Here is a 72,089-nt window from a genome sequence, read left to right on the forward strand (position 1 = left end):
TAATTGCAACCATCCAAATCAAGAGCCAGGAACTACATTATTTTTTCCTCATTCTTATGAATATCACTCTAAGTTAATGGTTTTAACCACACAGGTAGACTTCTCTCCTTATTGACTTAGGAAAAAGGGAATGGGGAGGAATCAGTAGTGATGACCCTGCTGGAATTGTGCATAAATATCCTTGAAAAAGTCCAGGTGATGGTGAAATTTCTCATAGATGTGTGCAATTTGCACAAGATTGATATAGTCATATGCATATATAAGCCATGAACCCATGAAGACATAACACCGGACTCTGTATAATCAGTAAATCAAAATTTCAGTCAGTTTCTGTGGCTATCAAAGTTTTTCAGTCATCATGCTCTATGTAGTATGACTGTACATTATACTATCTATACAAATATATATGTGTATATATTTTAATTTTTCCATAGGGATGCATTCCATGGGGTATATAATTGCTGGCATTAGTGGGGGAATCTCTCTCACTGTACACTGAGCTATTTAAGGCATGTGTATGTAGACTATATTTAAATACACATACATGCCCTTGTAACAATGCCACATTCTATTTGTTTTGTCCTTTGCAGTTATGAGGCACCTCCCCACCCCATTATCTCACTTGATTAATGATTACACACTAGCTTCCCTTTGTAGATGAACAGTTTACCACCCACCCTCTGGGGAAGGTGAGTCCTGAAATTTATCAGTATTGCTAATATAAAAACAAATGCACCCCAAGCCACTGCTGTCACCGTCTGTCCTTGTGCACACAGATTCTCTCCAAAATGTCTGGGTACAGATAACTCCAGATCTGCAGACAAACCTCTGCAGCATGGCTTATCTCCCTAATAATTAGGCTTGTGTTTCTGCTTTATTAACTCGGATACAACAGTGCCCTGCCCTCTGTCACCAAGGGGACAAATAGATGATAGTCACTCTGATTTGGAAACCGTACAAATTAAATGACTGAAGTGAGAGGAAGTGAAGTTAAGGCAAATTGTGTCAAGATAAGGCAGTCAGTCATTTGCATACTAGTTTTCCAAATGTTAAGCAGGGAGCTTTTGGGTTTTATAACAGCAGATACAAAGCTGCTAAAATAAATAAGCCCTTCTTTCTCTTGGGATTTGTGAAGCCTCTATGATATGGGAATTCTTAGATAATGTTAGGAATCATTGCTTTTGCCTAACAAAAATCAGGGGAACTTTTTCTTCTCTAGAAGTCCCACATTTCATGACTTTGGCTAAGAAGGATTTTTTTTTTTTTTTTAATTAAAAGTGGGTGTGAGTCTTTGTATGTATATGTTCCCAGGGGTATTTCAACAGGTCTCTATGATCAACACCCATAGGGTACATTTGCTTTTACATTTGTTAAACTCAGGTCCTACCTTTCAAGGCAAATCAATCCCTTACCTGCTGTAAGATTACAATTACTCAAGGAAATAAAATAAAATGATGGAAAAGGGGTGGGGGGAGGCCACCAATCCAGCCAAGCTGATTTCCATCAGTCAGCTGCGGGAGCTGTAACAATTTGTTTAGCAATATGATTTAACAAGAAGCATTAGCTCTGGGTACGTAGCTGCGGGGTTTTTGAGAAGGCTGATGAGATGTGATTATCTCCATGCAGAAATATCAGGGTGGTTAAAAGATAATTTGAAATGAGGTTAAAAATGAAGCGACACTAAGCTTCTCTCACTAGTGTCAAAACAATCACATCTTTTCTTTTTTCCTTTCACTTTGATGACATTTGCTCATATTGGAGGTGGAGACATTTCTCATTGCAAACTGTAATCCTTAGCTAATTTTAAATTTAACGTGGCTCTGTTTGAAAGACAGCTCTAAATTTTGATCCAGAAATCAGCTTCTGGATATTAACAGATAGAATTTGCAATGTTTGTGATATTTATTAAGTCTCAAGCATTGCTATTATTTTCAGAGCCAAAGTTCCTCTCACTATGTTAACAACATTCACCTATAAATAGCACACAGGGACACAATATATGACATTTGTTTAGAAAAATGTCTTTGAACTTTAGCTTAAAAATGAAAACAGGTGAAAAAAAAAAACCCCAGCATCTAAAGTTAAAAACCATATGTTAGTAAATGAATATACCCCATCATATATTTAATCACCTTAAATATACGTTACTGTTTCAAATAATTAAGTTCCAAAACCTGAGAACATTTCTTTGAAAAGATGTGTTTCAATACTGGATTTATGTATTCATTGTCTAACAAAAATAAATCCACCTAGCTGGAGTTCTTGATTTACAAAATCAAACAGGAGAGAAAAGATTAAGAAAGTTAAATATGATCTCTCTGTCTACAAAAGAGACACAAGAATTGGGTCACTCGCTGAAAACTTTTTTAAAAGTCTGAAACAAGATTTCAAATCTTGTTCTTTTGTGTACAAGACAAGCTTGGGTCATTCTGCCAGTTTCAAAACTTTAACCAACATGTAAGAAAAGGCACTCAGCGTTACCCTGAGCACGACACAACACAGCTCTGTACTCACCCTGCAGGACAGTGACACCCAGATCAATTTAAGCAATACAATGCCTGGAAATTCTACAAAGCTACCACCTCCTCTATGCCTAAGGAAACCCTCCACTCCCACCTCGGCTAGATCAATCGGTTATGAATCAATTCCGCAGTGACTAATCGCCCCCTAAAGCCCCTTGTGCCACCATCTCGTCCTAGTTGCAGGGCTAGAGATGTTTACGTGGGGATAGGAGGGCATGACAATTAGTCATATTTATTCGTGCCGGGTCCATTTAATCCCCACTGTTTTTACTCATGTCAAATCCATTATCCCCAAACAAAGCTACATACATCTGGTCCCAGACGCCCCCAGACTCAGGTGCCTTGTCTACTTTGGGAGGACAAATTTTATGGTAACATTAAATCCATACTGAACCCTACCTAATGGAGCCACTTGGCATGGGAAAACAATTGCACGGGCAGATTCCTATCGCCCTGAATTCATCCTTCTCTGACTCAGTTCTGAAAGCCCGTGGCCTTCGGCCGGTGTCCCCAAGACGGATTGCCAGGAAGGTCCCACGTGTTCCCCGAATCTTCTCCACGATCATAAGGTTATGAGCCTGGCCCCTCCGTGTTTCCAGCAATCACGTATTGCAGCCCCCATCCCCCCAGCCGCCAGCGACACTTTTCACCCAATACCTGGAGTTTCTTCCTGCCCAATTTCAGTCTCTCTCTTTTTTTTTTTTTTTGAGCCTGGTGAAAGGAACCCCTCCCCCTTCTGTTTATTTAGAAAGAAAAAAAAAAAATCTTCGGTGCTCTGTTTACTTACATGTCTCAGCATTTCTTTGTCTTCCAACCCATTTTAGCTCATAATATGGAAGTTTTACGAGTTTTTTTTTTTTTTATCAGAAAATGCAGACCTTTGCTAGTTGACATAAACAGGGCAATGTGCTTGGAAACTCCTGATTTCACCAGGAAAAAAAAAAAAAGAAAGAAAGAAAAGCACTATGTGGCATATGTTAACATCTAGGGCCTTGAAAACACAGCCAGTAAGAGTGGCGCAGACTAAAGGAAATCACTACTTAATTCCACAAACATTTGTTTCAGTCCAGAAATGGCACTAGAAACTTCAGCCGTCCCGCTTCCCAGCGGCCGCCCGGCACCCGCGGAGCCATAACGTGCGGCACAGCGCCATCTGCTGGCAGCCCGAACCCTCCTCCGCAGCCTGGGGATGGCTCTGAAATCCACACGTGTGGGTTTCTCCACCTTCCTCCCCTAGGGCTTGCCGCTGCTGGGGAGTTCTGACTGTACTCAGAAAGAGAGATGGAGATTGTGCCGGAGAGGAAAAACAGTGCTGGGGAAATCGTTTCCAAAGACGTACTTAACATGTAAACGGAGGAAGATAAATACCTCTGGAACAGTCCCTAGACATCTTGCCAAGGGCACAGGTTTTTTAGCATGAAAGGTGAAGTTGAGTTTATTTGCATCTAAAGCCAGGAGTTGTTTGTCCTCTTTTCTTTGCATCTGTAAAACATGCTTTCCGCCTGATATTGTCTCCACACTCCCATTCTGCCCCAATCTTTACAGAGGTAAGGCCCCTTAATGGAAGCTTGTCTGGATGTCCAGCCTAATTCATTTCCTGGCGGCATGGTAGGGTAGTGGTGCTGGTGGTGGGAGGAGGACCCAGAAGTGCTTTTAGAGACACTGGGGCTCTGTTTGCCCATCCATTCCAGGAATCGGCAGAGGGAGAGCCCCTCTCAAGGGCAGAATCTGAGGACTGTGGAATTGCAATCAACACACTTAAGCGGACTTCCACACTGCCTTGGGGTCCCAGACTCCAGGGAACTCATCTCTGATAAATTGCAAAAGACCTAAACTAAATGGACCGAACAGGCAGTCATTATTCTTAAGGGAGGGACCTCACTGTAACACAGCAGAAAGCCTTATCTGCAATTACTTTTGAAGGATGTATTGGAAATCTTAATATTTTCATCCCACTTCCAGCTACTGGTAGCCCTGACTTCCAGAGTCTCCCTTTTCTCTCCCTGTCTTGCTCTATCCCCAGCCTCACCTCTGCCCCTGCACATGCAGCTTGGGTGGGGATCTATCTCCACTTCATTCAGGAGGAAAAAGAAGCCTAAGTTCATTGCTGGATTCCACTTAAGGATAGTCTGTACAGGTCCCTGTCCTGAGAAATTCTCTGGTCTTCAACACACCATGGCACAGAGCTGGGAGTAATTGTAATTGCCTACGTGTAAGGAAGGGGCTAGAGATGATCTTCTGCCACCAGGCTTTCTCTAGGGCACCCAGTGCAATGCTATCTGCCACTGAGAAAGATTGAGGGAAAGAGTTTCCCAGATCCACTGAGAGGTCTGCAGCTCAGGACAGCCCTAGGGGGTGTCTGTATCCTCAGAAAAGGGCACTGTTTTCTCAGGAGCTCCCTCTTAACCGCTGAGGAGTTTCCTTTAATTCTAGTAGCTGTCCTTTAGCAGTCTGTAAATCTGCTGGTGAGTATCTTTAGGTGATATTCCCTCTCTCACTCTCTTTTCTGTGTATGTGTTTAGAAACAAATGCAACTCATAGATATTCTTTATGTAATTTGAATTTTTAATGGATTAAAGAACTTTAGGGATGAGGTAACCCTCATCCCTAAACAAAACCTAGGCTACCCAGGTAAATTTGAATTTCAGATGAAGAACAAATAGGTCTGTTTTAGCATAAGTATGTCCCTCCCTCTTTCCCTCCCTCCCTTCCTTTCTTCTTTCATCTCTCTCTCTCTCTCTCTCTCTCTCTCTCTCTCTCTCTCTCTCTCTCTTCAATCTGACTCTGTATTAGAAACCATCTAGTACAAGTCTTTAGACAGGAAAATCAAATTGACAGAGACAAAGTAATTTGCCCTGTTACACAGCTGGTTGGAAGCAGAACCAGGGCCAGAAATAAGGTCTAGAAATTTGGTTTGGGCTCATCTGATCAACCCTATTACCTTTTCCTCCCCAAGGATAGCCAACTGGGGCAGAGATACCAAGCAATAAAACCAGTTCCTTATACTGTCGTTTCAGAGGGACCATGCGTGCTTCCAAGAACCATAAAGCAAAATGCCACTCGCTTGGAAATGCCACTCGCTTGTAAATTTGTGAGCTTTCCTGCCAAAGTGAATTTTTACCTGGCAGCCCTTTTCAGGCCCAAGAGTCCAGCGCTTTCTTTTTTCTGTGGCCACTGTTTCTGATTGTTTTAGGGACTTTATCTTACCAAGTGGTATCAAACTCTAAAGCAAATACTATGCTAATTATCCCCCTTTCCCCATGAGCAAAATTTCACTGGTGATTTTTTGTAGATAGAGTATTATGAATCTGGATTTTAGACAAGATCTTAAAATATTCTAACATGTATCATTTCACAGACCTACTTTAGGGGCAAGATTGGTGGCAAAACTGTATCCTGGCAAACCCCAGGCTGCTTTATATTCTGTTTGTGCTGTGCACCTATGACCTTGATCATACCCCTTACTACATTTGAGCCTCAGTTTCCTTATTTTTAAACTGAGGGATTAATTCTTAAATTTCCTGAGATCCTTGGATCTAAAATGCTAGCTTTGTAAAAATAAGATGTTTACTCTGCTGACATCATTTTTTTTTAAGTTCTGATTGGAATGTAGAAGCAAGAATTGCATCCAAGTTTTTTTGTGAGTCCCCCCACTGTGCCTAATATAGTGCTGGTGCCCCCAAAGCAATGGGACTACCAACTCCAAATTATAAAAGCACACAGGGAGGAAGGAAAGAAAAAGGTGTTAATGAAACTAATTGTAACCAAAGAAAGGTCAGTTTCAGATGCTAGCCCAGAAATGAAACAATGTAATTGCAAGAGGTAAAAGGTCCCCAGCTGGGGCAGGGATTCTGTCTGTGTTCCTTCTCCCAGCAGGTCCCCTAGTCCCTGAGCTGAGAAACTCACTCCTCCTGGCAGGAATCATGTACTCCGTAGAAACAAGAAGCCACAGAGTGAAGGATTTGGACCTTCTAGAATGAAATCCAAGTGGCCCTGCCTAACAGAGAGTCCCTGTGAGCATGCCACAGGCTCCTTGAGGAGAGGTGAGGCAGAAGTAAGGGACAGCACAAAGAAATGAACTGGCAGAATCCTGTTCTATCTCAGAACTCTCATTTCACACTTTGATTCCAGAGGGTTCTGAAGAACATGAATAAACTGTAAATGAGACCAGGTAGGGAAAGAAGAGTAAGATTTTTCTTTCCCTCTTTTCTTTCTCTGTCCACCTTTGTTAGCCTTAAAATTGCTCCTGCAGAGAAACCATTTAGCAATTCAGGAAGCTGGAGGGACACAGGCTGCCTTCACTTGGGGTCTTGAGCTAGAAGGGTCTTTTGAGCCTCCTGGGTCTGATGTCCAGAGGAAACCAGACTCCTGCTCACAGTCATGGGAGGCCTTTGACTTGCACAGATGGATGGGTAAATTCTTCTGAAAATATAAAATCCTAAAGTGCTGTGCTTGGTTTTTGAATGGGACTAATTCAAGGACCTTGCTCTTAAATGCTTAGTGGATTATTTCCACTGAAAGGGTTTTCTGTTATTCTGTGTCATCTCTGGAACATCCCAGGGGCTTTACCTCTCCAATGCATGCTACGGTTTTGCAAGCTTCATTGCTAGAATGGGAAATGTACTCTCGGGTCTTTATTAGCCAAGTCTAGACTGAACCAAAAACTCAAGCTTTGCAAATGGGGAAGGGTGTTAACTATTTAATGGCTAAGAAATTAAGTGCTCCCCTTAGAGGAGAACAGGGTGGCTTTAGGACTTGATCAGGCAGACACTTAGGGCTCTGATCCCATTCTTAGAGGTTGGAAATCTCTCACATTTGCTGCTAACAACTGATACTTAGGAGGGCTTACTATGTGCAATGTACTTCATGTTCAATCCTCATCAAAAGGGGATGTTCTTCCTTTTGTATGGAGGGGTAAACTGAGGCTCATAGAGGTTCAGAAACTTGAATAACATTGCTTTGAACCAGTAGAAACAGCACTAAAAAACTATCGCATTGACCTAAGTGTCCACGTTCTTGATGACTTCTGGATAACCTTGCATACCTACTATGTGCCAAGCGATAATTGTATGTGTGCATGTGTGTGTGCGTTTGCTGTGCTGGGGATGGAACCCAGAACCTTGTGCATGCTAGGCAAGCACATTTTATAGACGAGGATTGTGAAGGACAGATTAATTGAAGGGTTGGTGACTTTAGCCACTGCCCAACCCTTCTAACCAAATTCACAGTAAATCCTCATGAAAAATGCAAAAGAGGCAGTGAAATAGGAAAACAATGAGAAACAAAGAACAGAACCCTCCACCCTCAGCTGGACAACTACATGCACCTTCTTTAGCTCCCCCGCCCCAGTTTCCCTTCTTCTCTTCCTCGGAGGATAAAAGTCAGACTTGGGGGCCATGTGCTGTGCCCTTAAGTTACCTGTGTCCCTATTCTTTCCTGTGGCCTCAGATAGTGCAATTTTTTAAAAAACAATTGCACATCCCCCTCCTTTCTCACTTCCTTTCCTTCTCCCTAGGTATGCATGCGCGCATACACACACACACACACACACACACACACACACATCTCTCTCTCTCTCTCTCTCTCTCTCTCTCTCTCTCTCTCTCTCTGCTGTTTGATCTGAGAATTTCCAGCTCCTCATTTAAGCACCAGCATGTCCCTTTAGGGTAGAGACACTCTGAGACCCTCAGCTGCTCTGAGATGGATTCTTAGCTCCAGGCCCCAGGTCTCCACCGACAGGCTGGCCAGCCAAGTTGCAGCAGTTTTATTTCCCTCAGTAAATCTATTCTGATGAATGTAAACACTGTATAATACTCCACCTGTAGGTCCTGCAATTAAGGTGCATCAGAACCACAATCAGCACAGTGACAAGCAGAGAGAAAATTATTGACCTCCCACGGATTTCTTAAGTCAGCACATTTACTACTGAGAAAATCACCAAGTCATTAGCACAGGGTTTAAAAAAAAATTAAATGAAAGAAGCCTGCTCTTATTACAGCTCCTTGTCCTTATGTTTTCTGACTGAAGGTGCAATTTTCCCCCAGCCACCCCATCAGAGCCTACACAGACTGAGGGGCACCAGTCTTGGTAGGAGGTCAAAGTTTCCCATGATAGACATGGAGAGACAAATGGTTTCTCTACAGGAGACTGGTGCCCAGCACAGAGTGGAGAAAGAGGCCACAGAGCATCTTTCACCTGTGTTCACGAAGCCAGGGTGACAGTTAATGTCTTGCTGGGCTCCCACGTTGCAGGAGAGCTCCCATCTTGACTTGAAATTCGTCTCTGTGGACAGCCTCTTGAGAGATTGATAGCTGTAGTCGGTGGGCTTTGCTCACAGTGTCTGGGAGGTTAGGATGTCTGCATTGCAGGCCGCAGAGGTAGACAGGCCCTTCTACTCTTCCCAGTTCCTGCAGCTGAAGTGCTTTCTGGCAATCATTCCTTGTTACCCTCTCCTACCAGTGAACTGGAGGCAGACACTGCTTGGGATGACTTTGAGAAGCAGAGGCCACCCTGCCTTGCACTCCAGTTATTAGCCAAAAATTTCCTGCCACTAAAGGTAAGGGTATCAGTTTCTTCACTTGGCAGAAAGCAGGCAGGGATCTTAGCAAAATGTACAGACTTTGGAATCACACTGCATTCTGCTTCCTGTTCCAGGAATTTCTTTGTGTCCTGGTTTCCTCGTCTATAAAATGGGAATCGCAACACGTGTATTACTCAGGAATGTTGTGAAAATGGAAAGGCATCATCAACAACAGACCTGCTCAGTGTTTAGCACATTGAAAATCAGGGGTCACTGAATTCTTCTAGAGAAAATCCAGACCCAAACTATTTTAGGCTTTGTGGGCCGTAGGATCTTTGTCACAACAATGCAACTCTATGGTTGTAGCCTGGAAGCAGCCATACTCTGTATGTAAATGAATGAATGTGATGGCGTGCCAGTAAATCTCTATTTACAAGAATGAGTAACAGGCAAGATTTGGCTTTTTAGTTTGCTGATCCTTGTTAATATGAAAAGGAATAAACATCAGCTGCTATTATTATATGTAATATGCACATCAGCTATTTGCACAAAGAGTTGTTTATAAATTAAGAAAATATAGTCTCTGCCCTCCTGTATGTCATTTATTTTTTAAAAAAAAAAAAAATTTCCCCTGTAATTTCTTATTGATAGGACAAAATTTAATTGACAGATATTTAAATAAGGTTATTCTCTATGCAACAAAGATATTAAAATTAAAAATTATTCTACAAAACAGAAAGCAATATGTGCCTTTGTAATTATTCATTTTTATTTTGCAAAACCCCACACCCACCCCATGAAAACAAATCAGACATATTTTCTAGTCACCTTAAAGTTATATTACCTTTAGAGATGAAGTGTTTTCTTTTTTTTTTTCAAGAAAAATGATAAAATTAAATGTTCACAGACATTACTACATCAGAGTCTAAAGTTTCTGTGTGTTGCTTTTGATCAAGTCAGCAGAGACTAAAACTGTTGAGGCTTGGTTTAAATTCATAGCCAGTTTGCCCAAGTCAATGCTCAGGTTGTCAAAATAGTCAGCTTGACATTTTTGATTGAACAGGCTCATTAACTTGACCAGGGACCTCAAGGTGGATGAGTTGGAGATCTCAGTCACCTATGTTGTTAGGAGATGATGTTGGAGCAACGTCTTTCTACCTTCAACTGCAAAGATATTGCCAAAAAACATCTTGGGTATGAGAGTTGTGAAAGAACACCTGTAATTTATCTGTCTGTCTATCAATCCCTCTATTCATCCATCTAAGCATGTCTTTAAGGTCAATGAGGTCAATAATACCCAGGTGGATAGTCAGTTGTTTCAGAGAGCTAATCTGAAAGGAACTGAGCCCAGCCTGGTAAGAGGTGAAACTGACAGTTTCTACATCATAGACCATGCACTTTCTCACTCATTCATTCATTTTACAAATGAAAGTAGCCTTATGCATTGTTTGGAGCTGGGAACTAATAAATGCAATCATGAGTTCAGGGAGAAAGGTAAGCTCCCATTACAAAATAACTTCCACTAAGCTTGGTAGAGAGGAAAATATGACTGATGGGGGAGGGGGAGGGGGTATCTAAGAAAGCAGTTGTGCATCAACTTTCACTCTGAAATACTTTGCTCAACATTTGGTTTTTACCGAGGTGAGACTCCTTTTGTAAAACAAATAGCATTTGAATGGCCAGAGAGAGCCTGTGCCACCTCTCTGTGTGCTAATTGGCACTGGCTGAGCTGATGACATGGACTGTCAGGGAGGTCACCGGTTCCTGAATTCTTTTTCTCTCTGACAGGTCACTGCCGGTTTCTCCACCCAATGGCTACACTTCTTTTGCAATAGTCCTTGGAATGGTTGTTACTTTCCTGCCACACCTATCACCTCTAAGAGATTTGCTCTTATTTTGTTCTGCTCCACCTACTTACCTTTAAGTGATTTGCTTTTATTTTATTTTTCTCTAATACCACTATCTTAAAGTGCAGCCATTCCCCAACACCTTTGTCCCCTGACCCCCCATGCCAGCGGTAGCCTGGTTCACAAAGATAATTTACCTTTTTTGCACCCTCAAACCAACCTCCTTCCTCTGCTGATGTTTGTGTCTGCCGCAAACATGAGGATTCCATGGTCAAACAATAAAATTCTACTAATATTCTGGCTTCTGGGATGTGAGGGGTTTGGGGCTCCTGAGTTCTAAGCCCCAGCCCAAAGTTGGCCACAATGCTCATTTTCAAAGGCAACCACAAGATGAATATCAAAGAATTTGCAGAATCCACATCGGGGAAACCTGTCAGAAAATTGTTGGGAAAATAAAGTGAATCAATAGAATGTCAAGAGACTCAAATGAAAAAAATATTGAATATTCATTTTCTCCATTTCACAGGGTAGAGGATTTACTAGAACCAAGGCAGCTAGTGGGATTTTCGGCTTTCCTTGGAATGGTTCAAATAATTTTTGTGCTGTGCATTGGATTAGTATTCAATTAACTCCTTTAAAATTATAATGTGCAACTTCAACCAACTTGTTAACGAGTCTACAGCACAATTAGAGCAGTTAATAGCCACCAGGTACAACAAATGAACGCTGTATTTCTATAAACAGAGAAGTCTGAAAGAAATTCAAGGATTGTACTTCCCATTTGCATACCTATTCCACTTTCAGATCAGTGATTCCTGTAAACACCAGAGAGAAATTATGGAGGGTTCCTTTTCTTCCATATATTTATCAAAAAAAAAAAAAAAACCTGAGGTAGAATTCACGTAGAAATTGTTTCTTTGTAACATGGTCACAAACCAGGAAATCTGATATACTGACACAACCAACTCTTAGTGGGGAAACCTAGCCAGGGTGGTTTTTTGCATGGGTTACAAACACATCTCTGTGGTTGCCCAAAAATGTTTCAAACATAATCCCTCCATAGTGCCTATATAGACCACTGCAAGATTTCAGAAAACAAAAGATGATCCTGTGAACACGCTATCAGACATCATTATTAGACTGAAACTAAATCACTTGATGCTTATGCCCTACCGTTTTGTTTGTGAATATTTTATACACTCAGACATCTACTCTCTCCCAGACAAATAGAATGAGCAGGAGCATCAATAGTAGAGATGGAAATTCTGGGGGAGAACTCAAAGAGCGCCTGTTCTCTTGTCAACAGGCATCAAATAATTTTTCAAGAAGGAAAAGTAAGGCTTTAATTATTAAGATAGAATAGAGACTCGAACCTTAGGTACAATTCTGAGTTTTCTTACACTGGACAAATAAAACACACTTGAAAAACTTGGGTTTAATGCTAAACAAACTTCCTTGACTGAGGAATTTTGCAACTTAATTTGATCTGTTCTAAAATGACTATGAAGAGTGGATTTTAAGGCTGAAAGTTGTGATCTCCATCATTTTCTTCCCCACTCTACACTGTGATTTTTAATAATAGATTTTGATCACGTGCTCTAATGATACCACATGACACAACTTCATCCATACCTTAGAGGACTCCGGGTGCTTTTCCAGTTCAAACCCACCTCACACCCATACACATCCACACATCCACACATGTAAGTATCATGTTACAAGTTGAATAGATTAACCACTTTAGAAGTTCCCAGGGGAAAAAAAAAAACAATAAATATCTTTTCCATGCAACTGTGAAACTTTCTCCCCATTCTTAAGTAAATACACAAATAATAAAATCTAAAGAAAAAAAAAGTACAATTTAATTTGGTACTATTTCTTCTCTAGCCCTTAGAAGATTAGTTTTCAAAGCAATGGTAAAATCATTGATGTATGTCTTTTCAAGTCAAAAGAAAAAAAAAAAAAGACTTCTAAATACCAAACATTTGCTCTTTGGAGCATAGCAAGAAGAAAGAAAGGGAACCAGATGACCACATCCAAATAACAAAGTATTGTACAGGTAGTGGCTAAACTGGGGTCCCTTTCCAGAACTTTCAGGTTTTTTTTTTTTCCTAAGTAAAAATTCATTTTCTCTCACTAATTTTTCTAGTGGGTATCTGATGCTGCTTCCACGAAACTTGCTATACGAAAATTTGTTGAAAAAAAGACGAAAGGGGGAAATCTAAAGCCAGTTCAATTTTATATGCACTGTTTCTCTGACATTGAAGAGTATTCACCAGAAAGATATGTATTGTCTGTATGAAAAGAAAAGTTCAATACAATTTTTTTTTTTTTGGAGAAAAACCACCGCCTTTCTAGACCCATAGAAAGATCATTTAATCGCACTAATAATTATGCCACGTCCAATTTAGACTACAAGTACACCTTGATTTCTCATTTTTCACTTTATAAAAGAATCCCGAAGTTTATGAGAAATAATTGGTGTACAATAGTAATCAAGAATATTGGGAAAGAAAAAAAATATGAGTTTTTTCTACCACTAATTAAAATATTTTATTAAGTTATACTTGGGGCTGGGGATGTGGCTCAAGCCATAGAGTGTTCGCCTGGCATGCATGTGACCCGGGTTCGATCCTCAGCACCACATACAAAAATGTTGTAGTCTGCTGAAAACTAAAAAAAATAAAAATAAAAAAAATTAAAACTCTCTCTCTCTCTTAAAAAAATAGTTATATTTAAAGCAAGATAGTGCTGATAGCATGTTGATGGAATAGAATAAAAATCCTAAAAATAATTCCAAGTAAATATAAGAAGTATGATAAAAATAACATTTAAAATCAGAGGAAGATGTGATTGATATATTATCCAAGGATTCTGATATTGTGAGAACTGGCTATGCGCTTGGAGGAGCAGAGGAAAGGTAATTTCTGAGCCACAAAACAGAAAGAATGGTTTTTAGATATAATATCAATGTAAAAAATGAATCAATATTTTCTAAGAATATGTCAGTGGCTATTTCTATACTATCATATTAGCAAATCCTGATTATTGATTGAAGGCAATAACAATAGGAGAGACTAATACAGCTTATTACATAAATGCTAAAAATGTCAGCATTAAAACATACCAAAAGTTACTAATAAGAAAGTCCAAACTAGGTGATATATTTAAAAAGAAAGAAAAAAAATATATTAAACAAAGGGTTAATTTACTTAATATACAAATAGTTTTAAGAAGTCAATAAGAAAAAGATTAACTTAATTTACAAAAAAAAAAAAAAAAAGCAATGACAAATACTTACCTACTCAGAACACATTTAAAAATTTTTGAAAATCAAGGGCCATAGTGGCACACATGTGTGATCCCAGCAGCTCCAGAGTCTGAGGCAGGAGAATAATGAGTTCAAAGTCAGCCTCAGCAATGGTGAGACCCTAAGCAACTCAGTGAAACCCTGCCTCTAAATAAAATACAAAATAGGAATGGGGATGTGGTTCAGTGGTCAAGTGCCCCTCAGTTCAATCCCCAGTAGCCCTTTCACTCCCCCTCCCAAAAGTCTTAATAATCAGTTACAGTGAGGATGTGGGAAAACTGGGAATTATCATCACTGATTAGAATATAAATGGATACAACTTCTTACAGACAATAGCTTAGATCTGGGTGTACTTGTTAATTCAGCAATGTCACTTTTAGAAGTTTCTGCTAAGGAAATAGTCATGAATATGAACAAAATTTAAGCATAAGTATGTTCATGAGCTGTTGTTTGAAATATTAAAAACCATTAAAAAAAACACTAAAACTAAAACTCCGACAAATATAAGAGTAGAGGATTGAGTAAAAAATGTTCATATAGGATATAACACAATAATAATTATCATGATATTTTGCCAAATGAAAAAATATTTCAAAACTCTACATGGGTATGAAAACCATTTTGTTAAAGAAATGAAATACTAAATTTATGACTTGTTAAGAGTGAAAACAAATAAAAATGGTAATTTTAGATTAATTATATTAATTAATATTATATACCATATAATATAATATATTATATTTTGTTTGCCTATTTACACATTTCATGTTCAATTCCAGCAGAAAAGTGAATCAGATGGAGGGACAGAAAGGACACCAAACTGAATGATTTTTAATTTAATCTTCTTTCTTTTCATCTCCCCAATAGTGTTACAAATAATGGATAGTGTTACAAAAGCCTAGTGGGAGAGAACTTTCGAGTCTAATCTCACAGCCAATGAACCCCAGGTACTGCCCATGGCAGAGTTCAGCAAGACAAAGCCTGGCCTTGTACAAATGTCTCTGACGTCAAGACTGAAGGGCATCCAAATGACGTCACTTTGGCAGTAGAAGCTTCTATATGAAAACACTAATGATCAATATTTGGATCCTTATTATGAATCAAGCATGGTGCTAAGCACATTTTTTTTCTATAATCCCTTGTTTTCTATAATCCCTATAAAAATACCATGCCTAGACACAGTTCTGATCGTTTTATAGTTGGGAAACTCAAGTTTATTGACACTATTGGTCTGACAACCCCATATCTACACAATATCTTTCTTTTAAGACACTGATTATCTCGAGTCCTTGAATGGATTTCAGGAGGTCCTTCAACCTGGTGAACTGGACAACTTCTGCATGACTGTGCACATGTGCATTTTGCAAGGACACAGCTGATTTTCTGAAATTCTCAAGGGAATCTGTGACACCCACCTACCTAGGCTTACTATCCAAGTCGCAAATGCTGACATCAGAAAGACCCAATTAGATAGAGGTGTGTTGATCAGATGTGGGGGAGGCCATGGTCATGGATAAGAATATGTTCCTGGCTTGGGGGCAGAAATGAGAATTATCTACCCAAACAGATGTATGAATATTTCTTCAGGAGGCTGCATTTTGAAGTCTTAGTAGTAAAGAAAATAAGATCTTCCCTCTTGAGTTATAATCTTTCCCCATGCACTTTCTGTGCAACCCCAAACCACCAAACATTTACATCCAGGAAAAGGAAATAACCTGCCAGCTAATTGAAACTGTTCCAATGATGCGTCCATTTTTCTATTTAACACCCTTTCCTCTCACTTTCATTTTTCATTTCTTGCCTGGGTTCACATGGCCCATTCCTCCCCTTTTTAAATAATTGGACAAATTATTGCTATTAGTAATTTGGGGAGGGGGGAGAGAAACATAAGTAAGGGGAATGAGTTTCTATGGCAACCACCATCAGGTGAGATCATTTTGAAAATCCTTTCTATGACTATTTTATTAATACTCTCCTGGGGACCCCAATCGCTATTAACCCATTGATGCACTAAGCGTTCTTTAACACATGTCTCTTGGGTGGCTCACTTACTATTTGGGATGCTAGTTTGTTTTCAGAGTGACCGGAATCAATTGGTACCTGTGTATCTTTCTCCTGCTTAGACTCTATGTCCTGTTTCTCCAGAACTTTTGAGCATTCCATGGGCACATACAATGTCATTTTTTTTAAGGAAGAACTAAATTAATGTTTTAAAAAATAGAGTCCTCATGATGTCCGGTCTAAACCCCATGCCCTTTGGAAGAGGTGAGTGTAGGTGCCACTCTCCATCAGGAGGGAAGCATGTAGTGCTATAGTAACAAGCAGTCCCTGTGGTGGTTCATTTTATGTGTGAGCTGAGATAGGTTTTGTTGCTCAGTTCTTTGGTCAAACATTAGTTTTATAATGTGGGTGGTCTTCATCTAGTCAGATGAAATGGTCTTTTAAGAGAAAAGAACTAGGCCTCCTGAACAGGAATCCTGCATCCCGATTGCCTATGGACTCAAGACTGCACTGAGTTCTGCAATTTTCAGTCAACCAGTCTGTCCTGCAAATTTCAGACTTGCCAGCTCCCATAACTGCATGGGGCAGTTCCTTAAAATAAACCTCTTTCTCTCTCTCTTCTTCCCTCCCAACCCCCCAACTGATGCATATTTCTCCTTCCTGTTGTATGTGCATTAGCCAGGCACTCACATCATATCCATTATCTCAGTCACTCAGGGACACTAGCTAGAGGAGTCTCCACTCAAGATGCACTCCCCGGGTCACAGGAGTGGGGGAGTGGGCGTCTCCATCCTGAATTGATGCCTGTTGATCCTGAATTGATGCCTATTGCTCTCGTTACTCTCACATTTCATTGGCTGGAGCAGATCTCAAGGGCTATCCTAGCTTCAAAGCGGGCAAGAAGATACACTCCTGCCCAGTGCGTGGAAGGAGGAAAGAGATGTATTTGGTGAAAGGCACATATGACCATCACTCATGGGTGGCCATTGCCGAAGCCATGTGTTCCATTGATTAGGAAATGTGAACCAAGTAGTATAAGTGATCTCTTTCATTTTAGAGATCATGTGACTCTTGGAAAGTGACAGCATACCTAGGCCTCAGTTTCCCCAGCTATTTCACAATAGAATTGGGAAGATCACATCCCTTTTCATCTTCTCTCCTGTTGCTACAGAGGAAATGTCCGGGCTTCTCTCCTCAGTGACAACCAATTATGGGCCATATTTCATTCTATTTTCTCCACAAACCAACTTCTGTTTCTTTTAAAATAGTGGTGTTTCCCCTTTAATGCTTACTTCATCGATATTCCCTTCTCTCCCGATCTTCTGCTACCCCTTTATTCCAAACTACCATCTTCTTTACTTGAGCTTCAGCAACAATCCTGAAATGAATGCCCCTTTTTGATGTAGAGTCAGCTCTAATCTATTTCCCCTTAAATCTCTCTGGATAATACTAAAATGAGGGAAGGGCTATAGGTTAGTAGTTAAGAAAGGGATCTAAACACACATTGCCTGGGATGGATTCCTGCTCTGCTTCTTGCTGTGTATATATCCAGTTTGCCTTTGGACTCAAGACTGCATTGGGTTCTGCAATTTTCAGTCTCCCAGTCTGCCCTATAAATTTCAGACTTACCAGCCCCTCCGTAATTGCATGGGGCAACAAAGTTACCTAACATTTTGGTGCCTAGGTTATCTTCAGATCAACATGGGGCACAGTCATAATACTTATGCCATAGGATTGTTATGAGGATTAAGTCCACAGATATATAAATGCTGCCCAGTAAACCAAACATTGCATAGGTTTGCTATTTCTGTTATTAATGGAAGATTTTGTAATATTGTTTTTCTACTTGCCAGAATGTATCTAGTTCCAGACACAAAACCTGGCACATACTAGGTAATTAATAATTATTGGTTGAAAAAATAAACATACCCATGTGATGAAAGAAATGAATTCACGGTCATGGTAAGCAGCTTCTAGTCTAGAGCCCAGGGATCTCTGCCTTCTGGATTTTCTATCCTTGAGTGAAGCTGGATCCAGTAACTTTCTTCTTACAAACAAAATTCATAAAAAAGGATGAGACATCACCCACCCCCATCTCTCTTCCTCTCTTCTCACTCTGATGAAACTGTCATACGTGACCTGTCTCAGAGAGAAGCCCATATGACAAGGAACTGAAGTCAGCCTCCGTCTATCAACTGGCGAGACTCTAAGTCCTGCCCCAAATCCCTGAGTGAGGTTGGTGGTGAATCCTTCCCCAGTCCAGCCTTGAGACAACAGCTGTCCTGGATGAAGCCATGATGGGAGCCTTGTGTGACACCTTGAGCCAGAAGACTCTGCCAACTTGCAGCAAGATTCCCGACCATGCAGACTCCAAGATGGTGAATGTTATTTGACCTACTGAGTTTTGGAGTCCTTTATTGGGTATCAAATGATAACTAATGCACTGATGAAGATGGTGATATATGATTGAATCCTCTGAATATTTAGGAAGAGGGTTTTTGTTTGTTTGTTTGTTTTTAATAGAAGAATTATTTCCCTGGGTTCATGAGAAATTATTAGGAGCTCCGGAATCTTCCTCATCCTTTTGGAGACAATCAATAAATAAATAAATAAATAAATAAATAAATAAATATAAATAAATAAAAATTAAAAACCTGATTCTTGTATTTTATTAACTGTGCAAACATGGCCCAGTTACTCTACTGCTCTAACTCTCCTCATTAATAAAGTGTAGATAAAAGTCTCTCCTTCACGGAATTACTGCAAGAGTTACCGTAGTAAAACCCCATCTAAAGTATACCCTGAGTATCTGGAACACAGCAGATATTCCCTAAGTCCTGTCCCTGATATCTGGGAGTGACTGCATTGCCCCATTTTTAAACTTAATTTATGACTAATATGCTCATCAGAATTCAGTAAAGTACAAGTATCTTCCCTATGAAAATGAGTTCAAATGTCTTTTCTTATCAGCCAGGCAGAGCAAAAATAATTCATCTTTGCTCCCTTGTAGTTTGGCAAATGGTTTGCAGTGTTTAAAGCACATCAAAATCGAATGATCATGAAGAGTCATTTTTATTATTTTTTAAGATCCAGTGTACCTGCGAGTTCATCAGGCAACAGGCTTATTCAGAGGTCTGGAGCATGGCTACCCCGCCCTCCCCAGCTTCAGCCAAGGCAAATGCACACATACTGCAGGCTGTTTTGCGATGTAGGAGAGAAACAATTCTCTGGAGATAAATCTACTGTGTGCATGTGTTGTAGGGGCTGGAGAGAAGCCCGTAGAATAAAACATGGGCCACTGCTCAGAGAAGGTGAGGTTTGCGGACCCGGCAGTTCTGAAACTAGAAGTTAGGTCATTAGGCGAACCAAGGGAAGACGAAAGTTTTCCTTTACAACTTGAAAGCTTGCCTTTGCTAAGACATCAAATACCACAATTAAGAGTTTGTTTCTTAATAAACACAGTCTTGAGTTGGTGAAAGCCAGGGCTTCGTTCACATACCATTTCCTGCCCCACTCAGCTCGTATTAGCAGACTTAGGAAAGCATCAACCACAAACATGTTGCTGATAGAAATTTCCTAATGCAAGCAGTCTTTATAGATTTCTGCTATTTCAGTGTAGGTCTCCGAGGACCATTTGAATCCATATTAATTTCCTTTCTGGCAGTTATGCCGCTGAGTATGAACTGCACTATTTCACTTTTAATCTGTCAGTAATTTAGTAATGTGTAAACTAATTATGCACAGATATTAATGTAATCAGTTTGGGGAGCTATAAAATCAATGTGTTTTTACAGACTGCATTAAAGAGAATTGTGGTATTATAATCACATGTCAGTTACAGATAACATTATGGAATTAAAGAAATGGATGTCATCCCGCACTTTCGGGAGCACCCACCAACTCCATCAAATAATAAGCATTTAGCCTTCATGTTTTCTAGAAGCACGTTAAAAAATATTAATATCACCACCAAGCTGCCTTGCTTTGCTCTGACTCTGATAACATCATGGCCACAACTTTTCCTCCTCTACTTTTTCCCTTTCTCGGTTTCAAATAAAAACTTACCATTCAGAATTTCAAAAAGTTGTGTCTTCTTTTTGATATTTTTATTCAGTCTTTTGGGGATCGTGCCTGTGTTTCATGGTGATGGCCCCTAGGTGAAATCTACACTGACCATTAACCAGATCACTAAGTAGGGGAAAGTAGGTTGGAGTGAGCTCAGTGGTTAAGAGGGTTACCAGAGCTTTTGCAGAATGTTCTTACCAGCCTTGTGGCATTAGTCTAAGACATGATCACGTCTCTCCACAGAGCCAAATGCTCCCACCCTTGACCCATGTGTATGCATGCAGGATTTCCGGGTTAAACAGAAGGAAACACATCACACTATGGTAGACCTCAAAATCCTAAAACAGAATTTGTCCAGCCAGACTTTAGGGTAAGTTTGAGAAATTGACCTTCATGTACTTGCATTGAATGGCCTGTCCTGAGAGTTTGTTACTAATTCCTTTCCTCCCCTCTAAAGACTTGGGAAATTCTCTTTTGTAGTCCTAAACACAAGTGAAGTATTTGACAAAACATGTCACCACTTTGCTTTGACAACACTGAAGAGATCCCAGGCAAACTTGGCACCTTAGGAAGAGATTGCTGTAGAAAGGAAGAGGACTGAGACCGGAGGCTGAGTTTCACCTCTAGAACCTCAACCTTGGACCATACTGAGATAGTGACCATTTCAACATTTGCTTGATGTGTAGTTGTCTTCTTTTGAATCTTCTTTTCCTCACTTGCAAAACAGGATGATAATAAAATTGTGTATATTGCAAAGGATAAAACGAAGATTGCACCGTGCATGAAGCTAGGAGTGATAGGAACCGTCATTTGATTCCCTGGACCTAATTTCTTTCCTTCTATAAAATTAAGAGTCAGCTAGGTCATCTCTATATTCCCTCCCATCTAGTAAATTTCAATTCCCCGATGTGATACAATTAGCTGCACCAACAATCCACTTGTAGTAAAGAGGATTCTCAGGTGGAGGAAGGCTGGTCAGCCCAATTTTCCAGGTTCTCTCCCCAATAAACTCTTCCCACACAACTTCCCCCATTCACAGCCACACCCTTTCCTATTGATCACTGCCCATCACTCAGACTTCATGACTTTGGTTTTTACTTAAATCTATCCTTTCTCTGACCCTCTACTATATCTTGTGTAATCCAAACTCAATTAATGGGCTCATTTATTCACTCCCCAAATATTAATGAATACCAACTATGGCAGAAAAAGATCTGTAGGAAATATTAAATGGATCAAATGTGATTCCAGCTTCCTTAGAGATAATTACCTAATAGCAAATTAAGTTCATGGTAAATACAATTTATTGTCTACAGTTTCAAATCTCTCTTTCCATTGATTGAATGAAGTCTGAAATTTCCTCAGATGATGCCACCTTCTCTAATATCCTCTGCAAAGCAGGCTGTACCTCTGTCCACTAGCCCAAACACTAGGTGGCCCCTGTCACACCACCCTTTGCCATTTACTCCCCATGTTAACTGCACATGTTCTACTTCTTTCCATTCCATGGACTGTGAACCAATCTCCAGGACGCACAGCAAATGTGATATTTTTAAAATCCGATGCAAAGTATTTTCTGCTATCCCAACTCTCTCATCACTCCCCACAATTTCAGCTTCTGTTCAACAGTCTCGAGTATCTCTCCGGCCTCACAAGGTCTTAATGCCAGTGAAGGTCATCGCAAGATCCAAGGATAAACCACTTAAATGAGATAATGTATAAGGACTGCAGAGAACAGTTCCTGACACATAGTGAGCCAAGCGGTACTTGGCTCCACACTCTACTTCCAGCTTTTTGTTATTCAGTCTAATATCTATCATGTCCATCAGGAACTTGTTCAAAGAGGACTTTGGGGGTGTTTTGGGGGACAGCATTTTTATCTTTTGTTCTAGAAGCTGAGGACAGAATTCCAGAAGGATGGTATTGGTTTTCACTGTCCCTATCATTAACATCAGATTATAAAAAGAAAACACCACTCAGAGAGTCAAGAATGCAGGTTGAGTTTTATTATTTATGCATTTATTTTTTTTAAAAAATAAAGGTGAGGCACAGGATAAAAATTCAAAAACAGAAGAAAAAACAGTTAATTATAAACATTGTCGCAATATTATTTTGCACAGGCAATCCTTGTTTCATATAAAATACAAGACACAATATTAATTTTATACACAAATATGCAGGGCAACCAATGCAAAATCATAAAACTGTTTTCTATTACTTATTTTGGAGCTTTGCAAGGGTAATTACATCATGCCCAACTATTTCACTGTCTTTAGAATCTGACCCACCTGAAAGATACTGTCACATCATAATTCCTATTAAGGGGATATTGGTAGAAGCCAAAAAAAAAAGATTCTGTTGCTAGCATTATTCTAAACCTGCCCCCTCTCATTCTCCAAGGATCCCAGTAAATATGGTCTTTAATTGAGGTCACTGCCAGCTACTATATAAGGCCCCATGCATCACCAGAGATGTCACTAAAGACCATTGATTTCTTCTGTCTTTTCCTACACTAGTTTCTTCTGATAGAACTGAGGATCTGTTTGTGCCCACCCACACCTGGCTCCTTCCCAGATCCTCCTTTCCAACCATTCGCCTGGCCAGGTGACTGCTGAGAAGACCTGTCCATCATTTCTCTTCTTTGCAAAAATCACTTGAAGCTGGTGCTGAAGCAATTATTAATAATACGTACATACAGCTAGTGGTCTTCACATCTTGCACTAAAGGAAATTGGAGCAATGACTGTTTCATTCTCTCATCAAGAATATCTCCCAGGATAAATTTTTCTGTGCCAAGATAGAAAGAAATAAGCCCCAGAGAGTTCTGTGTTATGATTTTCAGGACACGGATTGTTGAGAAAGGAATTAGAACCATCAACTCTGGCAGAGGAAACCTGAGAGGCTGAGGGGATTCATGGGCAATGAGGATTTTTTACGGCGAATGATTTGGGTTGTAGCTTCAGTCCTTCTGCTTTGCTTCACTGGTGAAGTTATGAACCTTAGATCTTTATCAAGGGGAACTCATGCACTACTAAAATAATGTACAGATGACCTCCATATATGGAAAAATGCTGGCAATTCAGACATTTGGAGGGCCATGAGTGAGCTTACCTTGGACAAACCCTGGATATTATAGGACCATTGGATTTGGATTCAACAGATGGGGCTTCAAATTTTTCTCCCGCTTTGTAGCTATCCACCTGCGCTGTGCAATACCATAGCCAACAGTCACACAGGACTTTTTTGCATTTAGATTTAAGTTGATTAAAGATAAACACAATTAAAAATCCAGTTCCTCTGTTGCAGTCAACATATTTCACATGCTCAACAGCTCTGCATGGCTGGGTGCTATTACTTGAATAGTATAGCTATAGACTGAAGATAAATAATCTTTCTGAAGTCTAGTTTCCCCTTCTATTCAACAAAGAAAAAAGGTAAAATCTGTCCCAATTATGTCCCAAGTATGGATATAATAAGATGAAAATGCCTAAACATTATTAAACATTTTATACAAAATGATTTACTAATAGTAAAACACTAATTTGGAACCTGAGAACACTGAGAAGAGGAAACCCCCAATTCTTATTTAAATTACTTTGTGGATTTTTTTTATTCATATGTTGATCTAGCTACTTCAACATACTTTAATCAGAATAGTAGGAATGGGTCAAGGTCTGCCTAGATTATCTGCATTCTTGATGCCTTGACATCCAGATGATGAAAGTCCTAGTTTTCAGGAGAATTTTAATTCTAAACAATTCATAATTTCACAAGTTAGACGGGGCTCAGGGGCATCTACTGAGACTGATGGGGAGAAGCACATTAGTGGTGAGTTCCACAGAGCAAGCAAAGGTGGTCTACTTCTCTGGGGATATCCACAAGGAGGTGGCATTTCTTGTCTTCTTCCTAATTACTAAGGGAACAATAGGAACTCAGCTGTATTGGGGGTTTGTGTTTGTTTACCTTCCACATTTCCTCAGAAAATACATGCTTTAGTCCTCTGTCTGAAATTCATTTGAAAATGCCTCTCTGAATTCTGTGGGCAAGAACAGATCTTCAGGTTTTTTTTGTTTTGTTTTGTTTTATTCATGGATATCAATACAGAGAAAAGGGTTATTGACCTAAAAAGTGGGTTTGGGGAGAAATACAGTGTAGGGGAGATTTCTGGAGGAGGGTTTGGGAAATTTGGCTAAGAGCTGAGAGGTACCCCTGAAGAGCACCTGAAAAGTCTCTCATTTTAAGAGGCAGGTATTCTCTAGCCAATGGAAGGCAGGAAGAATGGGTACAATTGCCTTTATTGTGTACAAATGCATCTTCATCTCCTTCTTCTCCACCTCGACCTCCATTGTCATTGTCATTGTCATCATTGTTGTCATCATCATCGTCATCCTTTGCATTAGAGTAGTAGGTTTGAAAGTGCTTTCATGTACCCACATGCATTTGGTCATTGTAATGATCCACATAGGAAGGACCCTGCATCACCATGATTTGGACCTGTCTATCATTTACTCCTCAGTATCATCTGGTAATCACCTTCATTTGCTTTGGAAAACCACGTGTCTCAATTTTGGTCTACACATTTCAAGTGGGGTTGAGTCTACCCTAGATCCAAGGATGAACACACTCCCCAGGCCCTGGTGGGTTAGTGTATTCCATCCCCACCCACAAGGACTGGTCCAGGGGCAAGTATATGATCCAAGTCCATCTAATGAAGCACAATCTTGGGGCTTTAGTTGAGGTCATCAGGAAGGGAAAGCCTGGGAGGGTCACTATGCTTAGAGGATGAAGCTTGGAGCTTCTCAAGCTTGGCTGGTGAGCGATCTCTGAGAGCGACCCTGCTATTGAGGAAAATACAGCTGAAGTCTGGGGGGCAGGCAGGGCTGGGTCCTGAGGACGTGATTTGAACCCTGTGGATTCAGACCAGCATGAGACAGTGGACATTTTCACTGGGGTACCAGTTCAGTTCAGTACCTACTTCATACTAAGTTTTGGCAGAGAGCTGGCTAATGCCCTTAGAAGGGAGAGATGATGACCCATTTTTTTTTTTAACAGATTGAGAACTGAATATCAGTACAAAGTCCACCAAGACCACAATTTGGGCCATTCCATTGTCTCCAAATGTGGATGTTCCAAAGAATTTTTGAAGCCAGTCCGTAAGGAGGACGGGAAGGAAAGGGTGGGCAGCCTGTAGCTGCAAAGAATGTTTAAGGGTCTCATTAAAAGGAAAGTGAAATGAGAAAGAACAGAGCCATGTTTATGGCATTACAGGTCCTTTGGGGGAGTAGAAATTCTGGTTTACCAATGCATGTGAGGCAGCAGATCACTAGAGCTGAGTTTAGTAAAGAAACAGTATTTGAAAATAGAATGGAGTTTAGCAATGGCAGCATACACATTCTCTGGGGGTAAAACACTACACATACTTGTTCTAATTATTTTATAAATAGATATGTATGCTAGAGAAAAATATTCAGAAATATTCCTCAGTATGCAAAAATTGTTTGCTATGTGCATGTGTGTATAAAATCTCCGTGACAGCATCCATGTAGTGACGCTTCTGATGGGGACAGGTCCTGTGTTCAGGTTATGGTTCTCCAAGTGTCATCCCTGGACCTGTAGCATGGGCATCATCTGGGACATTCTTAAGCCCTACCAAACTCTGGGTGGGACTCAGCAGGATGATCTTGGAAACCTAAGAAGAATTCAATGTCATGACTTTGAAGATGGAAGGAGCCATATTAGAAGGCATTTGGGGTAGGCACAATGTAGTGCACACCTGTAATCCCAGCTGCTCAGGAGGCTAAGTCAGGAGAATCACAAGTTCAAGGCCAGCCTCAGCAACTTAGCTAGGCCCTAAGCATTTATCAAGACCCTATTTAAAAATTAAAAATAAAAAGGACTGGGATGTAGCTCATTGTTTAAGTGCCCTTGGGCAGCTCTTAGAAGCTGATCAAAAATCGGCTCTTCCAGTGATTCTGACACTTTCAAAGAAAACATGAGAATCATTCCAGTAAGGGTTCCTTGAATATGTCTATGCAAGTGTGTGTATATGTGTGACATTTATAAAAAAAACTTATCAACTTCGTATTCTGGAAGCCTTGATAGAGAAGTAGACTATGGCTTGCCTCAATCTTGCCCAGAGAGAAGGAACTACAGACTTGAATCATTTTCTATTGTGAAGAGTCCTCTGTAGTCACGGAGACAAAGGTACTCCCAGTGACTTGGAACTAACTAATCTGATTTCATCTTCTCTCTTAGTTATAATTTGCATGATAGGCAGAATTCTAAAGCTACTCTCCCCACCAAGATCCCCAATTCCTGGTAATCTAATCACACACCAGCCTAGGCACTGCTCTAAAGGGATTTTGCCAAAGTCATCAAAGCTCCGAATCAGCTAAATTTAGGGTGGGCCCTGTAAGAGCAGAGAATTTTCTCCAGTTGGAGGCAAAAAGACAAATTAGAGATATCTGGATCCAAAGGACTCAGCAGCAGGTCATTGCTGACTTCGAAGATGGAGGAAACCATATAAGAAAGAATGTGGAAGTTCTTAGAAGCTGACAGCACACCAGGGCTAATAGCAGGTAGGTCAACTAGATCCTCAGTCCTGTCGCTGCAGAAGTCTTGTAACAACCTGAGTGCATTTGGAACTGGATTTCCTTCTAGAGTCTGTAGGTGAGGACTTTGCAACCGATACCTTAATTTTAGCATCGCTATATTCTGAGCAGAGATTTCTGACCCACAGAACTGTGAACGAATAAATGGGTATGTTTTTCAGCTTCTCAATTTATGGTAACTTAAGTGTAATGATACAACTTGCAAGAGAACATGATGGCTGCAATATGGGACTCGAGCACTGGGAGTTACATGGGCTCCAATCACTTAGAATTGTATGAATGAAGGAGATAGTTAAAGTGAGAGGGAGTGGAGAGACCTCTGGGGCAGGGGGAGTGGGGTATGAGGCTTAGAGAAAAGAAAAAGCGAATTAGAAGGAGAGGGACATCTGATAATTTATGACTGGGTTAGACCAGTGAAGACAAGGGAAACCAAAGTGAAGAAGTTGGACATGATGCTGGTGCCTGGAATCCCAGCAACTGGGAACAGAGAGGCAGGGGCATACAGAGGCAGCAAGTTTGAGGCCAACCTGGGCCATTTAGTGAGACTCTGTCTCAAAATAAAGTTTAAAAATTAGGGGGCTGGGGATGAAGCTCAGTGATAGAGTGCCCCTGGGTTCAATCCGCAGTATAGAAAAGAAGGAGGAGGAGAAGGAAAAGAAATAATGAAAGGAAGGAAAGAGGGAAGGAAGGGGAAAAAGTAAAACAAAATGAAGATGACAGATGTCAATTCCGGAAGGGCGGTGGGGAGTGACTGAAGAGACCCATGGTACTGAGGGCAGAGTATTGCATGGCAAGATGATCACTCAAGAGCACGTTTTTACACAATCTCATAATTTAAAGAAATTGCAGAAGGCAGGTCAATTAACTCTTCATTTCTGTAGGATAAAACATTTAGAGTCCAAGGAAGGTCCCAGGACCCAGGCTGCAGTGCTAACTCATTTTTTGAGTCAGGACCAAAACTCACATCTCCTGATTCTGTTGAGCTCTTGCAGCTCTGGTGCCGGCTCCTCCCTGGGGAAGAGGAGCCATGTGTCTAATCGCTGAGCAGAGAGCCTGACTGTGGGTACCTCAGCCTTGCAGGATTAATCCAAGCCCAAATGTGATGGCTTTGCTCTCTATCCATCCAGAGTGTTTGTCCACAAAAGCAAATGTAATTAGTGCATAAGGCACGCTCTTCCAGGGAGCCTGAAACCTGATTAACAGGTTAGGAAACAGAGCTTGCGTAATAAGATAGATGATATTGGGAGCTTATGCCTGGCAACAAAGGGGCTAAAGAGTAGCCAGATGTGGAGGGGTAGAGAAGTCCATGAGGTGCATAAACAGAACCGTGTGCCCTTTTCTGCACATCAGTGCACGCGCGTGCACATGCACGCACACACACACACACACACAGGGTCCTTCTAAGTTTCTCCTCCTCTATGTGGTTTTGTTTATTAAATAAATGAAGGTTTATGAACTTCATAGCCACCCCCCTTCCCCAAATGAAACAGAATATTCTTCTGTGCAAAAGATCCTTTTGCTCAGATTGGGAGAGAAGTTACCCGTGGGCTAGTATCTGTTTCTGTGGAAACCAAAAATAAATATTGATACTGCGTTAATGGTCTGTGTCTCACTTAAGCTCCATTAAACTTCGAGCACTTGCAAGAAAACAGCCCATTGATGGCTCAGCTGAGGGAGAAGGAAGAGGCTTTATAAAAAGCGACAGAGTGGAAGGCACAGGGGGTGCAAACAGGACCTCAGAGCGCTTCTCAACCAGGAAGCTCTTTCTGGAAGGCTTCCAACCGAGGAGACCCACTTCTATGCACATGAAGTTGCTGGCTGACATGCTAGTCGCTGGCTGAATGGATTTTTGTGAACCTGTCCTTTTTATAAAGAATAGTTGTGTGTTTTGGAAAGCTTATCAGTAGACAACAGCATTTTCCAGGAAACTACATGCCCAAAGCCCAGTGAACAAATGAATTGAATATCCAAATTAGAATATTTCTTTCTCTCCCACTTTCTGCTTTTCCCAAAGCAATTCAAGTGCAGACACTGAGGTCAGTATTGTTGCCTTTTATATTTATAATCCTGCTTTTAGGAGCAAAGTATTTGATTTATTGCATGAAAGTATTTTACAGCTTTAAGTACTGCTACTCCTTGGGATAAGGAACATCACAGCCTGCTTAATTTACACAAGGGATGTTAGGACTATTTAATGGCATGTAAACATTTTATAAGGCAAGTTCAAATTGCAGGCGATATTTAATATATGTTAGCAAAATGGACCACAAATGGATCCTAGTTCTTATTTATTGGCCCAATCTTTCTTACGGCATCAAAAGTGAATCGAGTTTTAAAAGGTGTTAAGAGTTTTCAGTACAGTTCGTGACACTGGGCACAATAGGTAAGTCTACATTATAAAGCAGCAAGTGAATTAATTCCAGAACCAGAAGAACGAGGAGCCTCCAAATCAGGCTTCCTCGTAAGGCTTCTGGGACTCAAGTCAGTAGAAGTTCCTGCGTTCTCAGCCCTCCAAGTCCAAAGAGCTTCCCGGATAAATATAGGGAAAGAATATAGTTCAGAGAAGGACTGATTTTTTCTTGTCATGGAAAACCAATGGGGAAAGCCCTCATGATCAAAAATGGAGATGTAGGGAGTATTCTTCTGTTGGATCTGAGGGTTCTTGCTTTTCATGAGCATCAAAATAATAGGTGTTGTGAATGTTCAAAGTCTCTGCAGGATGCACCTGTAACCCTCGGCTTCCTAGAATGTCTTTGGGGAACACCCAATCACCTCCCACCTTTTAGCAGAGTCCATGGGATAAAGATGGGGTCAAGCCTGCCCTCTAGACCTGACTCCAGGGCTGAGTCAGGACCTGAGTATTCTGGGTAGCCATTCAGGGAAGGCAGGTGGCCCAAGCTGGTTACAGGAAAGCCTTTGCAGACTGTGGCTGTGATTCTAGAGGAGACGGCCTCGTAACAGGCCTTTTGTCACCTCATGTGGGGATACAGGTGACTGAGAGCAGTGGGAGAGAGATCACATGGACCCTGGTAAAAATTTGGATTTGGCTGTAAAAAAAGCTTATCTTTATTCTTAGTCTGAGTTTTCTAAACCAATCAGACCCATTTTTTTTTTTTTAACTTTTAAACACTGTACTTAGTCAGGATTTGTCAGCTGTCATGCAAATTGCTAGAACAATCCCATATTCTTCCAAGGGGAAAAGGACAGTGTTATGGTTTAAGAGCAAGGTGTCCCCCAAAAGCTAATGTATGAGAAATTTCAAAGGCAAAATGATTTGATCATCAGAGATGTAATGTAATTAGTGAATTAATCCACCAATATGAATTAACTGGACAATACCTGTGGGCAGGGAGGGTGTGGTTGGAAGAAGTAGGTCACTGGGGATACGCCTTTGAGGTTTATATTTTATTCTTGGTGGGCTGAGCTCCCTCTCGGCTTCCTGCATGTTATGACCTGAACTGAAATGCCATTCCCCTTCTAGCACCAGGCTCTGCCTTGTCTTGGATCCAGAGCTATGGAATCTGCTGACCATGAAGTGGACCTCTGAAACTATCAGCCAAAATAAACTTTTTCTCCTTTAAGTTGTTCTTCTCAGGTCTTTTGTTCCCAGTGACAAAAAAAGCTAATTAAAACAGATGGGAAAGTTAGCTTCCATGTCACTTGGGTTTAATCAAATGAGAAGCACCTTATTTAGGACAGGCCACAGATACCTACCCCCCAGGTCTCCACCTGTGGACTGTTTCCATACACTCTCTGAAAAGGAGGTCACCATTGATTTCTCTCTCTTAACTGATATCGTGGGTTCCTCCTCCTGTCTCCTTCTGGATTCTGCTCCTGGATCAGCCACGGATCCTGAGTTAATCAGTTAGTCTTTTCTGAGCTGCTGACTCTTCTGTAATAAGCTTTGTACCAACTAAAACCTGCTGCATTTTTTTTTTCTAAAACCCTTTCATTCTCAAATTTCGCATTAGCCCTGTGAGGGGGGTGATAGTATCCCCAAACACAAAGTAAGTCTCCTGAAGTCACATGGTCAGCCAAGAGGTTGATTCTGAAGCCCCCTCCTCACTTACAGCCCAGTGAGGACATTCTGCTAACAGGATTTCCCAGTTCCTGCTCTTCCAGTGCCTCCCACTTCATGGCTCCTTTATGTCCCTTAGGGCCACTTCATGTATTGATAACATCCTTCTTATGAGGAAATTGAAGCACAGATCAGTGAATTGCTGAGGGTCTCAAGGTCAATATTTATAGGCCTTTCTAGACAACAAAACCTTTGCTATTTCACCATTGCTCATAGACAGGTTGACACAACAAACTCCACCTACCTTATCATTTTGCCTTAGTGGGCTAGCCATTCAATGATTCACTATTAAGGGTCCTCTTTGCACCATATATGTGGAGGCAAGGCAGACAGGAGGAAAACAAAGACTAAAAGAAATAATTATGATGCATTTTGTTACTTTATGAAAGACGATGATAAGATATTATACAGTAGTCCCTAACTTATTTGTTGTTTTCTTTCTATAGCTTTAGTTACTCATGGTCAATTGTTATCTGGAAATATTAAATGAAAAGTTCCAGAGATAAATAATACATAACTTTGAAATTGTTCATCATTCACTGGAGCATAATGAATTCTTACCCCATTCTGTTCTTTCTTGCCTGGGCCAAGAATCATTCTTTTGTTCAGAGTATCCACCCTATATATGCTACATTCCCATTAGTTAGTTACTAAATAGTCATCTTGGTCATGGTATTGCAGTGCTTCTGTTTAAGTAATTCTTCTGTTTAAGTAATTCACAACACATTCCAGTGTCTACACCATTCACCTCACTTCATTTCATCCTGTGGACATCACAACATCTCAAGAAGCAGATTAAGGATACTTCAAAAATAGATTTTGAGAGAAAGATATGAAGACTGCATTCACACAATTTGTATTGCAGTCTATTATTGCAATTGCTCTATTCTAACATTAGTAATTATTGAGAATCACTTACCATGTCTGATTTATAAATTAAACTTGATCACAGCTATATAGAAATAAAAAAATCATATAGATATGATTAAAACATTATATATACAATAAAACCTCTCTCCATATATTTATAAATACTTATATATTTATATATATGAGATATATATAAATGGAGAGGGATATTCTTGTACTAAGTCACAGTTGTAGACAGTCACTGGGGCTTTTGGAACTTGTCCCCCATGGGTAAGGAGGGGGATCCATGCATACAGAAGAGTGAAGAGTAGGGTCAAATGTGTGGGGAGGGACAGGTGCTAGAAAGGAGGCCAAGGAAGACTGACCAAAGGAAGTCATATTTAAGGTAAGACTTAAAGGATTGGCTGCATCTAATCCAATAAAAGTTTTCTGTATGTGTATTTTCTTTGCTGGCTTAATTTTAAACATCAAAATAACATTGCACACATGATCCTTCCCCATTTTGGGATTCTTCTATTTGCTCCTTAGTTTGGCTTCAGGACCTTACGATGTGTGGTTGCCAAGGGCCCTGATATGGGAAGTTGGGGCTCTGCTTTGGTCCTGACCGTATTTCATCCAAAACAGGGATTCAGAAGAGAAGACCATTACCAGTCAAGTCATTAACCCTGCTGAAGACATAGTGCTTATGAAAAGGAAAAGGCTAGTGCTGATTATGAAATTTATGAGGTGCTTACATCTAGTGGATTGGAGTGAATTATCTAGTTCCACTGATGCTCTGACCCATTTAAAACGAGAACAGAGAAGGGCAATCTGTTTGCCTCTCAACACCCTCCACCGAGAAGGTAAAGGGGGTAATTTATATCTTCATATCTGGCCACTTATTCAGTCTAGAATGAGATTATGAGTTTGTATTTGCATCTGCAGTCCCCTCCCAGGCAGGAGACGATATGCCACAGGACAAGCAGAATGATTTTCACACATGCCCTCTTTCTAGGTGCTTCTGCCTGGGGAGAAAATTCATTTTGCTCAAGAGCCTGTTCAGTGTGTGGGCCAGTGGGGAGCCATTACTTCCTCTCGGTTGGCCTCACTGGTGTGAGAAGACATGGAAGTTGAGAGACCTGCTTTCTTTCTGAGGTTCCCACTCCCAGGTCTCCCAGAACAAGCCCTCAATGTCCAAGCCGCTTTGGGGACTGGTGTACTTTGGTCATTTCCAGCTCTGTACAAGATTCGTCCAGAACCATCATCAATACATTGCATGAACCCTATCTGATTGCTGTTTAAAAAAAAAAAAAAAAAAAAAAAAAAAAAAAAAAGGCCTGTTTCATTACCAAATGCCTCTGCATTCTAAATTTGAAAAAAGGCCTCAGAGTGTTTACATTTATCAAGGCTCTGAAATAAAAGTTTAGAAAACATCTAAAGTCAAATTTTAGAATATATTTAACTATCAAATGCCTCCTAAAGACTTTGGAAAACATTTTTGAAAACTGATGTTACATCAAGGTTAAGTTCTTATTTCTGAGCAAAGAATTTCCCTGGAGCTGTGGTTCTCAACAGGATTGATTTTTGTACCAGGAGGGACATTTGGTGGTCTCTGGAGCCTGTTTGATAGTTACAGCTGGAAAATGCTTTTGGAATCTGGTAAGTAGAGATTGGGTATGTTGTCAAGTATCCTAAAATGGACAGAGAGTCACAACAGAGAATGATCTGGTCCAACATATTGATGGTAATATGGGTGAGAAACCCTGTGTTAGAGGTGGATGCAAAAAGAATTTTCCTGCCTTTGAGATGCTTGGATTCTAATGGAGCTTGCATCAACAAAATGAATGACATTTCTAAAGAACTGATAACATTTTGATCCAGTACTCGGGGGCCATACCTGTTGCATGGGAGGTGCAACCTAATTATGACTAGAGGGCCCAGAAAGGGAGAAACATGTCTGTGGTTTGGGGTGATTTGGTCATGGACCCTAGGCATCATGTTTAGAAAAGCCCTGGTGAAATCTAAATGACCATTTTCAGTGAGCAAAATGAGAAAACACCAGAATGCAATGACCTGAATATAGACTCAGTCAGGAAATTTCATATGTTCTCAGGACTCAACTAGCAACACAAAAATGAAAATTTCCTATTTTTTATTATAGTTATTGCTTACCTAATCAATAATTGTGTTGTAATGTTAATAACACTAGACCTGACATGAATTCAGTACTAACATTTATTGAGACAGAAATTATGGTGAATGCTTCATACTGAACCCTTACCAACATGCAATTTATTGCCCCATTTCACAGAAAAGGAACCCAAGGCTTAGAGATTGTGTAAGAGCCCAAAATCACATGACTGCTCATTGCTGGCTCCAAACCAGTTCTTCTGGATGAAAAACCCATGCCTTATTGATTTTCTCATACTTTCTTCTTAGATATAAAATGGCTTTGTACAAAACAAGAAAGGGTCAAGTAAAGGGTCCATACTATGCCCATAAGTAGGTACATGCCACATACACTGAGCTCTTCCATACTCAGGCATTAAGTATTTCAATGAAGAGAAAAAAAAGTAAGAAAATCACATGGACTGGGGATGTGGCTCAGGGGCAGAGCACTTGCCTAGCATGCATATTGTATTAGATGCAGATAATCATTTAAGTCTTATCTCAACAACAAAAACAGAATAAAATAAAATTATGCAATTAACAATTATGCTAATTGTTAAGAAAATTAACAATTATAAGTTGTTTAGACCCAAAGAAATTCTCCATCTATTCCTTGGGTCTCCAAAACTTCTCCCAATAAAATATTGAAATTTAACTTTCTACTTTGGGTATCCATCTAAGGGTGATTTTTTTTTGGTAAAATTGGTTGACCTTTTACTGCTTTTCAGATGTGAAGACTGGATCATCCTTAGGGTGAGTTCAGGGAAATTCTGAAAATCAGTTTTTGAAAGTATAGCAAGGGAATCAATCATGTCTAAAAATTAAATATAATCAAAATTCAAAATAATTTGAAATTAGCCTGTAGCTCTAACCACAGCATTGATTCTAGAATGAAAATGTACTAATGCTTTTTCATTTAGTTCATTCAATATCCCTAGAGGGGAAAGTATAGCTCTCATTTTGTAGATGAAGCAATAGAGATGATGATTAATTAAGAGAATTGTCCCCAGCACAGGCAGGGCCAGGAAGGAGTCAGAATGCAAGACTTTTGACCCCAAATTAGTTGACTTTCTCCTACCATACTCCTGCTTCTTAGTTAGGTTTATAACTCTTCCTTTAATCAATCAAATTATAACTGGGCCCCTGTATCCAGTCTTATTGGATTAGGTTTAGAAAGAAATAAAGATCTGAAGTAAAGTGTGACCTGTAGTCAGTGATATGGATCCTGCAGTTCACTGGATGTGGGTTTGAACCCTGAGTCCACTACCTTCTGGCTAAGTGGAGGGGTCACCCCACAGCAAGTTATAATGACTGAGTCCTTTATTTCCCATCTATAAATTAAGATAACCAATAATATCACTCCACAAATGTATCAGTCAGCTTTTTATTACTACAACAAAATGCCAGAGACAACTCAATTTATAAAGAGAAAAGTTTTAGTTTCAGAGTTTTGAAGATTAAAGTCCAAGACTGGGAAGCTTTATTGCTTTGGGCCTCTGGTAAGAATGGCAGATGTGGATGGCAGTAGCACATGTCAGATCAAGTGGTCACATCTAAAGAGAGTGGGAGGGAGGGAGGGAGGGAGAGAGAGAGAGAGAGAGAGAGAGAGAGAGAGAGAGAGAGAGAAAGGTCACACATATCCCTTTAAGGGCATATCCTTAATGATTAAGAACCTTCTATTAAGCCCTATCACAACACTCTCTCTGCCAGTGCCCTGGGAACCAAGCTTTTTCATATGAACCTTTGGGGGACACTCATCCATACCCTAGCAAGAAGATTATTGTAAGTATAAAATCAGGTGAGGATGATATATGAAAATGATTAATACTAACTCTGCTATAGACTGAGAAATCATCCAATGACAACTATGGAATTGTTACAGTTTGATTATCTCTTATTGAAATGCTTGGAACCAGAACTATTTAGGATTTCTTATTTTTTATACATTTTAAAAATATTTGCACATATATAGATTAGATAGATTATATATATGCACTTTAGGGATGAGACCCAAGTCTAAACATGGAATGTACTTGTACTTCATGTATACCTTATACTTGTAGGTGACTTTTAAACAGCATTTTTAGTGTGCCTGCATTTTGACTGCACCCTGTTATATGAGATTAAGTGTGGAATTTTCTACTTGAGGTGTCATGGGGTTGCTCAAATAGTTCAAGATTTTTGTGCATTACAGATTTCAGATGTTTGGGTTAGGGACGTTTGGATTAAAATTGTTCTATGTAACCATGTTGTCTAGAGATTGAATGTTCAGGTAAACCAGAGGCACTGGGTATAAAATACGAATGATTAAAGGGGGCTCAGGCTGACAGAATAGGGGTTAATGGGAACAGAGGCAGAATGGAAAAGGAATCCCCTATCAAAAATCGTGAAAGTAACATAATAATGATCAGATGACTTCTAGCCACATACAATGTAACGATGTTGTATGATTTACAAGCCACCAATTTATAGCCACTTTTCAAATCTGATTCCTGTTGTAATTATGAGAAAAATAAAGGTCATCGGAGGAGACAGTTAAGGATGAAATCCAGGGGAGAAGAGAGTAGCCTACAACTTCCTCACATCTTCTGTTCCCATCTCAAAAAATTATAAAATCTCAGTTGTCCACAGGTATATGTATAGTAAAGAGAAAACCAAAGGAAGAAACAAATCTATATCATCAACCCAGGAAAATAAGTAGAGGAGACGAGAGAACAACTGAGGCAGAATCATAAAAAATGTAAGTTGTATGAAACATTTTATTTTTTCCTTGTGCAGGAAACAGATTCTTGTTCCCAGTGGGTGTAAATGTCACAAAAGTTTAGAAGACAGAACCCTCATTAATGGTCTTGCTGACATCAAAGATGAAGAGGGAGTAAAATACATAATTTGAAAAATCATAAGAACAGACGGTTTCATTAGTGCCATATTCCGGGGTTCTCACCTACATCTCCGAAGAACAAGGTATTGATCTAGGAAGCTGCAATAATAAAACAATGCTCTATTGACTGCCCCTGCGGGGTCACCTAATATTATTTATTGAAGTAAGTTGAATAGCGGAGGGGAAAGCAGTGCCCCGGTAATAAGTGGTAATTGCTGGGAAGCGAGGCATTGCCGTTCTCATTGACCCCTGCATCCTGATATTTTGATGGATTCTATGTAACTCCATTAGGATTGGCGTTGTAATATTATACCAGCTCAGCTGTAGAACAACAGACCTCCGTTTGGATCATTGATTTTTGATTATACGGCTCCTCAGCATACCCTAGAAGCAATTCCCATTGCTGGGGCTGGAATATTGGAGCTGATGGGGGAACAGATGGAGAGTCCCCACCTCCACTTGTCTCCATGGTACTATAAAACACTGCCTCCCCTCAGAGCCTGAACAAGGCACACGCATAGCTCTCAGTGCCATGACCTGCATGATGTTTGTCCCTCCAAGTCTCATAGGTTGGAAACTTGGTTTCCAAAATGGCAGTATTAGAAGGTGGTAGGGAATCTTTAAGAGGTGGGGCTTAAGGGGAGGAGCTTAGATCAGTCGGAGGGGGTGTCCTCTAAAGGGATGAGGGTAAGTCTCATGTGACCCAAGTTAGTTCTCTTGAGAAGATTGCTACAATGGCCAGAGCATTGTCCCACCCCTACTCTGCCTCTGCCTTCTTATTTCATGTAATTTCTTACTTTTGCATGGGCTCTCACCATTGTGGTCCACCCTTGGGTGAGTCTCTCCAGAGACTATACCACACCACCTGGATTTCCAGTCTTCCAAACAATAAATTTCTTTTCTTTCTAAAGTTAGTTGGCCTCAGGTATTTGGTGATAGCAACAAAAGGCAGACTGATATACTCACTTTGTTAATGGGTAAGAGTTAATGAGGCTTTAAAATTGTGCAGACAATGAGTATGGAAACCTAAATTCTGCAAATATAGGTTAAAATTGACTGAATTGGTCTGAGTTGAAATTGATTGAATGTGACCTTGGACATTTCTGTGATAACTTCACCTATGTTCTTTAAAAATTCATGTCTTGAGGAGATGTTTCCACATCTGTCTGTTTTCTCATTTATTCCTTCACTTATTTTGATGGTGCTGTTAGTCTACAGAGCAGGGGTCCTTGCATCTCTGGGGGTACTCAGATGAGTTCTTGAAACTCATCTCCATGACTGTGGAAGTCTAGTTAGCCCCTTTTGTTGGATCTCCATGTAATTATACAAATATTATAATTCTTTGGAGCAAAATTTGAAATAAAGACGTTCCACTGATGTGCTGAAAATCTCTAGAGAAAAGTTTCCAAATAGAAGCCATGAGCATTGCATGGGCATGAATGATATTTGGCAACTACCCCTCAGCAGGAGCAGTCTGAGTGCCATGAACCCCTCATGAACTCATGTGTGAATTGCCCCTGGGCTGTCTTCTGAGCTACAGTGGAACCATGATGTTCTGTGATGGGTCATAGCTGATTGTTTAGGAGATTGCTTTCATCAGTTCCCATGATGCATATCTGTTTGTTTCCTCAAATTGAAAGTAAGATTGGGCACAGAGGAACGTCTAAGAACCAAATTTTTTCTTGGACAAAGAGCCTGAAATTTAGTTTTGAAATCTAGCATTTAACCTTGGCAAATTCTGGAGCCTTCAAAAAAAATGACACAATATGGATGAGAGAGGGCTGGATTATCCCTTTGAATAAGGTCCAACTGGCTGGCTGTTTGCAAGACTGAGATTAGCAGAACAGGTAGGAGGCCTCCCTGCATTGTCCTGACCCCCCATGGAGGCTTCTCTATTGTCACATGGACTATTTTCATGCTTCTCTGACTTTTCTCCCCAGTCCCTTCTTCCTAGAATGCTTTTCTTTCTCTAGAAAGGTACATCTGTCGATGATCAGAAGTTCCTCAATATTTTACCCCAAGGCAAAATATTTGTGATATTCAGTCTTATCCATTAACCATTTTTGTGCCAGGATGAGCCTAGCTCCCAGGACTTGGACTTTTAACAACATCTAGTGAAGACTCATCAGCTGATTCTTTTACCAAGGAAGATGTTTCTGCAGGGAAGAGACATGAAACTCTTATCAATATCCAACTTGCTTGATATTTATTTCTCTCACTATGAATTAATAAATGTTAGGTAGAGAAAGTCTTCTTTGATGGCATTTAGTCTCCAAAGAGACCCTTCCATCCCCACTTAAGTGCAACTACACCCTCCCTTGCAGACAAGTTTGGTTAAGGGGCTCTGTGACATGTGGAATCCTAGCAAGCTGATATGTAATACTGAGAAGAAGGGCACCACAGCACTGACTACAATTCCTGAACTCAGCTGAAAGACAGGGCCTGGCTCAAGAATTAGCTCTGCAGTGATTCTTAGCAACTTACAGAGGGAAGCCCAAGGTAAGATGAGGCTTTCTGATAACATAGAGCAAGGACAGACTGGGAGTTATGGCAAGTTGTTCTCCATTAGAATCTGGCAGGATATATATTTTTTACTCCATCACTGCAGGAGGGAGCAGCTTCATGGCTGGTCAGCACTTGAACCAGCCACCCTGTCCATTGCCCACTGGTTGGAAGGGCACCATCAGTAATATATTTTCATACTTGCTTGGCAGTTTCCTTAGACTTGATGGGCAAAGCATTTTCTTAGCCACATTAATAGAACACTACCCAAGGCTTCTGCTTTATTCTTCAAAAATATGAGTTCTATTTGCCATTAAATGGATGGATCTGAAGACTATCAGGCTAAGTGAAATAAGCCAATCCCCTACAACCAAGGGTGAATGTTCTCTGTGGAATGTGGAAGCTAATTCACAATAAGAGTGTGGGGGAAAGGGGAAGAATAGAAGTTCAGAGGATTAGATACAAGGAGATGAAGGGAGGGGAGGGGAGATAGGAATAGGAAAGACAGTGGAAAGAATCTGACGTCACTTTTCCATGTGCATATATGAACGTACCACACTGAATTCCCACCATCGTATACATACACAAGACTTGGGCCCCAGTTAGAGTACGATATATTCCATGCATGTACAATTTTATATATAAACAAACAATTAGTCCTGCAAGGAACTCACAGTGGAGTTCTCCATGGAAAAACTGAGTGTAATGTGGTATATTCTTGCTTTCTCTTGGAAATTGTCCACTGGTGTATTGTGAGTTTTGAAAGGTCCTACCTGGCAGAAAACTTCTTAACAATTATTTAAAATGATTTTTAATGATTCTCTCTAATGCATTTGATTGCATTTTGGTTTCTTTTTGAGCTGAACAACTCCTGCAGTCACAGAATGATGGATCTAGGGAATATACTTCAGGAAACAAATGTTTTCCTCAGGAATTATACAGTCAGATCTCGCCTGGGAGGCATCCTGTCTCTTTAAGGTGAGTTTTCAACTTTTGTCATCATATTCTAATTTTTATTAATATTTTGTAATTTGACCCCCTAGAGGGTGACTCCACTTCCTTATTTCGAGGCATTTCCTGGGGTATCTCGCTGCGACCCCTTCTGCCACCTGGACTATTGGGTTTTCTAAATGTTATCCTAAATTACTGTCAAAAATAAATACCTGTTGCCACATGTCAGGCTGTTTAATGTGACTGAGGAAGCCTTGTTCCTATATACTTCCTCCTAAATGCATTTTGCTAAAGGGCATTTAAAAAAAGGCACATGAAATTTTATGGTGACTTTAACAAACAAGTCAGTGATCCTGATTTCAATATGAGCAACCAGCAGTTAAAGAGAAAGGTCAGCTAAGCCACAGCATATAGAATTTCTGCTTAGAGACAGCTGACTTTCCCTGTGTAGCAAACGCCCATCGCTGACTCCCCTCATGCTATAGTTAAAACATAGATCCTAAATAGTCAGGCTAATGACTCCAAAATTAAAATAGCCCTGGCCCCTGGAAGCAGTTAGTAATTAACTTTTAATTTTATACAGAAGCATATCATGCTCTTGACCCTTGACTTTATTTAGTTCTCTCCTGGCATTTGAAAAGCATGATCTACTAAATAAGGTTGTTAAAATCAGTATTTCAGAGAGAAGCAATTGTGGGAAATATGCATATGGAAATTATAGCCAGAGGGGCACTTAGTAAAGCTGCCTCCATGGATTTAAATTTGTGCTAATTGCTATTGCTATATTATTCAAAATTATAAATTAGACTATTAGCAAATGGAATTATAGAAGACCTACAGGAGCGAAACAATTATTGTCTTTGAGCCATGGAATGTTACAGCTCAAAAAGAATTTATGAAATATCTATTAATATTACTCTCCTCTTGGACAATTGGGGAAACTGAGGCTGGGTAAGGGAGCCTGCATCAGCTAAGATTATGCAATTGCTAAGAGGGAGTCTTTGTTTTAGCTTACAAGAAAATAGTTCCTGACAGTAAATATTTTAATTGCTGTTATTTTGTGGTTTTTATGAAAAAGAACTCTCAAGTTGAATTTTAATCTGCCATTTACTCTTGGAAGGTGGAGAGAGAATCACAAACTATAGGGGCATAGGTCAGACTGAGACACAAGTGCCCTATCAACAGCTAAGAATTTTGTACTTGAGCCGGGCTTGATGGCACACACCTGTAATCCCAGCAGCTTGGGAAGCTGAGGCTGGAAGATCACAAGTTTGAATCCAGCCTCAGCAAAAGTGAGGTACTCAGCAACTCAGTGAGACCTATCTCTAAATAATATATAGGGCTGGGGATGTGGTTCAGTGGTCCAGTGCCTTTGAATTCAATCCCTAGTACGCCCCACCAAAAAGAAAATTTTTGCACTTGAACTGAATTTTATTTAATATGGTATATTAGGTTAGTGTTACTACAATAAAATACCTGAGGCCATTAACTTATAGAGAGAATAAAATTATTTAGTTCAAAGTTCTGGAGCTTCCAGTCCAGGTTGAGGGTACCATATGGATACCAGAGCAAACCTCTCACATCGCAAGCCAGAAGGCAGAAGAGACTGATAGCCCAGAGCACTACACTGTCCTGTGAGGGCATATTCCCAATGACCTAAGGACCTCCCACTAGGCCCCACCTCTTAAAGGTCTATAGCACCTCCCAATACCACCAGCTTAGGGACCACCCTTCATATATGGACCTTTGGGGAACACCACCAATATTCACACCATTGGATATGGGTCTTTGTCAGCTCAGGCAACCATAACAAGATCCCACAGACTGAATGACTTAAATAACAAATATGTATTTTCTCATAGTTCTAGAGGCTAGAAGCCAAGATCAAGGTTCTATCAAGGTTAGTTCCTGATAAGACATCTCTTTTGGGATTGTAAATGTCCATCTTCTCATTGTGTACTCATATGGCTTTTCCTCTGCACAGGGAAAGAGAGAGAGAGAGGGGTGGGGGGACAGAGGCAGGGAGAAAGATCTGGTATATTTTTTCTCTTCCTTCAAGGACAACAGACTCATCAGATAAGGGTTTTGCTCTCATGACCTCATTTAACCTCAGTTACCTCCTGAAAGACCCTATTTTTAAATGCACTTACATTAGGGTTTAGGCTTCAACACATAGATTTTGAGGAGACTCAGTTCAGCCCATAACATTCCACCCTTTAGTCCCTCCAAATTTATGTTCTTCTCGCATGCAAAGTACAATAGCCCCTTTCCAACAGTCTCCCTGTTGAGAGCCACAGCCAAAGTCGGGATGGTGCCTGGCATTTTGCCAGAAGGAGTGGTTGGGAGGTGACGCCAGCGAGCCATTGGGATGATGGTGATTAAGTTAAGCTGTGTATAATTATTGGGATGGTGACTGATTGCTGTAACTGGATGATGCTGGATTGGGGCAAGCTGTGTATTCAGTTGTGTATGTGGACCTCTGCTGTCCGGCAGTGGGGCGGCTCCTGCTGCCTCGGGTGCCCGATACTTTTGAGTTCTCGTGGAGTTCCCGTGGAGTTCTGGAGAGTTCCCGTTGGGTTCTGGCAATAAAGTAGTTCCTGTTTGAACCTACAAGGGGCTCGTGACCCCGGTTATTTGTGCCCAGCCAGACTGCGGTATCTCCCCAAAAAGCAAGGAAGAAAGACCTCATCAGAAACCAACCAAGGTTGAGTGTTAGTTGGTAGATTACAGCAGCCTGGCTGTATATTTTCTGATATCCAGTTTCTTTTCTTTCAAGACATATGGAGAGAGAAACACACACACACACACACACACACACAGAGAGAGAGAGAGAGAGAGAGAGAGAGAGACTGAGAAAGAGATGGGGGTTGGAGCAACTTCAGTCAGTAACAATACACTCAACACTCATTTGCAGGAGGAGTTCAGGACTGAGGAAGAGGTGGGTGGGATAACCTCATGGTTATTACTGATTTTTCAATTGTCCCAAGGTTTGTCCCCATCTTGTATGCCCTTCTGTATCCTAAGACCTAAAATTTTAATTCCTGCTTTGGCCCATTTGAATCAAGGCCCCAGAGTTATAGCTGTGGGTCCTTCTGCTGTTGCCAGAGCTGCTTCTCACCTGGAGTGAAAGCATCCTGCTGAGCGGGGTCCCCAACAGCTGGCCCTCAGCCTGACAGCTTAGCTTCCCCATTGGTCTGGGAAATTACTCAAGTGAATGAATCCCAGCCTCCCATGGGAACCAGGAGCACCTTCTCCTCCTGTTACTGCAGAGTCCGTCTTGCCAGCCCTGTGGGTCCACTCTGCTCCTGAGGGCAGCCATGTGACCTTGCATGGCCTGTGGTATCCTCCTAAGCATATGTAACTATTAATAAAGTGTTGTCTATCTTATGTGTCCAGTACTGGGTGTCATTGAGGGGAGGCTCCTCCCTTTGCCAATGGTGTAACTATGAGGGAATCAGAACACCCACCCAGGAACACGAAGACATTTCAGTTACCAAGACCCCGTCTCTGGAGTGCTCCAGCTGTTTTGGCCTGTGGGGGTCCATATCCCACCCAATTCCGTGCAAAGGGATTTTTCCCTTTGACCATACACAGTTTTCTATACAAGAGTCTGGATAAACACAATTTTCTCTATCGGCTGACATTTTCAGTGATGTTTTATCTTGCTCATATTGATTGACACTCTGGGAAGCTTGCCTTAATTGGCTCAGTGTGTGTGTGTGTGTGTTGGTGTCTTAAAAGGAAAGAAGCTGGATATTAGAAAAGCCCGTATCAGCAGCCAGGCGGCTATAATCCACCAGCTAAGACATTGAGGATAAGGGCTGCAGTCTGGCCTCAACAAGAAGGAAACTAAACCGTGGATATAAAGTTGGCATTGTATAAGATCTGCTTTGGAACAGACCTGAATTTTAGACTCCTATTTCAAAAAACAATGGTACTGTTTTTTCAACCGTGTTATCCATTTCCAAATGGCCTTCTCTTCTGTAGGAAAACTCAGTTTTTGAAAGACAGGTTATATTTCAAAGTTTCATGCATATGTTAATTTAGGGATGACCTTAGGAAGCACTTGTCCAGTAAGTCAGTTAAAAGTTTGTAGATTCGGTCTGAGAGGCCTCTTAGTTAAATTATTTCACAGATGGAAAAGGAGATCTGCTACGAGCCAGAGTAGAAAATGATACTTTTAGCAAATTTGAAACTAAATAAACATTAAAACAATGTACCACCCCCCAAATAGTCTCTTTTCCATCTAGGCTTTAATTTTGCTATCTGAACATAGGCAGATTAAGAATCATGAATCCCTCTTAGCTTATGACTAAATGTAAAATTATTGAATGCAAGCTGTATTTTATGAGTTCTAAACGTCAAACTCAAAAGGATCAGAAGCATGTTTGTTTCCTCTTTCTCCCAATATCTCATGAAATGATAGTGAAGGAATCAACCAGGAAAATACAGGAGAAGACAAAGGAGGCCATTAGTAGCTGTGAGAGTCTAACACTGAAAGAGGGAAAGATACATGTAAGAAGCAGGGTTCCAACGGAGTAGATTCAGCATCATGTAAATAGGGATTTGAGAAGGAAAACACAGAAATCATAGAGATGGAGGTGGTCATCTAGGAAAATTATCAAAAATGATCTACAGCTAAAGAGAGCAGAGAATCTTCTACACAGTGATAAAATACCAATAAAATACCAATTTTACCCCGATATCACTGGGAAATTTGATGGTGATATGTATAAATGAAAATGTTTGAAAGCTAACATGCCTGAAGGGGTAAAAACACTAAAAGATCTACAAGGAGCCTGAATTTTCAACTTCTTGTAACCAACTATGGATACTAGATGACAATGAAGCAATCGTTTCAAAGTTCAAAAATAAATTCTTTTTCAAGTAATAATTTTATATCTAGACAAATTTATCTTTGTAACCCAAGGGAAAAAATAATGCTTTGAGACATTCAGGGAACATTCAGGTTATCACCAATGCATCCATGTTGAGGAAGGAGTTCCGTGGGGATAAATCTGAGGATGTTGGCTATGCAAAATTTCCATGTGCCAGGTGTGGTGATGATGGTGGTGCATACCTGTAATCCCAGCAGCTCAGGAGGCTGAAGCAGGAGGGTTGTGAGTTCAAAGCCAGCTCCAGCAAAAACAAGGCACTAAGCAACTCAGTAAGACCCTGTCTCTAAATAAAATACAGAATATCCCTGGGGATGTGGCTCAGTAGTCAAGTGCTCATGAGTTCAATCCCCGGCACCCTGCTCCCCAATAAAAATTTCCATGTAATAGATAGGAACATTATTATAGAAACTAGGAAATATTATTCTACAATGAAGAGAGAAACATGTCCAACATATTCATACTATTCATCAAACTAAAAGCTATCAAACATTGCTTAACTCACATTTTTCATATAAGAAATTTATGTTTAGAGTCCCTTTTTGTGTAATACATAATTCTGATGTTTTGATTTCAAATATTCAGAAGTGTTATTTTCTACTCTGGTCCATGGCAAACATTCTTTTCCAGAGGTGAAATATTTTGGTTAAAAGAATTTCCCAGGGTCTAATGTGTGAACTTAAACACCACGTCTAACAACGAATGGCGGAGGAAATGCTTTTTAAAGCCACCTCCTAAAATGAAAGTAATTTGAAATTCAAAGAAACAAACAGCAAGAATAACAAGCATAAAACTAGACCTGAAAGCATGCATTTGGAACTTCAAATGTGGCGTAATATTAGGCAATTGACAACAGTAACAGCAAGAGGAATCATTTGCCTTTGATGTGAAGACCCTTCTCCTCTGAGCAGCAAAAAATGTCACAACACTAAACCCTGAGAGAAAGAAATATAATTCAGGTATTCTGCCTTGCTCCACGGGAAGCTATATTTACATAGTAATTTTATCAGATATAATGTTTCTGGCAAGTCAAGTCAAAGGCAAGTCGTCAGAGACTTAATTATGATTAACAAAATATTCAGATATTATAACCCAGACATGTGAGAGAGATTCCCTAAGGTTTCTGGAATAAGAAATGAGAATGGAAGGATTTTATTTAATATCACAGATGAGCTGTGACAACTTACAAAGGGGGTAAGGGGCGCTAGGAATGAGCTGGATTTGGAGCTCCCACGGCAAAGACTCAGCCAATGGCTGGTACTCAGAGTTGACTCACCAAGAAAAAGGGGTCACAGCACGGGCTTCAGGGTTGTAGAGGTGAAAATAGAGAAAAATCAGACATATGAAAAGTTGCTGAATTTGAAGAGTGGAATGGTGGGTGAGATGGAGGAGGTTCAGGGAACTGTCGCCTTTTATCATAAGCCTCTGTCTACCATGTTTTTGTTGGTGTTACCTTTATTCCATATTTATACATGCATAATTCCTACTGCACACCTGTACATTTATGTGCACAGCTATGTGTAATCTTTAATGCTAAAGCAGAGCACACAGAATCTTTTGAGGGTATTATGCAGGAGTTTCTTATATTCTCAATTTCTTTTACCAATATCATTTCTTTTTTCTTCAGGAAGGTAGGTTCCATTGAATACCAGATTCTGTGCGATCCTTTGTGATCTCACTATCTCAGACTTTCTTCCCAGTTTGGAAACCACCAAATCCATCTTGCACCTCAGGGTCTTTCCACTTGCTCTCGCCTGTTCCTTGGGAAACTCTCACCTCAGACCTTCTTTACACAAGTCTTTCCATATTGTTTGGGGTCTCTGCTCTTGCCACCAACTCAGGAAGCCTTTTCTGACATCCCTAGCTAAAATGCATGCTTGCCACTTTATTAAAAAAAATCTTTTTAAATTTATTATAGCAGACTCATATAAAGGCATATATTCATAATAAATATGGACATTTTAAATAATGGTGGATTAAAATGGAACAAATTCAGTGCATCCCAAATCCACTTTATGTATGAAACATTACTGTACTTTAGAAGCCCTGTAACCAATCATTTCCCCCTCTTTCCTCCTCTGACTTAGTCCTTTGACTTAGTCTGCCCAGGACAGCTGCATTTCATATTAATAATGGTCTTACTTTCCTTTCCCACAGATGTATGTATTCTTAAACAATTCATTGTTTAGTTGTGCCTATTTTCAAACATTACATAAATAGAATCATTCTTGTCATTATCCTCTAAGCAATACAGTATAACAACAATTCATATAGTATTTACATTGTATTTGGTATTATAACTAATCTAAAGATGATTTAAAAGATACAGGAGAGTGCACGTATGTTATATGCAAATATTACTCCATTTTTTATACGGAACTCAAATGCCCAAGGATTGCGATATCTACAATGGAACCCATCCCCCAAGATACCAGGCTAACTCTAAAAAAGGAAAAGAGGAGGGAAGGCTGTATAATAGACAGTTCCTTGCGTCAGTCACCAGGTGGCGGGATGGGCCCAGGACAGTATAGTTGCTATTCTGTTTTTTTTTTTCCCTCCTTGAGGGGAAGTGTGTGAAGATTTGCACAAGTCAGATTCAAAAGTTTTGTGGGGTATAGATGTAGGCAGAAATTAGTATATTTTTGTAAATACCATGCTCATAATTTGGGGGCTCTATCCCAATTATGTCCATTAGTAAGTTTCCATTAATGGTGACCTACACATTGAAGTAATATTTGTTGGCCAAGATGCCAATGTGGGCGAATTTTATTTGCATTCTTCTCTTTCAGTTTAGTTTCCAAAACAACCCAATTTCAGTTACTCAATGACTTAAGTGATACCAATATATGTGTGTAATATAAAATGTTTTTATTTATTCTTTTCTAAACATAAGACTTCATCTCTATCGAACAAAGTATTTTTTCAAATCCAGTTTTAAGAGTAGTTGGTAGGTTTTGAAACTGACCGACTTTTGGCTGAATTTGATGAAGAGTCAAATACTATTTGCTTAGGCCGTGATCAAATAAATCAAAACTGCCTACAGCCTTCACTAGCAACATGTAGGTAATTAACTTTCCAAAAGTTGAGACCAGTGGCGTGACTTGGCAAAGGGGATGAATGAAGGATTCCCTGTGCCAAGTTTGGTACCTAATCAAACTTCACGGGCTTGGAGTGGTGAACAGAACTCCAGCCCATCGAAGTTCAAGTCTATTTACCTTTGATAAAACACCATTTCCTCTTTCTAATGAAGAAAAAACAAATGATGTTTCAAGACTTTTTTTTTTTTTTTTTGAAGAAAAAGATGTGAAATGGGCTTTAGATTTAAATGCTTCTTCCTGAACAACTTAACACATAGATAGGTCAAACAAATAATTAAAAGGGAAAAAACCGGGGGTGGAGGGAGCAGTCATCATGAGATTTGAGGCTGAGAGCATTTAGGAAATTGTCCTGGAAAACTCAAAGAGCTAAGAGAAAAACAGGAATGTTGAACTTGTCTTCCTCTAGTTCAGAGTGGGAAAGTGTTAGAGAATAGCAAGGAATTTCCACTCACTGAATCCAGATATCTTGAACGAGGTTGGGAGAGGGTGAGTTTCTCTAGTCCACCGAGACTCTAATGCCTTCATCTCAAGATCATTTATTTGAGTTCTGTCCACACAGCAGTGAAAGGCACAACTGGACCAGCTCCAGGCTGTCAATAGTCACTCCGTTCTCTGAAGTGCTCCGACCCCAGGGAAGGCTTTGGAGAATGGTCAGAACTGTCCTCTTTGGGATCCCCTTTCCCTCCTGGGTTCGGTCAGAACCACACTTAGTTTCAGATCCAGTTACTTCTTGTTCACCTAAATCAACCATCTCAAGGGATATTTACTGATGGCAGAAATTCTTATGCCCAGAGGTGTTTTCCTAATTCATACGCAGCACACCTCTGATCCCAAGGGGCTGAAAAAGTGCAGTAATTACCCAGAAATGTGATGCTTGGAGTGTTTTATTGCACTTACAAAATGAAATGTATACATAAAAATTAGGAGACCTGTTAGATGCCGTGTATTTACTAGGTCTTATGGACATCCTGGCCGTGGCCATGACATCACCCAGAGCCAATCAGTAGTCTCCTGGCAACTGCTCCTAACCACAATTCATAACCAGGCCACATTTCACGGACTGCTTTTTTTTTTCAAAGAAATGGCTCATAAAACAAAATAAAGACCTACGATGTACATAAAGCTTATCTGGTCTGTTTATATCTCAATCTCATCCTCCAGTGCTTTCTTCTCAAATTATCATTTTTTTTAAAGAAAAAGAAATAATTTTCAAAAAAATGAAAATATTTAAAAATTATATCGTAGACCAATATTAACATCTGAGAATTTGAGAAGCTGGGGGAAGAAACTATTTCCTAGAGAAAACTGTAACATTACTAAAGAATAATATGCATAGTAATGCATAAATACATTGCTGTGTTTGTACATATTTTGAGCATTATTGGCCATTCATACACCTTTGTAAGATGAAATAATGTCAATATCTAAATGATTTGCTTTCTAACCACAGAAGAAATTATTAAGTGAACATATGTGACAAGTGTGATCCAAAAGGGCAGAAAAAATATTCTACATCAGGGAAAATAGAAATAATAATATGAGCTGCATGTGAAAACTGTTGACTTTGTGTACAATAATGATTTTCGTGGTTTATTTATTATGTGGCTCACCCTAAGATCTGCCAAAATTTTAATATACTTTTTCCTAATTTTCATCCCTTACTTAGAATGCTTTCCAAGGAGATCTTATTTGTTTATTATGAATTTTTTAAAAAAGTTCTTTTTTTTTAAAATTGGAGAATAATATACATATGAAAAAGTATGACCGAAGTATATAATTTCTTAAAAGTTGCATTTTTTCTTTTCTTTAAATTCAAATATCCAAATTAGCTGGCATAAGTCTTGGTTTAATTTCATTGTAACAAATCTGCACTGATGTTCAGTATTAAAATTTCTGATATTTTCAAACATTAATTACTTAATTCCATGTTGGCTTTGGCAGTGGAATTGGATTAAGGTAAGCTAGTTTCCAAACACATATTCATTCTTTCCCTTTTACTTAGTTTCATTTTTGGTTTACCCCAATCCAAAACTTTCCCATTCTTGCTTATACCTGAATGAGGCCATGTGACTGAATTCTGGCCAATGAGATATCAAAGTCTGGTAGAAGGTTCCAGAAAAGCTCCTTAAAAAGCCTTCATCTCCAAAGATGCAAGACAACCACCATACAAACTCTGGATCGCCCACACAAATTTCTTTAGGGAGAAATAAACTTTTAGTAATTAAAGCTTCTGTTTTTTGGTGGTTTTCTTACACATGTGGTTGAATGTGATTTTAAATAATGCTTCAAGTAAGGTACCTACGTTCTTTATCCTTTTAAGTTTCTTGGGGATATTTCCAGAAAGATGAATTATATTATTTATTAATATAAATATATTATTTATCAATATATTATTTATTAATATAATGTTATTGTTCATTAACACAATTCTATGAATATTAATATAATTAATATGATTGTTGTAATTAAATTAATTATATTAATATATTATGTTAAAATGGTTATTATGAATATATTACATATTATATTAATATTATATTGATTATATTAATATTTATAAGAATTATATTAATGAACAATGTAATTCTTGTAATTAGATTAATTATTTATAGAGTACATAGTGTTGGTCATTGAAGAGGCACTTTCCATGTATTATCTCACCTAATCTTCCTTAGGTAGTTATGACTCTACATTTTACAGAGGAGGACTTGAAAATATCAGAGAGGAAAAGAGTATCCCTCTGCCCACACAGTAGATCTGTGGCCTGACTGGGTTTTATACCAGTTCTCCATGAACTTCTTCACTACGCAAACCTGTATCCCGAATCTTATTCTGGAAATGTCCAAGGTCCCATTGGACACAGAAGTCCTGCTGAGAAGCAACTAATAAGATCATATTGCATGTAAAACAGTTTACAGCAACCTAGAGTTGCAGAGTGCAGGGAAATCAGGCTTTGGCTGTCCCTGAAAGAGTTCATCCGGGGAAGAACATGGTGGCCTCTCATCACAGCCTCTCCTTCCTTGGAAGAGAATCACGAAACTTCTTGCTCAATATTCAAACAACTTTAATGTATACCACACCAATACAGATAAAGGCAAGTGCTTCTGCTGTCCTACCTTATTCAATAGGGAAAGAGAAAAGAATCTATTTTCTGACTCTATATGATATTTGATTTTTCAAGACAAATATAGCAAAAGATCATGTCCGTGTTTGGATGTCAGTGCACATAATGCTCACGTACTTCAGGGTGCTCATGGAGTGGGGCTGTGGGCTGTGGGGTAACGTGAAACTCTGTCAGGAAGAATAATCTGGGCAAAATAAAATGTTTCTGTTGACCCCTATGTACCAAACTCAGGGTTTCTGTTGGTTTGTATTGCTTCATGCTCAGCCTTAATAAGCTCATGGCTGACCTAGATCTGTCTACCTTGTCATGATTCCTTTATCCGTGAAAATACCAAAGAAAATGCACGAAGAAAACACTTAATTCTCAGTGTCTAGCACAGTGTGGATGGGGAGTAGGCATTTGTTAACTGATTGACTAATAAATCATAAAGGGAAAAAACCAGAAATGTGTCAAGCACACCTTAGATCCATTTGGGTTAGGGTTGTTTCCTGATTCCTAGTGCAAATAAGATGTATGGCCTGGCTTAGGTGACTGGTCCTCAGTGAACCTCATCTGTATAATGGACATGATACCAACCCTTCCCTGAAGAACTGATGAAAGAATTCACTGAGGCTTATGTACCAGTGAACCGGCCTCCTGATCCCACAGGCTTTTTACTGGTTATTGCTCCCGGGAAACCTACCAGAAGGGGGCGCTGTGGAACCAGCTGGTCCTGCTAGGAAACACTCATTTCTGATTATAAACCAAGTGTTGGAAATCCATGGCCTATTCAGTTTCCTCTTTCCTTCCTCCTCCTTCTATGAGAGATGACACAGAGTCCTTTCGAAGCATTCTGTGTAAATCTTGAAATGAAAAATCCAAAACAACTCTTCCCTTGTGACTCCAGGTTGGTTGGCAGGGTCCTGCAGGGACAATACAGTCACTGGAACCTACCATCCTGGCCAGAGATGAGAACATTTTACCTGATTTACCTAAATACGTACCTGTCTCTCTCCAGGCCCATGAGCAAGGGCTGACTGACTCATGTCTGTATGTGTGACACATAGCTGAACACATAGAGTCCAGTGGTCAGTTGCTAAAAAATTGTTGGATAAATGAATGGAAAAAATGAGCTATGAAAACCACCCAATTTGTCCAAAAACTCACTTCTCTCCTTTCAATTCTCTTTCCCATAATCAACAGGAACATCCTAAGGAATAGGCTATTTTCACTTAAAAAAAAAAAAGTCTAAAAGCCTTCCATCTCCTTAGCTGGATTATTATAAAACCTTCCTAGGAAAGTGCAGAAAGAAAAAAAATAAAATAGTAAATAAGAAGAAATTTGGATATATGAATAGTACCACCTTGGTCTTCAGGGTGGTACTATTGGGAGGTGAGCCCAGAGGGGAGGTATTTGGGTCACTTGGGGCATACCCCCCCTTATGGCATGGCAAGGCCCTCTACCATGTGCTTCCCACCAGTGTCAATCAGCACCCCCACCAGAGGCCCCCAAACAAGGGGTTGGCCTGAACATGGAACCGTAGCCTTTAAAGCCATGAGCCAACACAAACCTTTTTTCTTCCTATGTTAATTATCTCTGGTATTTTGCGACAGTGAATGGAAAGCTGACTGACACAACCTCCCAACGTGTATAGCTGATGCCCTTGCAGCTTGGAACTCCTTAACTCCTGCGTTGCAATGTAGAAGGAAGGAAGTTCTGCTTATTTGTCCTATTCCACTGCTTGTCTGCATGGTGGGTCTCCACCATAGCACAGTTCCACTATGAATCACTATTGGTTTTCGAGGTGATATTCCTATCACTTAGTGCTAGAAGGCAAGATGGAGAAAAACACAGGTGCAGTTTGGTTTTCTTAGAGCTGTGTTGTGACCTTCTTCAGTCCACTGGGCCAGCCCTGATGTATAATAAAAGCAAATGTCCTTTGGAGTAGAATTTTTAAAGAAGTCCAGGGTTTTGCAAGCCCATTTGTCTCTGCCACCTCTTCTCTAACTTCCGAATGGTCTTCCCCCTGTGCGTCCCCCAGCTCAGACCACCATGGCATGGGTGGCCATTAATAAGTTATTTCCCTTTCCTGTTATCACAATATAAAGGACTTTAGCATTGACCTTTCTATCAAAACATTCTTTGTTGAGAATGAAAAGCTATTCACTGTTAGAGCCTTATCTATAGGGTTTAACCAGAGGATCAAATCCAAAGAGCAGAATTCGTTTACTTTGTATTAAATGAGCTCGGTTAAGAAGTCTCGATTTTGGCAGAAAGGTGCATTAATCACAAGGAAAAGAACAGATCTCTCTTTTCACAGCTTCTGGTTTACTTTCAATACAGTTACACAGTAAGGCTTTTGTTCTTGAAAAGTAGCACTGTATTTAAATACAGTAAATATAACAAAATTGCCTTCTTAAAATTACACAAGAGTTCCTCCAGCGCAGGATGCCCATAATAACCTCAGTGTTGCAGGACTAACTTTACAACTTCAAAAAGGCTCTAAATTAGTTTGGACAGATGGGTTTTATCCCGAGGAAATCAATGAGTTTTTGTGAGTTTGACTTAATTTTTATGCAGCTAGCACTTTGAGATGAAATTAAAATATGTATGAAAAACATATTAAAGTTTCCCATGGGTCCGTAGTTGTTTGTACATTTACAAGGTGTTAAAGAGATGATTTAAAAACTAACTCTATAAGGGATCAATGCAAGCGGACCATGATTTATGGTCTTTCATGACATTTTTGACACTTTGGGCCTAATGTCTTGTGCGTGTTGAACCGCTAATTATCTTTTAATTCATAAGGGCTTCGTGGTATTTTATAAGTGTAATATAATATATAGAGCTGGATCACATAGAAAAGCTCAGGGAAAAACATGGTTTACACGTTTGGTTGAGTGGGTAACATGTGTAAGCAAATTTGGGTCGAACCTGGTTGAAAAGGCTTCTTCATGATGCTATAAAACCAAAGCTTTGCTTTTACCTGCCTGACTCCAGAGAAACCAAAGATTTTACTTTTTAAAGGTATCTGCAGGATTAAGGCTTTAGTGGATTAGAAATCATACTCCTATTACAAACCAAGAAGTTAAATAGAGCCCCCAAATATAGTCGGTATCCAATAAACATTGGCAGATTGAAGAAACAACTGAATGGTAGCCAAAAGTGCACTTGACTCCAAATTTTCTCTTGTCTTTCAAATCAGATTATTCAGCAAGGTTCCTTTAGTGAGATAATACTATGTACCAGCGAGTGTTTGTCAGCTTTGGTAGAAACACACAGAGTATGGCCCAGCCACCAGCCACCAACAGGGCACTTACAGCCTCACAGCATCACACGTCATGCCGCGGGTAACATGATCCCAGAGAAGAACACCAGCAAAGATGAGCCATGTTGCACCTGAGAACTGAAGCCAGAGAGACAGCGTGGATGGCATTATTTTTACTGCCATTTTACAGATGAGGAAACTGAGGCACAATGATGGAAAATCGCTTGTCTAAAACTATGTGGCTGGATGATATAAACAGTAGGAGGTCTGGCCTTTTGAGATTGGCTATTGGAACAACGTTCTGGGGGAGAGAAAAAAAAAGTCCTAATGGAGTTCCAAAGGCTTAAATCACCCTTGCCTTGTAGAAAAAGAAGGGAATCTAAAATTACTGCCTGGTCATTGGGATCCCTGCATTTGAAATGACTAGGAAATTCATATGCCCTTGGGAAATATAAATTCTAGTTCTGCAAAAGGAATTCCCTAATCCCTCTTCACGACTGGGGAAGAAGTCATTTAGGGCAAGGGCACCACAAAGAAGAGAGAAGGCCCCTTCCAGATCTATTTTCTGGTCATCTTCCATTATCCCTACCTTATTTACCTTATTATATGTCAGGGGAAAAGATGAGGGTCAACTGAACTACTTCCCCTGAATCTTTTCCAAGTGTGAGATGTGCAACTGTGGGTGAAGGAAGGAGGAGAGATGAAGAGCAGGGCATTGCTTAGACCCAGCACCATCAACAGTGAGAGAGCGTGGGCTCTGTCTCGTCCAGCGAGGAAGTCCATGGAGCAGGATACAGGAGAGTGTGGCTGCAGAGTCCCTAATCAAGACCTCTGGAGACCACGCAGGATTTTATTGCTCAGTTACCATGTATATATACTCAGGCAGTAGCTAAGCAGATTACAGGCAGCCATCAGTGCAATTTCTTGCTAACTGTCCTTGCAGCAACCAGTCGAAGAACAAGTCATGGAGCAAGCGCAGGGATTATAATACATGGCCTCATGCCCAGGGCTGGGCCTACAGGGTAAGAAGCCTGTCACTCACGCACCTAGCACGAGGGGAGTAGCCTGCCATTCAGATGCTCTTAACTTATGCCATGTATGCAGTACTCCATGCACCTGTCCCCACAAGAGATCAGTGACCATGAATGAGACTGATAGGTTTCCTGGACTATCTCAGCTAACAACCAAACCATGCTCAGAAGTAAGAATTAATACCAAGTCCACACAATGGGTGATGAAATTGAGTCACAGAGTTGAGTGCCTGCCATTGGTTTCAAAACTGGCAAGAGGCTGGGGCAGGAAGGGAGACTTTTAAGTCCCCATTTTTTGGGAGGTGGGGAGATAACTGAGGATTGAACTCAGGGGCTCTCGGCCACTGAGCCACATCCCCAGCCTTGTTTTGTATTTTTAATTTAGAGACAGGGACTCATTGAATTGCTTAGCACCTCGCTTTGGCTGAGGCTGGCTTTGAACTCATGATCCTCCCGCCTCAGCCTCCCAAGCTGCTGGGATTACAGGCATGTGTCACTATGCCCAGCTAAGTTCCCATTCTTGGCATCACACAGTCAGCCTTTGATACCCTTCTGGGTCTGTGGCGACCAGGCTGGACCTCAGAGCTATTACAAAGAGCAGCATCAGATACAGGGCTCAGGGACCAATGGCCCATCCTGGGAAGTCAAACGTGCAAAACATAAGCCAGTCTAGGAGTGATGGTGCTAAGTCTCATAAAGCAGGGGCAGAGTGTAACTGACCCAAAGGGGATCGGTGTCCCTAGTGGGGTGAAGCAAAAGATTCATAGAGGAGATGGATTTATATAGCCATGCATCTGGACGGTGTTTGGAAGACAGTCACAGCTGACTTATGTTTGATATTAACCTGGCTCCTAACTTGGGTGATAACTTTGGCCCAAAGCAAGTTCCATACATTTAACTGTGCCCTAGCTTGATGTGGCAGCAAACTGTAACCTAGCTTAGAGTATGTGCACTGGTAACCAAGCAACTGGGTTTCAGCCTTTTATAGCAAGCAGTCGAACTTCAACCGATCACAGGCTGCCCACTGATCAGATCATGTACCTATTAGGCAAATGCCAACTACAACCAATCAGGTTGTTTCTGGATGTCACTTCCGTGTCTCTGGCTGTAACTATCACCTTCACAGGAGGAGGGGTGGGGAGTTGCGAACCAATTTTTGGCTAGACTTTCACTGTTTTTCAGAAATGTTTTCTTGCTCTAGTAAATGTTAAAATTCAACTCATATAAGATTCTATCTTCCTCACTCAAGAAAGCCTGGGGATGCTGATCCACTCCGGCAGAGACCCTGATTTCTCTGGCCTCCTCCTCCACTTTCCCTGGCCTGTGACTTTTGCATTGGAGCTGCAAATGGCTACTACATCTGTAGGCCTCATAGTCCCATTTCAGACAAGAAGAAGGATGAGACAAGAAGCAGGAAGAGGTCACCTTTGTCTCAGAAAAGCAAAACCTTCACCCATTTATACCTTAACTGGCCAAAATGATGTCCACTGGCCATGTGCTAGGACATACACACACACATACATAGGGAAGAAATCACCAAACTGAAAGTTGTTGGATCCTATTGGAGAGTTTCAGCTACTCCAGTTTTTAACAGGATATCCTGAACAAATTCTGTTGATAGGAGGAAGAGAGAAAGGAACTTGGATAGGCAATGAGCAGTGCCTACAGGAGCCCCGAAGATGAAATGGTTGGTATTAAGAGAAGTGAACAAAGGGGAAAGCAGATCCCAGGAAGAAGAACTACACACCCAGGAGAAAAGCAGATGGCTGTGTGGACGGAAGCCAGAAGTCTAGTTTCGTGTGTGGAACAATTAAGTGAGAATTGAGACTAGAAGTGTCTATTGGGGTGAAATTACAGAAAGCCTTCCCTTGAAGACTTGCTTGCAAACTTAATTTTAATTCTTTAAGCAACAAGGAAGCATTGACAGTTTTGTTTTTCAAAGCAACTTTATTGAGGTACAATTTATTGTACTGTTTAAAAATGCCCACAAGGGGCTGGGATTGTGGCTCAGCGGTAGAGCGCTCACCTAGCGCGGGTGGGACCCGGGTTTGATCCTCAGCACACATAAAAATAAAGGCACTGTGTTGTGTCCATCTACACCTAAAAAAATTAAATATTTTTAAAAAGTGCCCACAAAACCATTGTCATAATCAAGGCCGTGAACATTTTATTACCCTGAAAAATTTGCTTATGGTTCTCTCTAATCCATACCCTTCTGCCACCAGGGAGTCACTGATCTGCTTTCAGCAACTATACATTCATTTGCATTTTCTAGAATTCTTGAGACTCATTTATTTATATATATATATATATATATATATATGTATATATATTGTATATACATATATAATGTTACTATATATGTGGGTATATATATCAATATATAAATATATAAATAAATAAATATATATATATATATGGGTGAGTAGGGTTGTTTATCCACTCATCTGTTCATGTGTTGATTCCAATTTCTATCACAAAAGACAATTTCTGAGCATTCCTGTGCAACTATTTAGGTGGACATATTACTTCACTTCTCCTACATAAATACCTAGAACTAGAATGACGGGACCATATGATAAGTTCAGAAGGTTTAAGTTTTTAAGAGATGGTTTAACTGCTTGCTAAATTTGTTGTGCCATTTCCATTTTACAACCCAACTGGCAGTGTAGGAGAGTTATGTTCTTATCAATGAAGTAAATTATATTTTACACCTAATCTGGATATAAGCCCTTTGTCTGAGTGAAGCTAGCCAATCCCTAAGGAGCAAGTGCCAAATGTCTTCTTTGATATAAAGGGGACAACTCAAAACAGAGCAGGGAGGAAGAGCATGAGAAGAATATTACCATTAAATAGGGATGAGAGATGCATGGGAATGGGAGAGAAAAGGGGAATCCTAGGGAAGATGGAAGGAGACCCTCATTGTTATGCAAAATTACATATAAGATGGTGTGAGGAAGAAAAAAGAGAGAGAGAGAGAGAGAGAAAAGTGTCATAGAGTGGGTAGAGAGAGGTGATGGGAGGGGAAGGGAGGGAAGAGGGGAATAGGAAGGGTAGCAGAATACAATAGACACTAATATGGCTGTATGTATAAACGTGGCTGTAAAACCAATGTGATCCTGCAATCTGTACAAGTGGAAAAAAAAGAATTCATACCCCACTTGAATCAAATGTATGATATGTCAAGATCATTGTAATGTTTTGAGCAACTAATAAAAAAAAAATGGGGGGGGTGCCTTTTGAAGACCGAAAAGTTTTTAATTTCATGAGGCTCAACTTATCAACTTTTTTAGTTTCTGTTTCTATTTTTCCTTTCTAAGAAACTCTGTCTACTACAAGGCCTTAAATATTTTCTTCCAGAAAATTTATAGTTGTAGGTTTTCCATTTATAATCCATCAAATTTGAGTTGACTTTTTATCCATAGTATGACATAAGGGTTGATTTTTTTTCTTTTTTCCCAAATAAAATCCAATAAGCCAACATTATTTGTTGGAAAACATTCCTTTCTACATTAAACTGCTTTAAAAACTGTGACAAAAATCAGTTGGTTATATATGTGACTATTTCTGAAACCTCTTTTTATTTGTTTCATTGTTTTATATGTCAATATATTTACTAATACTGAATTTTCCAATTATGATAGTTTTATAGTAAATATTGAAATCAGATAACGTAAGCGAGCCAAATTGACTTTTGATGTTCTAGTTCTTGAATTCTTCACATAAATTTTAGAATTGTCAATTTCTATCTTAACAGGTCTACTGGAATTCTGATTGGGGTTGTGCTGAATTTATAGATCAATTCACAGAGAATTGTCATCTTTGTAATGCTGAGTCTTGTAATCTATGAACATAGTATAACTTTCTGTTGAGTTAGAAACTTTCTTTAGCTCAGTGACATTTGATAGTTTCTGGAGTAAAAGGTCTTGGACACCTTTTGTTAGACATATTCAGCAACAGGCAATAAGGATTGTCTAGCCAGTGGACAAGAGAATGAATTAGAGAAAGATAACATCACACACCAGTTAAGAGGAAAGACCAAGGGTCAAGCAAGACACGGAGCTGAAGAAATAAATTAGGTAGGCATCCAGTGAAAACGAGCATCTCTATGAAGACTGGGTTTTTGGAAGATGATGGCACATGGGAATGCCATTCTGGAGCCAGTAGAGAACCAAGAACGGGCAGTGTGCAGAACCTGGGGATCAGTAACTGAAGGGCAAACGTAAGAATATGGAGTACTGCTGACTTCTAAATTCAACTTCTGTAGAAATGGATCTCAGTCCTCCAAATTTCTCTTCCTTCCCTTTAAGCAAAAGGTGATCCTTTTCCCCTAATGACAACTGATGACACAACTTGTGCAGAGCATTTATATATTTGAATCCAGGGTTTCAGACCTACCAGAAGGCTTGGAGACCACATAGGCCACTCTTTTCAATTTCCATTTGGGAAATGCAAATCTTGATTTATGTACAAAATCCAGTTTCTCATCTAAGACTATATTAATAGGTATATTCTTAAATAAATGAATAAATACTAATATACATATTAACATATATTCTTAGATGAATATCTATATGTACAAATATAAACATGCATATTTTTTGCATCTAAGAATACATGTATATATTGCATATAAATATACATAACCTTAGATAAATATACATTGTACTAATATGCATAATACATATTAATAAACATATCCTTAGATGAATATTTATCTGTACTAACATATTAATATATATCTTCTTAAAATTTGGACGTATATGTCGTTTCATTAATCAAGATGAATCTGAACAAATTCATGTTTCTAGAGGAAGATGAAAATGAGGAGGTACACATAAGTGAAGAAAAGGAAATTAACTTTTAGTTAGCATCTACTGTATGCCAGGCACTATGCTAATTAGAACCATGATTATGCAGGAGAGTTCCTTGATTTTGAACAACTATGTGTTTCAGTTAATATTAAGTAGATATCAATATTCCTTCTTTTACCAGTTGAGGAATCAGCATCTATTTAATGAAATCACTGCTGCAAGGTCCTAGCTAATGGCAGACCCTCTGACAGGAGAGTCTTACTGAGATGAGTGTCAATGAGTTCGCATGGAAAATCACCAGGGCTTTATACTTTACAACAAAAATCCCAGTGACAAATTCATTTATCCAATATCACACCTAGGGATTTTCATTTTTATTCACCTACATGGAAAAATATGCAAATGAGTAGCATACCTGCATTTATATTTGATTACTTTCTAGTTAAAGCAAGTCATTAAACTGTTTACTCACATTTATGAGGCCAGGATTTGAATTTTTATGTCTTCTAGTTAAACAGGGAGCATTTTCCTAATTTGGTGAGCTCTATGGCTCTGATTCACAGATGCCCCACATTCGGCCATAGGGAGGAACAGGACCCCTAGGCATTTGATTCTGCCAGATTCGGACCAACTTCAGTTTGGTTCTATGCCACTAGCACAGACACAGGGGGTCTCCTTTCTTTATTTACCAATCAAAGCTGGCTGACATAAGCCACAGGCACAGACTGAGACAGAAAGTTGTCACCAAGGTGAAATGCACTAAGGCAGTAATAGCATCTCTGCCGTGATGTTTATTGAATATCTCCATGTTAGGAATTCTGCCAGATGCTTTACACACAGATCGTTTCTTTTCTCAAAGCAAACCTATTTCCTTTAGCCAGAACATTTTGTTTTCTCACTGTATCTCCTACTGCCCATTCTTAGGGTCTCACTCTCAGGAAGTCTTCCTTGACCTCAGACTAGGGTGGGCCATGCACTCTATTTGGACCTAACGGCTCAGGACAGCTCTGTTTCTACCACTCCTGCCCCAGCTCACTTTACCATACTTGCATACCTACCTTTAGCACCTACCAGACTATAGCTTCATTGAGATTAAAGACCATAACTAGGGCCGGGAATGGTGACACATACCTGTCATCCCATCGGCTCTGGAGGCCGAGGTGGGAGGATCATGAGTTCAAAGCCAGCCTCAGCAATGGCCAGTCGCTAAGCAACTCAGTGAGACCCTGTCTCTAAATAAAATACAAAATGTGGCTGGGGATGTGGCTCAGTGGTCCAGTGTCCTTGAGTTCAAGCCCCAGTAACCCCCTTTCCCCCCCAAAAAAGACCATAACTGGATTACTAAAAACTTTATAAAATAATATAATCCCCAATGCCTAGTTTATCCCCAGCTGAAGATTTGGTAGGTGGTTAAGTTTGTTTGTTGAATACAGTAGCCATAATAACTATTCCCATTTTTATAGATGCAAAAACAAAGATTCAGCAAAGTTAAATCACCTTAGAAACATCCAGGTGCTAAATGTCAGGGATAGAATTATAAACCAGCAATGTCTTCAAAGCTTCTCCAGCTACACTGTAGTATCTCAAGAAACTGGCTCCATCTCAAATTTATTCTTAATTATAAATTTTTGCGTGTATCGGGGGGAGGGCACACGAAAAATGTTCCTATGCTTCTTGCTTCTCTTAGGTTCTTCAGGCAATATACAAAATCTAACCTTTTCTTATCTTCCTTCCACTAGAAATAAAACCACATTGCTTTTTTGTCTTTGTCTCTTTTCAAGAGTCAGAAGAGTTCAATACGGAAGAGATCCCTACGTCCAGTTCCCATTTCCAGAAAGAAAAAAATGACATCCCAAAGCTCTCCCAGTCATCTACAGCAAAGGCAAAACTAGAACCAAGTCTCTTGACCCTTCTATTACACCACCATATCTGGTGAATTTGCTCAGAGCTAAGATGAAAGTGGTGTGTGTGTGTGTGTGTGTGTGTGTGTGTGTGTGAGTGAGATGTTATCTTGGCCCATCCTTTCACTCCTCTTCCAATCTCTGGTCCAAGTGCACAGAACCACCAGGTCTGTCCTCAATTGTTCCTGTGAGAACGACTCATTTCCTCACCTGGACTCCCCCAGGGACTCTGGAGTGGACTTCTCGATTCTCTACAGCACTGTGCACCTGGTAGGAGCTCCATCATTGCACAGAACCCAGTTGCTGCCTGATGGCACAGAAGTTGCCAGATCCTCTGACTCTTGCAAAACCAATTTTGAAGCAGAATTCATGACAAACTACGGGAAGGCAAAAGAACATTTTTTGAAAAGTATTCCATTCTAGTCATTGAAATCACTTGTTCAGGTATTATGCACTTATTCAAATAAGGTGTCACAAACAATAACCAAATCATAAGAGATGATCTTAGAAATAGACTGATGTGTGTGTGTGTGTGGGGGGTGTTCCTTTGAGATTCTCTGATGACTTCTCTACTCTGACTTCTGCCAAGATGCTCCCAAGGACCAGCGTGGTGTTTGGTCAGCGTCTTTTTCCTACTCCCTACTATTTTTGGATATCAGGCTGTCACTGAAACTGGGAAGTCAGCAATTTGAGTACAGGAACTCTGCTCTAATGTTTTCTATGTGCACCACTAAGTCTATGGCAAAGGCAAGCCGTTAAGCCCATGCTCCAGCAATTCAAAGCAGGAGACCCTAGTCACAAGTTGTCCTGAAGCCACAAGACACCCAGGGTAGGTATAAAGCCTCAGTGGAATCTGGTTTTGTTGCAAGAGTTTCTTCTCTTATTAGCTAATGAAATATCTGGGATTTATTTAATGCAGGTTTCTATAGAAATTTTGATATTTTGATCACTCTACCCCAAAACCACTTATTTTTAATTCATCAAGAGATTCTGGAGACACTGAAGCAGCGGGAAGGGTGGAATTATAAAGACAGATGACAACCAAGATCAGCATGCTTTGCACAGTCAATGTTTAACCCCCAAAGAATAAGTTATTTCTGTGGGAGAAGTCAGTCTTCTCACTATAAGTGACTATTTTCCCAATTCTCTGTTTGTGCCAGGACACTCACATTGGTTTGGAGCACAGTGAATCCCATGTATTGATGGCATTCAACCACACTGATTTTTTTTTTCTTTGTTGCTTGGAAATGCCCTGCTTCCTCCTGCCTCGGGGCCTTTGCATGTGCTTCCTTTTCTTAAAATGCTCTTCTTAGCTTCTCATCTCTCTCAACCTTATTTTTCCTGATCAGTTTCTCTTCATCTAATTGATTGCCAGTTCTGCTCAAATGTCACATGGTTTGTTGGCAAATTTTGCTCACACTGTGCCCTTCCTATTCTGCATTAGATCCAACCTTGGTCTTGAACACTCTCACAGCATCCCCTACTCTTAATGCAGAGTGCTTCTCATGCTTGCGATTATCGGATGAATCTCTCCTCCCTGCACAGTGAGCTCCCTGAGGGCAATTGAATTGCCTGGGCCTACCAGGGTGCCCGGGACACATGGAATTGCTCAACAAATACCTATTGAATGAGGCTTTGCATCCATGTAGAGCATTGTCAGTTATGAGAGGGGCCCTGAAAGAATCAACCAGTGAAACTCATCCTCAAGTCTTAGCAGGGAGTTGAACTGAAACCCAAATCATCAGCTCTCATAATAGTCAAGAGTCTGGACTTCTCCAGAACCCCAGATCAATGGTGTGTGTTCAGCTTCTCATTTCCTCCAGTGACTTTAAGCCAGAGCATGCTTTGTGGTTTAATTTCCTCTTCTGAAAGCAGGTACCATAACAAAATAGCAAGAGCCATGGCTGAGCTCTAGAATAGCACAGACTGGACAGCCCATCCTTGGAAGGCCGGCCAACAGACGCGGGGAGATTATTAACACAATAAACCATAATTCTGCAAATTTGTACTCAGGGACCTTTTTATTGCCTGGTTGGGGACTATTTAATCTAGGGCTTGACTCCTTGGTTACTGGATTACTTGGTTACTAAGTAACCAGGTAATTGACACATGAACCACAAAGTTTACAAAAGATGCTGTGTTCAATATTATATTTTATGGACTTAGTAAAAAACTCCAGTTACATATTTAGAGTTTTTAATGAAGTTTATGGCGTTTTAATATGCACATTCCATATCATAACCAATTTCCTAACAGGTTTAAGTTTCCTTGTAACACTGGCTCTGAGAAAGCTTTTTTGAAAGTTTGCCTTTATTGATAATTTTTTTTAAAAGCTCCCTGGCATCACATAAATGATTCTAGAATTAAAATACCTGAGAATGTTGCCAGGGTGCACATGTCCATTCTAAGCATTGTTCTCCTGTGATGATTTCATCTATGATATGGTCAAAAAGGCACTCACAGTTCTGTGTTTGAATTCCTGGTTTATCACTTGCTGTGTGACCCTCCGTGTAGTGGATTCTCTGAGCCTCAATTTCCTCTTCAATAAGTCATAATCATCCCCTTAATTGCAAGGAAGTGCTGGGAATTAAATTAAATAAAATATGAAGAAATTTTATAACCTGTGAAATACCATACAAATGTTTTATTAATCATAATAATATTATAGAAGCATTCTACTCTTATTATTCTCACATTTTTGTCTTTGATTCCATAAGCTCCATGATTCTAATAACAGTCTTATAACTACTTTAATATGTCAATGCCAAAGTCTTAAAATATAATTTTTTTCAAGTCCCTCCTTCCAACCCTCATTTGGAGCCCAGTAGGAGGGGAAGTGCCTGTCTTACTGGTCCTCGGCTTGGCTGTGCTCAGACCCAGCCTGGGCTCACAGCTTCTTACCACGTTGCAAAGCACCTTGTGCAAGCCCGGCTGCAAGCCTCCTCTCCACTCTTCCAGGGAAGGCTCGGAGGTGACAGCAGCCACTCTGAGCTTGCTTTTTAGCCACTGCTAAGACAAACACCTCTGGGAGTCTCTGTTCAGAGTGTGTGAGGTGTTGAAAGCATTGATTCACTCCAAGCTCCTGTGCGTAGCTACAAGTTAGACTTTTTATTGAGGCAAGAACCCTGGAAGGAGATAGAAATTAAGCAACATGAACGTGTGGGTATCTATGGTAAACCGCAGCACATTCATAGGCAAGAGGCCTCCTAGCGGGCACCAGTTAGGTGCATGGGAACAGAGTCCTCCCATCTTATGTTTCCCCCATGCATTACAAAAAGCACAGACAAGCCGGGTGCAGTGGCACATGCCTGTAATCCCAGCAGCTTGGGAGGCTGAGGTGGGAGGATCGTGAGTTCAAAGCCAGCCTCAGCAAAAGCGAGTTGCTAAGCAACTTAGTGAGACCCTGTTTCTCAATAAAATAAATAAATAAATAAATAAATTATATATATATATTTATTTATACACACACACACACACATACACACACACAAAATAGGGCTGGGAATGTAGCTCAGTGGTGGAGTGCCTGTTACCAAAAAAAAAAAAAAAAAAAAATCACATACAAACTGACATTTATATGGCAAATATTGCACAGTACATTCATTTTATTCTAATTATCCCCAAAGAGGGATAAATATAGATAAGAAAATGGAGGTTCAGAGAGTTGAAATGGCTGGACTAGGGTCACACAGCCAAGCGAGAGCAGAGCCAGGGCTTGATGGGGTCTTTAGCTGCTCTTGCCACTATACCCTGACACACTTCTTCCTCTGCCAATTGCTTGTTCTGTTCATTTCCGTTCAGGATCCAGGCTTCCCAGCTCCCACACATTCTAGATACTTTTTTTCTTCCTCTTTGCAAATCTGATTGAAAACGTCTTGCTTAAGCCTAGATGGCACTTCATTTGTGATGTGCCCCAGCTCTGCTTCCTCTGCCGCCTTTTTTAGATGACAAAGGAGCTTCACAAAATAAAGCATATTTTCCAAATGAAGTCATTCCACCACCTTGATGATGCCTGTCCCCCTCCACACACACAAACAAAATTAGGTCCTATTGACATTTCATGATCCCCTACTATTTTAGAAGTTTTTATGATGCCAGTGCAAACCACCCTGTCCCGGAAAGCTCAGCAAGGAGAACAGGGGTTCAGGTTAGAAGAAAAAAACAGCAAGGACATGCTTTGAGATGCACCTCAATTCTAATAACAATGACATCGCTGGTCGCACAGGAAGTCAGAGTGGTCTGACTTAGTAACTTGGATTCTTAAAAAAACCGATTTAAAAAATTACCAGATGAGCCGTGTGTAGGAAGAGAGCTTTTGTGTCAGTGCATCTCTTTTATTTTCTGCATTTTCTTCTCTGACTGAGGCACATTATTAATACCTTTAGAAAAATGTAGCATATTATGGGAATGAAAAGAGGAGGGAAGAAAAGAATGAGGTGCCCCTGATCACACAGGCACTTTGTGAGGAATGAGTACCAGTACCTACTCTTGCAGAATCCCCAGCCTTCCCCAGAGAAGTGCTTGGATCCACAGTCTCCAGTTAAACAGATTGCCCAGGGCTTGGAGAAGAGCAAGGTACCCCAGAAAAAGTCCTTGGACACACAGAGGCCCATGCAGCCCAAGGGAGGGTTTTGGGTAGATTGAGCTGACCTCTAGATCTTACGGGGCATGGCAGGCACCAGAGTGTCCCCTACCCCTCAGGCAGTCACAATAATAGATGAGCTAAATAACAGCTAACATATGTAAGAGTTTCTACGATTTACAAAGTGCTTTTCCATTGGCATCGCATGGCAGGATCTCTTCAACAGATAGAGAGGCCAGCCCCTTTCTGATTTGTCAGTCTCCGAGTGTATTGAAAAATGCATAAATTCCAAAATAGGTTTTATAATTATAAGATTTTTATGATTTACAGTGAAAAATTAAATGAGAGCTTTTAACATGTGCACGCGCACACACACACACACACACACACCACAAATGCAATACTTTCTGACTGTGTATTGAGAAAGTAATAACAGATTATTAGAAATAATCATTTATAAGACTTTGCAGAGCATATGGAGCAATAATGTGGCACAGGTGTAATGTCTGACTTTCTCTTTCTAGTTTCTTTCTAGTGTATCCCTGTGACCATGAGTGAAAATGTGAGAATCTTCTAGAAGGCGAGGCCATGCATGATCAAGGGGTCCTCTTGTCACCATTGTGATAAGGCAATTCCAAGATGGTCACCCTTCAATGATTCCAGGAGAAACTTCTTGCTCTGCTAAACTCCACAGGACACTCTCATGGTGTAATGTTGCAAGGGTATCCTCATAGTCGATATTCTTAGATACATAGCCTTATGCTTAGGTAGGGAGAAATATATTTGTCCAAGCAGAAGTCTCCTACTGATGGGTTAATACGCTCGTTAATGGAGTGATAGCCATGACTCAGTGGGAAGACCTGGTGTTGAATGTTGACTGTTGTTTTCAGAGAGACTCTCATATCTGGAACTTCTGAGGTTATCACCTTTTCAATTTAATCCCCTATTGTTGATTGAACCATCAAATAATCCAAATGGTGGTTAGAGATAGTTTTCCCTCTTAAAAATAGAGACAACTTAATAATATGGCCTTTTAGTGGGAGTCAAGTTGAGATCAGTTCTTTTGAAGAAGCTAAGAATTCTTGGGTTCCCTATAGAATTCAGAGCATTGGCTATTTTATTGGTTACTATATGTCATCTTCACTTTTTGCCTTAAGCAAAAAAAGGAATTTATCATCTCACTTAGTGGAGATCCAAGAGGTACAGTAAATGACCATGATGGCATACTTAGGGCTTGAGTTTTATTCCTCAGTTCTGTTTTTCACTTTCTTCTGTGTACCAATACGAGTCTCTCACATGTCTGTACTTCTTGCAAGCAAAGGCACTGACCATTTTTGTCCTGGACTGTTTTGAAGGATGCATATTATAGAGTCTAGAACACATAATGCTTCCCTCTGGAGCACAGGGCAAGCTAATTAGCTGTCTATTATAAAATAGATAGGTTCCGCAAGTTCAGGCTTCCTGGTGTGTGTGTGTGTGTGTGTGTGTGTGCATGCATTATCTGGTTTGCTTCTCACTGTTCTGCAGGGACTGGGCTTGGGACCAGATGCAGATATGCCTATGATCATGCTGTTTGTTGTCCATCAGCAAAAAAAGTGTTTTGTCTCTGACCCAGGCATCTTGTGTCTTCTGGAAGCCTTCACAAAACTGTGGCAGTCTAATATTTATCTTTCCAATAAGATAAAAATCTCAAAGCTCTCATAATACATGTGTAACCACTTTTCTTTTAGCTGTATTTTGTCCTGGATATAATATGGCTGCCATTAGCATGTAGGCAAGGGCCTTCTTCTTTAAGGTCATAGGAGAGAGAGGGAATTTCTCCTTTACTTATTAATATGGCCTTTTAGTGGGTGTCTAGTTGAGATCAGTTCTTTTGAAGAAACCAAGAATTCTTGGGTTCCCTATAGAATTCAGAGCATTGGCTGTTTTATTGGTTACTATAGATCAGCTGTGAATGGAAAAAAAAAACTTATTACATTTTACCTTAAGCAAAAAAAAAAAAAAGGAATTTGAAATGTTGACCATAGTCGTCATTCTGATTGGATCAATGTAGGACAGGAGCCTATGCCTAGAACAAAACAATTGTTGGGAGAAATGCCGATATTCATTGTTGAAGCTTGGATTCCTGAACCCATCCCTGACAAAGAGGATGTATTCAGCTTCTCCTCACCCTATGAAGTAGGCTTTCCAGGAACTGGGAGGGTCCCTGAACAAAATCTTTGTTCTGTTAGGAATGAGAAAGAGGTTAGGAATGTCAGAGAGGCCACCAGCCTCCTGTGATGTTGTGATGTGATGTTGTTGTGATGGAGCTTCTCCTTTGACATGCACCTCTATATCCAAATTGATCTTTTCTTGAGAAAATTTGTAAGCATGAGCTCACTGCTGCAGTATCACATGGGACTCTGCCAGTTGTGCTTTCCAGATGCTCATATTTCAAGCCAATAGTTATGAGTTTAGGCATTAAGGGATCTGGTTCAGATCATAAATGTTACACAAATCAACCCATATGGATAAAGTGCTGCCACAGTCTATAACTGCTAAACGGGGGTCATGATTTCAGTCTAGTTAATAAACTCTAATATACTCAATGGTTTTATGAAACCCAAGTTTCTAGGCATTCATCATAAATGTGAAATTTTATATGGTTTTATAAAAAAACCAACAAATCACATACAATTCTGCTTTCTGTTCATAGAGAAAGGGTGAAATATAAACTGAATGCTGAGTTGGGTGGTCATGTTTCTGGGGGACAGGCTTACTGGCCTTTGATAGGACCTTGTTATATCACAAAGGATCTCAATGTGTCCAGGATGGGATATAATGCTTTACCCATTTTTTAAGGTAACTGAATATGGGGTTCACATTTCATCTCTGAACCCCTGACAATAATCCCAGAGTGAGATTTCTCATAATCCAGTCTCTGTTGCTTTGGGGAGAAAGATATGCCTCCAATCAAAATCCCATCTCAAATATTGGCTCAAAAAGGTATTCTCAGGTGGTGATGCACACCTGTAATCCTAGTGACTTGGGAGGCTGAGGCAGGAGGATCCCAAGCTCAAAGCCATCCTCAGCAACTTGGCAAGGCACAAAGCAACTTAGTGAGACCCTGTCTCAATATAAAAAAAAAAAAAAATGAAATGGGCTGAGGATGTAGTTTAGTGGTAAAGTACCTCTGGGTTTAATCCCTAGTACCAGAAAGAAAAAAGAAAAGAAAAGACATCCTCTCCCCATAAGGTTGGACTAGAGCTTAGAGATGCCCAGAAACATCTCCCAGTTATTCCATCATCTAACTATGGGTTCTTGGAAACACTTCTTCCTGTATTTGAGTTTGTTCCTTCATTGCCCCTAAATAGATGATTTTACATATCCCATAGATTCCTGTGAAGATTATATAGTGTATATAAAACAGAACAAAATCTACTGAGATAATGTCTAGAACTTGATATTGACCCCACAAATATTAGCTACTACTTAATTAAACTCATGGAACTTACTGATAGGCAAGATTGTTTTGTAGTCAAAATTAGTATCTTGTTCACATTCGGATGCTGTAACACACACACTCTTAGACCACCCTTCAGAAATATAACCTCTTCGAGTTATGTTGTAGCCTTGAAAAATACTTCATCTGCTTTGGTTTCTAAAAAGTCATTTCATTATCATAATCAGTGGGTTCAATGCGTACTGTGTGTGGTGGGCAGGATAACAGAACACACAAAAAATGTCTACTTCCTAATATTCCAAACCTGAGAATATGTTACCTTAGTGGCAAAAGGGACTCTGCAGTTATGATCAAGTGGAGGATCTTGACATGGGAAGACTAGCTGGGATTATCCAAGTAGGCTGCTGAGTCCAGTGGATCTTGGATTCAAGACATCCTTTCCCAGTTCTGTTCAGAGGGAGACGGGACCAAGGGAGTATGGACCAGGCAATGCAGCACCTCTGCTCTGGAGAGGGAGATTGGTGGCGAAGGGCCAAGGAATGAGACCTCTACCAGAAGTTAGAGAAGGCAAGGATACAGAAAGGAACACAGCCTGCCAGCACCTTTATTTAAGCCCAGTAGCAGATTTCTAACTCCTGGAACTCCAGGCTAATACATTTTTGTTGCTTTTAAACCAGGAAATTTATGATCATTTGTTACCACAGAAAAAGGAAACTAATCCACCCTCAGAGGGGCACTGTTTCAAGTGCTGGACACATTTATCTCATACAGTCCTCACCAACAGTCTCCAAGATAAGAACGACAGGAAAACAAAACTTACAGAGAACATGTCACTTGTTAGAGGCCACACAGCTCAAGTCAGAGCCTGGATCCAACCCCAAACCCTGTCATTTTTATTCCCTATTGCCACAGAAAGTGCTCTGTTCTAGAACCCCCTCACAAAGCTTGGTAGCTCAATTAAGTTTCATAAATAATTTAAAATTTTACATCAACTAAAATCACGAAGGTCCCTCTGTACTATTTTCACTTACCATGAAAATAACTTATTAGTTTTGCCTGGAACTCTTGACTCTGTCCATTTTCCCTTGGATTTTTCATGAGACCTACAGCTCTAGTTATTGTTGGCCACTTCTCTTAATGGGACACTTTTTATGGAGAGACTCTCACCTTAAATGGAGGGCACAGCTGTGAATGGCCTTGGGAGCTGTGCTTCCAGTTGTCATCTATCTCAGGACCTGCTTCCCCCACCCGACACCCCCCAATAAGAAAGGATTTCTAAGAACAGGAATGATGGTGCTCAGGTCAGACTCCAGGAAAATTCTGGATAAATGGGGATGAGCAGTTTCACACTTGTCCACTCATTGTGATACCAAGGAACTGACCACGTGGATCACTCATGTGATCACAGAACATGGAAAGGGATCCCAGATATACCACAATCCCAAATCTCTGATTTAAACTTCAAGATTCAAGGCCAAGAAAGGGAGTCAGACACAAGCAGATGCGAGATTTATGGGGGAGTCTCCCCTTCCCACCTAAGACCCACCCACCCACGCTGTGTGGTTAAAAATATCCCAGTGGCCACGGGGTCAGGCTTTCCACACTTCATACCTTCATATTTTTAATCACTCTTGAGTTTTTGACACATGC

The sequence above is a fragment of the Marmota flaviventris genome, chromosome 18 (genome assembly GCF_047511675.1).
Source record: "Marmota flaviventris isolate mMarFla1 chromosome 18, mMarFla1.hap1, whole genome shotgun sequence".
Classification (NCBI taxonomy): domain Eukaryota; kingdom Metazoa; phylum Chordata; class Mammalia; order Rodentia; family Sciuridae; genus Marmota; species Marmota flaviventris.